Below are 59,531 nucleotides of genomic sequence, written 5' to 3'. Positions count from 1 at the left end.
GCTTACAGTTTGGTATTCAGTCGCTTTCGCCTGCTGCTCCAAACCGCTTTTGATTTCCAATTTTGGGCCAACAAAGTCCTTGTAGCAGCTGCGGCGTACATAAATCATCTTTTATCTTAATCTCCTTTCCCATCGAACCGAGTTAAAAAAGCCTCTGGCTTTTTGGGGAAGGTAAATTTTAATATTTTCTTAAGTTCGTTATAGACCAGGGCGCTTTTCTGGGGTCGGGGTGAGTGCGCTGGGTGTTCAAAAAATGGGGCACCCACCCTATAGCCCTCTTTTTTTCGAGATAGGAGCCACCCACGGCCCTGCCCAGCCACCCTAGACCCTCCAGGAGACCCCAAAGCGTGCCCGGCTCACCTGCCAAAGCCCCCCAAGCCCACACTGCAGGGCCGAGGGAAGGGGGTCTGCCCCTCTCTCTCTTTTACCTGCGTCCGGGGAAACTGTGCACAAAGGACTTCGCAGCCTAGGGACCCCGATTATGTGGGGAAACCTCACCCTTCATCTGCCACCCGCAGAGGACCAGCTGACTCTCCCCACTTCCTGCCTGGCCATGGGGTGGGCGTTGGGTGGGGCGGGGGACCCTGGTGACGGAGAGACCCCATGACTTCTTCCTGCCCACGCTGGCCCAGCCCAGCCCCTCTTATCATCAACCTTTGCTTGGGCTCTATCTCAGAGCAGATGGAAAGAGGCCGGTGACGCAAGAGGACTCGGAGGCGGAAAAAAACGGTTTATTGTGGCTGCTCTGATTCGGAAGGCAGAGAGAGAGAGAGACGGAGGGCAAAGGTGCTCCTCTCGCTTCGACGCAGAAACACCGGACTGCAGTGAAAGGATCACAGAATCCTCATGTTGGGACCCCCAGGGGTCATCCAGCCCAACCCGCTGCAATGCAGGAATCTCAGCTAAAAACAAATCACGGGAAAGTAGAGGGGGAGGTCGGGAAGCCAGCGAGGGATCAGTGGTAGGTTTCCTGGAAAGACAAAAACAAGGCAGAGCGTGAATGTGGGGCTGAGGAAGGGGCTTTCTGTGGGGAGCGGGGCAGGCCCCAGGCTTCCCTTGCCAATGCTGGCTTTGCAAACTGGGCCCAGTCCAGCTCAGCGGCACCGTACCTTTGAAGGACCACAGGGGCACCCCTCTCTAGCTGGCCAATGGGGGCCAAGGCACAGCTATGGATCTTGTGGAGTTGGCGGGGACCCCAAAGGTCATCTAGCCCAACCCGCTGAAAGGCAGGAATTGCGGACTCCACCCCGCCCTCACTTTAAGCTCTCCATCTCGTGACTGGGACACGTTGGTTAGGGCAGCAGCAGCAGGAGTTGGAAGCAAGTAGGGCACCCAGGAAGCCCCCATAAAAGAGGGGGTCCGCCCCAGACATGCCCCATTGCTGCCTCCTCCTCCTCCAGAGAAAGGGGGGCTGCAGGAGCTCCTCCTGCGTCTCCCCCCCCTCGTCCGCCTTCCTGCAAGGCCTCTGCTCACAGGGAGCCGCATTCCCACTGAATAAATAATAATAATAATATACTGTATTTTTCCATGTGTAACACGCCCCCATGTATAAGACGCTCCCTATTTTGGGGGACTCCAAATAGAGAAAATGGGGGAAAGATTGTATCCATGTATAAGACGACCCACAATTCTGAACATAATTTTAAAATAAAAAAACCCTCTGGTCTTACACACGGAAAAGTACGGTAATTGTTTTATTATTAGCTGGATATTAATTAACTAACTTTGCATACCAACCCTTCACCTGTAGATCTCAGGGTTGCGGCTGATGACATAAAGACACAAGCACAAAACACCAGAAAGAAGAACAAGTACAGACCGATAACTACCCCCCCCTCCATAACGGAGGGTTGGGCTAGAGGACCTTTGGGTTCCCCTCCAGCTCGACCGTTCTGTGGTTCCAGGAGCTCAGCGGGGCTTCCTCCGCAGGGCTGCTTGCGACTGGGCTCCCCCCCCCAGGTTGGGCTAGGGAGGCGGCTGCCTTTTGGGGGGGCTGCAGCGAACCCACCTTTTCTTCCTCGTTGCAGGTTCCGCAGACGCAGCCAAAGAGCCCGTTGAGGATCTGGAGGGAGCAGAGGCAGAACTCCACCAGGCCAGAGGCCAGGATGATGGAGAAGAGGATGACGTTGAAGCGGGTGACGCCGGGGGGGTCCCGGCAGACGTCCCACAAGCCCGTGTCAAAGAGGTAGTTTTTCTCGCTGGAAGAGAACGGGGCAGAGAAGAGATGGGCGGACTTGTCACGCTCACAACTGTCTTCCTCGCACAAGCCCTGGACCCCTTTCTTCACCCCTGAACGAGGGCAGTGAGGGCCCCCAAACTGGATGGTGAGAAAGATTCAGGGAGGAGGAGAGGGCTATGGAGGGCTGCTAGGCCCTAGGGGGTTAAGCTTCTGGAAACCGCAGGAGGGGAAGAGTTGGTCTGGTGTTCGAATCCTGATTGCGGATCACCTGCGAGAACAAACGGGATGCTGGACCAGGTGGGACCCAGACTTAGGAGGGGAGAAAACAAGGAGGGCCATGGCAGGGCCCCACCCTGGGTTAAAGGCAAAGGGACCCCTGACCATTAGCTCCAGTCGTGGCCGACTCTGGGGTTGCGGCACTCATCTCGCTTTACTGGCCAAGAAACGCCGTTTACCTTCCCACCAGAGCGGTACCTATTTATCTACTTGCACTTTGACGTGCTTTCGAACTGCTAGGTTGGCAGGAGCAGGGACTGAGCAACAGGAGCTCACCCCGTCTTGGGGATTCGAACCGCCGACCTTCTGATCGGCAAGTCCTAGGCTCTGTGGTTTAACCCACAGCGCCACCCACGTCCCTGGGTTAGGAAGAGAAAAAGAGCTTTAAGTCAGCAAAGCCTCTCTTTGCCTCCAGCAACGCTGTACATAAATCAAATACCAACAAAAAATGGCTTTGTGCCTCCAGAGCTCTTTCCTTCAAAGGGAGCCTGGTTTGCACAGCCCCTGGAACTCCCTGCCACGTGAGACGCCCGGTGCGAGTAATGTCTCCTTTAAAATAAATCAGAAACACCGCTGTGCCTGCTCTGAAGGGTCTCCCATGTGCCAAAACTGGAGCTAGCTGAAGCCGCTCCCCGCAACACCCTCCAGACCCCTGGCTCACCTGAAGTCCTCCAAGCTGCTCTCAAAGGGGCGGCCCCACTCCAGCGTCCCGTTGGCCAGGGGGTACTGACACATGGGCCCGTGAACAAGGCCCAGAGAGGAGGTGGCGACGGCGTAAACGCCTCCCAAGGCCCCCACAGCTGCAAAGATGATCGAAAGGCACATCTGGGGAGGAAATGTGGGGCGGGGGTTAGTGGGCAGCCCCAGGGAAACAAGAGCCCTGAAGGGGGGGGGGGACTTGGTTCTGGGTGGAGCACCAGTTCCCCCTGATATTTAATAATAATCATAATAATAAAATAATTCTATTTATATCCCGCCCTCCCCAGCCAAGCCAGGCTCAGAGCGGCCAACAACAATAAAAGCAACACAGTTCACATAAAACCACAATCAATCAGTTGAAATGCATTCTAAAATCAATTCATTTAAAATCAATTCAAAATCAAATTGATGGCAACCATTGGGCTAGAGTTCTGTGAGGATTACCAAAGGAGGGGGTCAGGCTGTGCCCTGGCCAAAGGCCTGGTGGAACAGCTCTGTCTTGCAGGCCCTGCGGAAAGATGTCAAGTCCCGCAGGGCCCTGGTCTCCTGTGATGGAGCGTTCCACCAGATCGGGGCCACGGCCGAAAAAGCTCTAGCTCTGGTTGAGGCCAGTCTGACCTCTCTGTGGCTCAGGACCTCCAAGATGTTTTTGTTTGAGGACAGTAAGGTCCTCCGTGGGACATACCAGGAGAGGCGGTCCCGCAGGTACGAGGACCCTAGGCTGTATAGGGCTAATATTGTTATGAGTTCCACCCCCTAAATTCCTGGTTCCAGTCGGGGCTAGGATTTAACCCATGCTTGGAGTCTTACTCGAGTGCCCGTCCTGAGATTTAGCAAGTGTTCCCAGCATGTTCGCACTCCTGTCTCACGGACGCTGGCTTGGCCATGTCCATGGAAGAGGGCAGGATCCCGCAAGGATATGCTCTACGGGGAGCTGGTTTCTGGTACCAAGCCCCTTGCGCAGACCAACTCTGCACTACAAAGCTGTCTGCAAACGTGACGTGAAGACTGGCAACGTCAACCCCGCCGTGTGGGAATCCCTTGCAGGAGATCTTGGTGCCTGGAGACGGGCAGCCAAGTCCATAGCAATGAACGGAGAAGAAATGACTGCCATAGTGTCAGGTGTGACTCATTCCCAAAAGGAAACACGGACGGAAGCGCCTGGAATCTCACGCCACTCGGAGATTGGGGTGGCATGCAGTAATATATACCGTATTTTTCGCCCTATAGGACGCACCGTCCCATAAGGCGCACCTAGTTTTTTTTGGGGGGGGAATAAAGGGGGGAAATTATTTCCCCCCCAGGCGCGGGGCTGGGGCGGTGGAGGCCCGAGCTTCCCCCGACCCCAGCCCCCAAACAGGCAGCTCTCTGCAAGCCGTGGGAGCGCTTCCGCTGCTTGCGGAGAGGTCCGCAAAGCCTGGATTCGCCCCATAGGACGCACACACATTTCCCCTTCATTTTTGGAGGGGGAAAAGTGCGTCCTATAGGGCAGAAAATATGGTATATATGGGGAGGGGGCTTTGAAATAACAGCATGGGAGCGCAGAATGGAGAGGGTGCCGAGGTGAGAACGGAGAAAGGGGACGTTTCACGGCACTGCAGGGGGCCTGGACGAGGATGACCCGTGAGTTCCTTCCCGCTCTACACTTTTATGAGGTTTTGCCTGGGAGTTTGTGGCACTTTGCCCGCCCCTGCTCCACGCTGGCATGTGCAAACAAACAAGGGGGTGGGGGAAAGCAGACGTTTCTGCCCCACATCTCACCCCGCAGCGGTTCCCACAGCAGCCTTTGCGCCCGGTGGCCTGGATGTGGACGGCTGGAACCATCACCTGGGGAGGAGAGAAGACCCATCAGCTCAAGAAACATGATCATAATGCCCCCCCCGAAACACACAGATAACGCCCCCCCCCCCGGTCTCCTGCTTTCCCCTAACCACGACATCCTCCCCCCATTCTGAACCCACAGCCCAGCTGCTGGTACTGGGTGTGAACAGGGCAGCCAGCCTGGCATTCAGTTCCCATTTCTGCAGGAGACAAATCACACTCTCCTCCTTAGTCCTCACCCACCCGCCACAAGGGGAATTCTTAATCTGTGTGGCAAGTGGCCTGCTCTTCAGGGCTGGCGTGCAGCTGATTAAGAACTGTTTCCCAGCTTTACTCTACTTATCACACACACACACACACACACACACACAGAGTCATGAGGTGGTCGCAAAACCCACTAAAGGCAATTCTCCACCGAGATGTGGTAGCCGCGATCCCTGCCTTGCCCGGGGTTGGACTGGATGACCTTTGGGTCCCTCACGCCACGATTCTCAAAACCTCTCAAGGCGAGCAAAATGAATACACCTCAGGAGGCGAAACTGCCCAGGGTCCTTCCCTTAAGGGCTGTTCATCCTTCTAGGGTCCCAGAGAGAGTTGAAGAGGGGCAAGGAGGAGAGAAAGAGCCGGGTTTCGGCACAGCCCCCCCCCCAATATCCTCTGCCAGATGATTCCTTCTGTTGCAAAGACCGTACAGGATTCCTAACAGTGGCTCCCTCTTGCCGTGGCTGCTTACCATGATGCCCCCTCCGATGATCCCCCCCAGATAGAGGATTTCGGGGGTCAGGTACTCCCCCCAGTGGTGGACATACTGGGTCTTCCAGTCCGGGAAGGCAAGGACGATGTTGCAGACAATGCACAGGAGAGCGAAAGGCCAGAGGGCAGCCCCCAGCACGCGGGAACAGGCCCCCGTGCACATGGCAACGCCGAAATGGGGCTCTGCGGGGCAAGAGGCAGCCTTATACGCCCGGGGGGTGGGTGGCACCTGGCAGACTCGAGAGGAGGAAGTGGGGAAAGTCTTTGGACTTTCTCAGCGCAATTGGCTCGTAAATGCCACCTTTGTCCCCTCGGATGCCGTCCAGCAAGTGGGGTGAGCAGATAGTGGCGCTGGGGGCAAGGGGTTTCTGGCGTGGGCAGAGCCCTCTCCTCGAAAGCATGAGTCAGAGAGGCATAGTGGTGGGAGGGACCTCCAAGGGTCATCCAGTCCAACCCCCTGCAAGTGCAGGAGTCGCAGCTGATGCGATGGCCACCCGACCGCTGCTTAAAAGGAAGAAGAAGCTGCCCCCTTCCGAGGTCGCAGAATGATAGAACCGCATTTCTCTCCTAAAATCTACACCCCGCATTACTGCAAAAAAAGAGAAAGACCTCTCACAGCGGTTTCACAAAAGGATAAAACGACCAAGAAACATTTTCAAGGCTTTAATGTACCCGAAGTTAAAAGACCGAACACTTTCTAAGCATCTGGGACAGCTTGTCTAAACAAGGAAGTTTTTAGAGAAAGAGAACACAGAATGTTCCTGCTTGATATCATTCGTTTCAACAGGCAGGGAGTTCCAGAGTTCCCCCAAGCGAAGCCGTCCATCTTGCATGTAAACTGGTCCCAAGTTGTTAAGGGCTTTGTGTACTAATAGTAATGCTTTGAACTTGGCCCAGTAGCAAACTGGTAGCCAGTTCAGATTTCTGGCACAGGTGTTGTGCACTGACAAGGCCTCCGTCCCGTCAGCAATCGTGCTGCAGCGTCCTGCACCAATGGCAGCTTCCAGCTCAAGAGTAAGGGAAGCCCCACAGTGAGCGCATTGCGGTAGCCCAGCCTTGACGTAACGAACACATGAATCATTGCAGAGTTGGGAAAACCTCTGAGGGCTATCAAGCGTGGGATATACAGCTGTCAGTCAAGTCCAACTTCCTGAGAGGACTAACTGCCTCTGTGTAGCAGGCAGTTTTGTCAGTCTGTCGGTTGCTGCAAGGAGCGTTAACTGGTAACCTTCTCATGACTCACGACTATCTAGGATATAGTTTATCTGTTATGTCACCTAAGCCTGCCTTCAGGAACAACTCTGTAAACCTGATTGAATCTGATAATAAAGCAGTTTATGTTAATACGATTCAGATTCATGTGTGCTTTCTTTAAGAGGGACAGAAAGGGATTATAAAGCAGGAAGGTATTGATAGGGCTCAAACGAGTTAGTTGTCGCTGCATAAACTCAAACAGGGGACCGTTTAAACTCTGCTAAATTATATAAACGTTCCCACATGTAGTACAACCTCCTACAACACAGGGATCCTGCACCCTGCCCACCACCTCCAGACCACTAAGGGGATAAAAACAGGAAGCAAAGGAACAACAGCCAGAAAAGGCTCGAGCAAGCTAGCCAAGGTGCATCTGGCAAGGGAGCGTAAAAAAAAAGTCCATCAGGGTTGCTAAACAGAGGGAGGAGGGTCTTCTGTGGCCACTGTCAAGGTGTTTCTGGGCGCAATTAGTACAAGGGCTAGGTAAAGGGACCCCTGACCGTTAGGTCCAGTCGTGACTGACTCTGGGGTTGCGGCGCTCATCTCACTTTACTGGCCGAGGGAGCTGGCGTACAGCTTCCGGGTCATGTGGCCAGCAGGACTAAGCTGTTTCTACCAAAACCAGAGCAGCGCACGGAAACGCCGTTTACCTTCCCGCCGGAGCAGTACCTATTTATTTACTTGCACTTTGACGTGTTTTCGAACTGCTAGGTTGGCAGGAGCAGGGACCGAGCAACGGGAGCCCACCCCGTCATTGCGGGGATTCGAACCGCCGACCTTCTGATCGGCAAGTCCTAGGCTCCGTGGTTTAACCCACAGCGCCACCCACGTCCCTTAGTACAAGGGTTAAAAGCCCCAAATTAATTGGAATTCAGGTACTTGAAAATATTTATTTTTTTCATAGAATTGTAGAATTGTAAGGGACTCCCAGGGTCATCTAGAAACCTAACGCAGGAATCTCAGCTAAAGCATCCATGGCAGATGGGGCCGTCCAACCTCTGCTTAACACCCCCCAATGAAGGAGAATGTTCCACCCACCCCCCACCCCCGGGTTTCCACTGTCAAACTGTTCTCACCGTCAGAAAATTCTTCCTGATGTTGAGTCGGAATGTCCTTTCTTGGAGCTTGAAGCCATTGGTTTGACTCCTGCCCTCTGGAGTGGCAGAAAAGAAGCTGGCACCATCTTCCATGGGGCAGCCCCTGAGATATTTGAAGTTGCCTCTCATATCCCCTCTCCTCTTTCGCAGGCTAAACTTCCCCAGCTCCTTCAACCGCTCCTCACAAGGCTTAGTTTCCAAACCCTTCATCCTCTTGGTCACCATTTTTGTCAGGGGATGCAGAGCAGCTCTGCAGCGCTTGGCTGGGGCCGTGGAGTCCACCCAGACCCTCCCCTCGAGACCCAACTCCTTCCCTGAAGACTTGGAAGGGTCCCCCATGCCCTGGCACGATGAGGTCCGCCATGCCCAGGGCACGGGCCCTGCTCCCCGCCTGCCGTGCAGGGTCCTCGCTAAGCGGCTCCCAGTCTCCTTCATCTCCCTCGCGCTCAAAAAGGTCTCCGGCCACAAGGACGTCCCCCAGGGAAGTGCCGCGGACCAGCAGGCTGACGTCATTCCCTGTGTGGCCCGGGGTGGGCAGCACCTCCAGGTGCCCCTTGTGGAGTGGGTAGGGGAGCCCCCGGCGCAGATCCGTGGGGAGGTAACGTCCATCAGGCCGGCTGACATCCGTGCCCACGACCAGCAGGGCCTCGGGGAAGAGGTTGAGGTTGCCCACGTGGTCCGAGTGGCCGTGGGTGCAGACCACGTGGCGGATGTCTCGAGGGGACACACCCTGCTCGGCCAGCCCCGCCAGCAGCCGCTCACGGCCCCAGGGACCCCCTGTGTCCACCAGGGTGAGGTGGGGACCCAAGACCAGGGAGACGGTCCCGTCCGCTCGGGTGCTGCCGTCGCAAAGCTCCTCCGAAAAGCCCTCCTGAAGGACCAGCACCGAGTAGGGCGAACCGGGGATGAGCCGTGAGGGGAAGGGGGCTGTCCGTGGCTTCGAAGAGGTGGAGGCCGGGGAGCAGAGAGCCATGGAGAGGGAGATCCGGAGGGGAAAGTGTCCGGGGGGGGTCCTTTCTTTCTGCCTGGCAGAGGGACGGCTTGAGGGCAAAACTCCCAGCGGGTCCTGGCAAAGGAGATCCTGAAGACCTTTAACACACAGGATAAGGAAGAGTTAGAAGGGTGCCCCCAAAGTTCATCTAGCCCAGGTGTCAGCAACCTTCTTCAGCCGTGGGCCGGTCCACTGTCCCTCAGACCATCTGGAGGGCCGTACTATATTTTTTTTGGGGGGGGGGAGGAACGAATTCCTATGCCCCACAAATAACCCAGAGATGCATTTTAAGTAAAAGCACACATTCTACTCATGTAAAAACACGCTGATTCCCGGACCGTCCGTGGGCCAGATTTAGAAGGCAGTTGGGCCGGATCTGGCCCCCGGGCCTTAGGTTGCCTACCCCTGATCTAGCCCAACTTCCTGTGACACAGGGATCCTTGACCAGGGGATGGGGTAACTTTGGCTCTGTTTGCCAACCTGGCAGAGATTTCTGAGGCTGCCCTTTGACAGGAAAGGATCAGATAAAAAAAATTATTATTATTATTATTTTCCTATTTGTATCCTGCCCTCCCCAGATGGGGCCGGGCTCAGAGCGGCTAACATCATAAAAACAACACAATATGCATAAAAACAGACATCAATTAATTAAAATACACTAGGGTTGCTAGTGGCCCCCCAAGCCTCTGGAGAAATGAGGACACAGCACCATCCATGGTAACATCAGGGGTGAAATGATGCCAGTAGAAAGGAGACCCCCCCCCCCCGCCTGTCCCGGGACAACGGACCAGGCGCATGCAGGTGTGCCCCCCCCCCCAGCCTCCCTGCGGCCTCCACTGAATCCAAAACCCATCAGGCTCATCCAGGAGGATCGGGCAGAGGAGTAGAAGGTAGGCTGAGGCTGGCAAGAGGAGACACCGCAATGGCCCTTTGCTCCCTTGACTTTTGGGGGCAGGAAAGGTGCCCTGAGAGGCACATGCCGGGAATCTGGGGTGGGGAGAAGGTGGGGCTGTGGAGTTCACCTCCTCCCCTGGCAATGTGAGAGCGGGGCCTTCTCTGTGGTGGCTCCCCGTCTCTTCCGCCAGGCCCTGCCTGACCTCCTGGCTTCTCCTACCGTAAACCACCCTGGAGAGAGGCAGGGGGGGTTCAGAAATAAATAATTTATTCATACCTGTCAAACCACCTTTACCAAAGAAAAACAAAACCGAGAACCGCTAGAAAAAAAACCGAAAATAGGGGGGGAAAGCAATTAAATCGTAAGCCGACAGTGACAGAAGCAAATACACCTGTAGACTCTTTTCTATTTCCCACCTCGTGACGTCACGTCCGCCGCACGCGCCGGAAGTACGCGCGCTCACGCAGGCGCCGCTCTAGCACATCCTCCTCCTCTGTGCTCTCGCCGCAGCCTCTTCCTCCGCCAATCCTGAGAGGAGCAGGAGTGCGCATGCGCGTGTGGATAAAAAAAACCACCACCCCCACCAACCAGGAAAGAAAGAAAGCTCCGCCCACCTCCTCCTCGCCCTTTGAGCACTTCCGGTGGGCGGGGCTTGGGTCTCCCCGTCGCGGGGCAGGGGCGCCGTCGGATGACGCCGCCTGGAGCGGGCTACCGTATATGCGGGTGTAGGGGCGCCGCCTGAGGCGGCTGTACCGTATTTGCGGCCGGGGAGGCCTCCGCCGGCGGTAAGTGGCGCGCCGCGGGCTGGCTGCGCTCTGCACATGCCCCGGGGGCAGCGGGCGAGCTGGTTCCTGCCTGGCCGGGAGGGGGGTGGACTAGATGGCCCCTGGGGGTCCCTCCCCGGCCCCCGAGGCGGGCAGCCTCGCCCCAGCTGGGCGTCGCGTCCGCTCCTTCTCCCCCGGTGGCCCCCTCTCCGCCAGTCCGGCAGCCCTTTGGGCGCCCCTTCCCTCCTCGCTTCCCTCTGCTGTTCCGCTCCTCTTCCGCCCCTGAGGGAGCCCAGGGGGGCAGGCAGGCAACAGGGCAGTGGCACCTCGGCGGGCAGACCCTTCGCTCACCCAGAAGTAGTAGTGCCTCGGGTTAAGAACTTGGCTTCAGGATGAGAACAGAAATCGTGCTCCGGCAGCGCAGCAGCAGCGGGAGGCCCCATTAGCTAAAGTGGTGCTTCAGGTTAAGAACAGTTTCAGGTTAAGGACGGACCTCCGGAATGAATTAAGTACTCAACCCGAGGTACCACTGTAATAGTTTAGTGGTTTCTGGGTTGCCCGGAAAAGCATCATTCGGCCATTGGAATACCTGGTCTTTAGATTTCCTCCCGAAAGTCCCTGATGATGATGATGATGATGATAATACAGTGGTACATCGAGTTAAGTAATTAATTCGTTCTGGAGGTCTGTTCTTAACCTGAAGCACCACTTTAGCTAATGGGGCCTCCCACTCCTGCTGTGCCACCAGAGCCCAATTTCTGTTCTTATCATCAAGCAAAGTTCTCAACAGGTCTGTAACCTGAAGCGTCTGTAACCTAAGGTACCACTGTATATTATTCATACCCTACCTATCTCGCTGGGTTTCCCAACAGAATATTAAAAACACGATAAAACATCAAACATTGAAACCTTCCCTAAACAGGGCTGCCTAGTGAGGGGGAGATTGTGGGCAGGTATTGCAGTTCAGCATTGGGGGTCTTTGCACTGCAGTGCGTAAAATTGCTTCCATTTGTTACCCAGATCACCATCTTCATATCTTACCTCATTTGCTTTCCTCAGTCACCTCTGTTTCTTTTCCGTGCTCCAACAAATAATATTGAGTTCACAGATAGGTTTTGTTATGTATGTTTTGTTTCTTACCATGTACTTCTTACATGTCCACAGAAATCTCCATGAAAATCAGTTGGCAAAGCAATAATAGCAGGGGACGCAGCAATACGTCTCCAGGGAGGGCGTTATGCCAACGGGGAGCCACCACCAAAAAGGCTTCACTATGAGTTGGCCAATGTTGGGGTCTGAGAGGGTTGAGGCAGAAGGCTGCCTGGAGTGAGGGATGCCGGTGACCAGAGCAGATCTTTGTGGTCTTTCCACCCGCAGGGGCAGCCGTTGAGCCAAGATGGCGGAAGAGAAGAAGTTGAAGCTGAGCAACATGCAGCTGCCCACCGAGTCCATGAAGGTCATGGCCGAGTCGATGGGCATCGGGCAAGTCCCTGAGGAGACCTGCCAGATGCTGGCGGACGAAGTCAGCTATCGCATCAAGGAGATCGCCCAGGTCGGTACTTGAACACAGAGTTCAACTGCGGAACTCCCTCCCACCGGAGGCAGGGCTGGCCACCAACTCAGATAGCTTTGAAAGAGGATGAGCAAACAAACCCCAGTGTTGCAAAAAGTGAATCAGCAATAGCAAAAGCAACACGATGGCCAGAAACAATTACAATGTGAAAAACATTAGGGGATAATTCAAAACATCAAAACTAACAAACTGAAGTCTCTGCAAGTCCTGTTTCATTGAATTCTTCATCGTGCATGAGCCCTGTTCCAGAGTATTTTTTTTCCTTCTCATGTATATTATATCTATTCGGAAAAAGGATTGGTTAATGATGAAATTACATATCTTTCTACTTACGAGTGTTGAACTAATTGGCTGATGAAGAATTCAACAAAACATGTCAAAATATTGTTCTAAAAATGACATTTTAATAGGCATGGAGTAAAAAATGTAAGCAATAACAAAACCAATAAAGAAAGAAGGAAAGATCAGAATTTATCAAAAATAATTTATTATAGAATGCAAGGGGGGAAAGGTAGAAAAAAATATAAAGAAGTCGAATTGCTGTGGAGGGAAGTAGAGGGTGGTGGGTTTTATAATTAAGTGTATGCAACTGTTGTAATTTAGATATTATATTTTATGCGAGGGAATCATTGGGAATTTTGGTTATTGTGTATATATGTTAAGTTTCAATAAAGATCTTTAAAAATTAAAAAAAAAAAGGAATTCAACGAAACAGTAGTTGTTATCCGGAAACACTGTTACACAGTTCAGCGTTGGACATCAGAATCGGACATTTGTTGATTATACAAAGCTGTTCACAGCTTGCTTTCCGCCGGGTAAAGTCTGGCACCGTGATTCATTTAAGGACTTGCTGAGACTTCAGTTTGTTAGTTTTGATGTTTTAAATTATTCCCTAAAGTTTTTCACATTGTGATTGTTTCTGGCCATCGTGTCACTTTTGAAAGATGATGGACAGGCTACTAGCCACGATGTCTACGCTCTGATGATGCCAAGTTTGGAGGCAGTAAATGCTCTTCTCATGTTCAAGTCAAGACTCGTGGGACCCCAAAGGTTTGTGGGGCTGTGCGTATCATCTCCACTCACCCTGCTTGACTTCTAACTGTGCTGGTCCCAGAAAGCGTCAGTGTGCCATCGGTTGATGCCCTGCCGGGTTTGGGGAGGTGGGTAGGGGGAGAGGGAGCAGAAGCTTTGGCCTCCCCTCTTTGAGGCGCTCCCAACCCTTTGCCCCGTCTCTCTTTTCCCCGCTGCGACTTCCACCCGATCAGGATGCCTTGAAGTTCATGCGCATGGGCAAACGCCGGACGCTCACCACGGGGGACATCGACTTGGCCCTCAAACTGAAGAATGTGGAGGTGAGTGTTTGGGTGGGGCGGGCAATTTCGGCAGGGCTGGGGGTGTTTGTGCGGAAGCAGAGCCATCGTCTCGAGCTGCATGTTCCCGCCTTGCAGGGGGTTGGACTAGATGACTCGTGGGGTCCCTTCCAACACTTCTGTGGTTGTGTGTTCATTGCTGCCTCAGAGAAATTGGCATAGTGGCTAAGGGGTGATCCCACCTCTATTTGGGGTTTATTTTTTATTATGCATACAGGTGAGACTCAAAAAATTAGAATATCGTGGAAGAGTTCATTTATTTCAGTAATTCAACTTAAAAGGTGAAACTAATATATGAGAGAGACTCCTGACACGCAAAGTGAGATACGTCAAGCCTTTATTTGTTATAATTGTGATGATCATGGCGTACAGCTGATGAAAACCCCAAATTAACAGTCTCAAAAAATTAGAATATTGTGGAAAGGTGCAGTAGCCATTCAATCCATAACGCCTGCCATGGGTTCCTGAGCCTTTAAATGGTCTCTCAGTCATGGGGAAAGCTGCTGACCTGACAGTTGTGCAGAAAGCCATCACTGAGACCCTCCGTAAGGAGGGAAAGCCTCAAAAGGTAATTTTCCACTATATTCTAATTTTTCGAGTTTCACCTGTATGGCATCGCAGCCACATGGGTGCCAAATTCCTTACATTTGGCGGCATCTGTAAATAGATGAGCCTTTTCTTTATTTCCCTGCCTCTTTCATTGTGTCGGTTGTGTTTCCATGCCCCAGGTAGAACGGCATCCGTTTCATTCTCCCCAGATTTTGACCCTGTTCTCGAAAGCTCCTTGGGCTGAACTTAACAGTACTTTCCCGTCATTATTTGCTTTTTCTCCTGGTCCGTGTCATAGGAAAGAACTAAAAATAAATGAGCGATCCTGGGTTCATAGAATTGCAAAGTTGGGAGGGACCCTGAGGGTCATCTAGTCCAACCCCCTGCAAGGCAGGAATATTTTGCCCAACGTGGTGCTTGAACCCTCGACCCTGAAATTGAGAGTCTCCTGCTCTACCAGCTGAGCCGGGGACGGGTGGCAGCCGGGTGTTTTGAGTTGGATTCAGGGAGGGAGGCAGCAGGGCCTTATCCGGGGCGACCCCTTTTGGGTCCTTGAACCGCTTCCTTCCTCTGTTGCCGCCCCAGCCGCTGTACGGCTTCCACGCCCAGGAGTTCATCCCCTTCCGCTACGCCAGCGGCGGGGGGCGCGAGCTGCACTTCTACGAGGAGAAAGAGGTGGACCTGAGCGACATCATCAACACCCCCTTGCCCCGCGTGCCCCTTGACGTCTGCCTCAAAGGTGAGGTGGGGGGGTGGGAGCCCAGGGGCTGTGTGGCGCTCAGATCCAGGGTGGGGGGCTCCGGGGAAGGGGGGTGCCTCCTGTTGGCAAAGTAACGTTCATGCAGGAGGAGAGGGCGATGGAGGCCAAGCAGCCACAACGTTTTAATGTTGTGTTTTAATCTTGTTTTTAAGTTGTATTCATTCAGCTTGTTTTTATTATTGGTTGTTAGCCGCACTGAGCCCGGCCTTGCCTGGGGAGGGCGGGGTATAAATAAAACTTATTATTATTATTATGAATGGCTAGTCACTGCCCTCCACTGTAGTGATCAGGTGGGATGGCTAAGGGGAATTATATGGAGCAAGGCATTTGTGCCAACAGTGAAAGCATTGACTGGGTTTGAGCCATTCGGATATGATTTCTGATCAATCCACGCCTCTGCATCCCTGTCCTATTTCTCTTGCTTGGCACAGGCCAGTGGCTTCACCGAACATCCTCCGTACATGAAGATAGTGGGTCACTTTGATGTAGCTAATCTTTGGATAGATCTTAAGGGCCAGGAAGAGAGTTCACAAGGATACTGCCATCCTTGTTATTATAATCCTAGTTGTTATACTGTATTTATACTGTATTTTATGCTGCTTTTATAATTAAGTGTTTTAAATTTGCTGTTAGCTGCCCTGAGCCCGGTTTTTGTACCGGGAAGGGCAGGGTAGAAATAATTTTTATTATTATTATTATTCTTGACCCTTGGCAGTCCCTTCTGGCCCTGGTGTGAGGGACCTTAGCATTCTAGACTTAGAAAGGACCCCAAGGGTCATCCAGTCCAACGCTCTGCAATGCAGGGATCTTTGAAGAGGTGTTTTCCAAGCGTCTAGGAGAAGCGACTCTTGAGATCCGCGCTGGGATCCTCAAGCTTGTGGGTCGGCAGCTGAGCCAAAGCGTGTGGAGGTTTGCCTCTCTCTTTCTCTCTGAGGTTTCTCTTCCCCTCTCTTGTAGCCCACTGGCTGAGCATCGAGGGGGTCCAGCCCGCCATCCCCGAAAACCCACCCCCAGGTGAGTCGCCCACTTCAGTTGATGTCGTGAATCTGATGGGGCACTTTCTTTTTTTAAAAAAATCATTTTTATTGAGTTTTCCACTTTAACAATCCAATCCAATCACATTAAACATGTTGGAAATTCAAGCCCTTCTCATGAGAAGCTGGCAGTAGTCCCAGGCACCCGGCTTGATTCCCTGTTGACCTCCCTGGCTGCATTCCCCAGCAGACGCAGGCAAGGTCTCGATCGGCGATTCTTCTCAAACGTGAGAAGAACACACCCCCTCTTCCCCTGGCAGGGGAAAGAGATAGACAGAAACGTATTTACATGCTTTTATTTCTGTCTTTGCAGCGTTACAAAAAACATGACTGCTCTCTCCAAACTCCAGCAGTGTTGTGACTTACACTTCCTGTACTTCCTAGTACAGCTCATATTACACTGAGGTAATTCCGGTGCTGCGCACTGTGAAATGACTGCCCCTCTGTTCCCACAGCAGTCCCAACATTCCCATCATGTTTACACTTCAAGCTAGGACTTTGCAGCTGCATTGCTTCATTATCGTAACAAAACATTCCAAATTATGCATACACATATCCAATAATCCAAATATTCTGCCAAATTATAATTTTTTTAATGGGAGCTCCCATGTTAGGAGCATTCTCTCTGTTTGGTGTACGTTAGGAAGTCAATAAATGAAACTTCATTTGCACAGAGAAGAAGCAGACCCTGACCTCAATCCATCTTTTTTCCTTCCTCTCCAGCCCCGAAGGAGCAGCAGAAAACAGAGGCCACTGAGCCCCTCAAAGCAACGAAACCAGGGCAGGAGGAGGACGGCGCCCTCAGGGGCAAAGGCCAGACCGCTGCGGCTCCCGATGGCAAAGGTCAGGCAGGGCAGCGGTATTTTGATCTGTATTTTGATAAATGTTTGCCCATTTATTTTTTTGATGGAGTTACCAGCTTGGTGGACCAGGGGAACGCTGTGGATATATTGCATCTTGATTTCAGGAAGGCTCTTGTCACGGTCCCCCGTGATATTCTTGCAGAGAAGCTGGTAAAATGTGGACTGGACAAGGCACCGTATTTTTTGCTCCATAAGACGCACTTTTTTCTTCCCAAAAAGTAAGGGGAAATGTCTGTGCATCTTACGGAGCGAATGCGTGGTCCCTGGAGAAGAATTGCCCAGGGGAGAAAAGCAGGTCATGCTTTTTTTTTTTTGAAAGAGGGAAGTGGGTGATTGGCAAGCGATCGGGAGAGAGATAAGGGACGCTAGAGATAAAGGAGGCTTCCTGGGAGAGAAGAGGTAAAGACAAGGAAAGGAGTCAGGAAGACTAAAGCAATAAGGAGAGAAATGAGAAGAAAAGGAGGAGTAAAAAACTGCTCCAGCTAAGGAAAAGACACTAAGGCAAACAAGAGGGAAGGGAGTGTTGAAAGGAAGCAGCTGATTGGTAAGCGATCGGGAGAGAGGTAAGGGGGGAGGTAAAAGCCCATGGATCCTCAGGATTTTTGCCGAGCTGCATAAGGAAGCTGGAGGGGTCAGCCAGATGGAGATGTCCGTTGTCAACCAACCTGGTGCCCAGAGTTCTCCAGCTGGTCAGTTGGACCTGCGCCAGTCGCCAAACCCTTTGCTGCCCCGCCGTGACCCTGCCTGCCTTCCTTCCCTCCCTGCCAGGCAAAGAGAAGAAGGGCCCCCTTTTGGAGGGCGCCCCTCTGAAGCTGAAGCCCCGGAGCATCCACGAACTCTCCGTCGAGCAGCAGCTGTACTACAAGGAGATCACGGAGGCCTGCGTGGGCTCCTGCGAGGCAAAGCGGGCGGTGAGAAACCGTGGGACGGCAGGGACCCCTGAGATCCTCTAGTCCAGCTCCCTGCACAAGGCAGCAGTCGCAGGAGTTGGGGACCTGCTTCTGCCCAGAGGAAGCCGGCTCTGAATCCAAGCTCAGCTGGCTTAGCGCACCAGAAGAGCCTGGCAGCAGGATCAGGCCAGCAGTTGCCCATCTGGCCCAGCACCCTCTTCTTGCACTGGGCAGCCAGGTGCCCATGATGGGAAACAGGCAGCAGGATCTGAGCACGCGCACCCTCTCCTCTCCTGTTGTTGCCAGCAACTGGGATTCAGAGCGCCTGCTGTTGTGGCAGAGCCCTCACTCCTTCATCAATTTGCCTAATCCTCTTTTAAAGCCAGGTTGTTGGCCATTCCAGCCTGCTGTGGCAGGGAGTTCCACAGGTTAACCCTGCGCTGCAACAACAACAACAATAAATTTATACCCTGCCCATCTGGCTGGGTTTCCCCAGACATTCTGGGTGGCTTCCAACAAAACACTAAAATACAATAACCTATTAAACATTAAATGCTTCCCTAAACAGGGCTGACTTCAGGTGTCTTCTAAAAGTCTGGTAGTTGTTTTTCTCGTTGACATCTGCTGGGAGGGCGTTCCACCAGGGCGGGCGCCACCACCGAGAAGGCCCTCTGCCTGCTTCCCTGTAGCCTCGCTTCTCGCAGGGAGGGAACCACCAGAAGGCCCTTGGAGCTGGACCTCAGTGTCTGGGCTGGACGATGGGGGTGGAGACGCTCCTTCAGGTATACTGGGCCTTTGAGGCCGTTTAAGGCTTTAAGTTTCAGCACCCATGCTTTGAATGGTGCTTGGAAACGTCCTGGGAGCCAGTGTAGGTCTTTCAAGAAGTTCTTTTATTTGCCCTGAATCTTCGTCGCTCTCCCTCCACCACCACACTGCCTTGGAGAATGGACAGTGAGGGGCTTGTGGGGCCAGTTTATACCGTGGCACCTCTTTGGGAGTCTGCCCCACTTAGTGTCCATTTCGTGGAACGTCCGCGGCAAACCTGGAAGTACCGGAATGGGTTACTTCCAGGTTTGCTGCTTGTGCACGTGCAGAAGTGCTGAATCGTGCTTTGCACACATGCAAAAGTGCAAAACCGCTCACTCGCGTGTGCAAAACGGCGCTTCGTTCAGCGTCCGGGGCTCCAGAACAGATCCCGGACTCAAAACAAGGTACCACTGCAATCCCACCCTGGAGGCCTCCTGCTGGTGACTTGGACTACAACTCCCAGTAGCCAGTATGCCCAGCACTGATGCATCATGGGAAGTGGAGTCCACCACTTCTTGAGGCCTGTGGCTGGGAACCACAGGGAGGGAGACCATTGCTCTGCTGCTCAGATCCTGCTTCTGGAGTTCCCTTTGGGGTGTCTGGTTGTGAGACCAGGATGCTGGCCACGTTTCCTACGATTCCCATGTGAAGCCTCCATGGACACAGCCAGTCTAACTCAGAGTGGCGGAGAACAAGAGCGGGAGGAGGCCGCTGCCCTCGCATCCTCCTAGGGGGCTTTCTTCTCTTTGGGGCGTTGGGTCGGCCGCTGTGAGGATGCCGATGGCCTGATCCGGCTGCAACGCCCTCCCTGTTTCCTGACATTCTGCCTTTTTTTCTGCAGGAAGCTCTTCAGAGCATCGCCACAGACCCCGGCCTGTACCAGATGCTGCCTCGTTTCAGCACGTTCATCTCCGAAGGGGTAAGGGGTTTGTGTGCAAAGGGCGGGGAGGATTTTAGAAAAGTATTTCAAAACCAGATTAAAACTCGCACCCGCTTCCTAAGCATCCGGACAGGTTTGCCAAAGCGAAGCATGTTCTCAGTAGGCGCCGGAAAGAGTACAGCGAGGGTGCCTTTGCTCAATCTCAAGAGGCAGGGAGTTCCAGAGTCCAGGCGCCGCCACACTAAACGATCGAGTTCTTGCAAATGTGGAATGGGTGTCGCACGACACCTGTGGCGGCGCCCCTCCTGCTGCTGAGTTGGGCGCATGTGGAGTTAGACGATCATGCAGGTCTCAAGCTTTTTAAGGGCTTTGTATCCTGATAGTGAGGGACGCAGGTGGCGCTGGGGGTTAAACCACAGAGCCTAGGACTTGCCAATCAGAAGGTTGGCGGTTCGAATCTCCGCGACGGGGTGAGCTCCCGTTGTTCGGTCCCTGCTCCTGCCAACCTAGCAGTTTGAAAGCTCATCAAAGTGCAAGTAGATAGATAGGTACCACTCCGGCAGGAAGGTAAATGGTTTTCCATGCGCTGCTCTGGTTCGCCAGAAGCGGCTTAGTCCTGCTGGCCACATGACCCAGAAGCTGAACACCGGCTCCCTCGGCCAATAAAGCGAGATGAGCGCCACAACCCCAGAGTTGGCCACGACTGGACCTAACGGTCAGGGGTCCCTTTACCTTTACCTTTTATCCTGATAGTAACAGCTGCACCCTGAACCTGGTCCTGTGTCGGATCAGACCTCTCAGCAGCAAAGGCACTCAGGGCAGGCAAGGCCTCCTTGCTCCTGTCAGCAATTGTGCTGCAGCATCCCACACTGACTGCAGCCTCCGGATCAGGCACGAAAGAAGCCCTGCATTCGAGGGCACTTTTTTTTTGCGTTTTGATAATTTTATGCATATGAAACAAAGCCATTTCAAACATTAAAATGCATGGTTCTTTTGAACCTTCAGACAACCATCCTCCCCTCCCTCCTTCTGTTGGGTTCTATGTTTAAATTTCAGTTTGCTGCATCTTTTACCGTTATCCATCCATTATATGACCATTGTGGCCATAAATTGTTCCACATTACAAGTGTCCTTACATCCCTGCCAAAGATTTTAACTGTTTACAGTGGTCTTTAAAACAAATTACAAGTTTACTCCAGTCTTTAGAAAACACTTGAGCTTCCTGGTTTTGAATCTTCCCCGTCAGTTTCACCATCTCTGCAAACTCCATCAGTTTCGTCTCCCATTCTTCTTTCATTGGTACTTTTCCTTGCTTCCATCTCTGGGCTAGAAGCATTCTCATTGCCGCCTTTTTCATACATAAAAAGTCTTTTTGCTTTTTTGCCCCTGGGCAATTTGGCTCCTGGGACCACACATTCGCTCCATAAGACGCACAGACATTTCCCCTTACTTTTTAGGAAGAAAAAATGTGTCTTATGGAGCGGAAAATACAGTATACCATTTCCCAGAAAGCCTTTACCAATGTACATGTCCACCACATGTGGGAAAAGGTGCCTAGAGGCGTATCTCTGTAGCTGCCAGCTGCCTTTCCCAGTCTGGTCTGGAGTCTTTCACCTAAGGCTCCCGTCTCCCCATCCCTCTCTCTCTCCCTCCCTCCCTCCAGGTGAGGGTGAACGTGGTACAGAACAACCTGGCTCTGCTGATCTACCTGATGCGAATGGTGAAGGCCTTGATGGACAACCCCACCCTCTACCTGGAGAAATACGTGAGCCTCTCTCTCTTCTCTCTCTCTCTCAGGGGTGGAGGGACCATTAAGCAAAACAAGGCCGTTCCTAGGGCATCAAAGTCAGGGGGGAACCACAGACATGGTCCATGGGCCACATGGTGCCGCTGAACCAGGTTCCACCGGTGGGGGGGGGGGGAGGAAAAAGGCTGAACTTATGAAATAAGTGTAGAAGACTATATTGAGCGTGCCTCATCCGAACACTTTGGTGTACAGTGGTACCTTGGTTTACGAACGTAATCCGTTCCGGAAGTCCGTTCTTAAACCGAAGCGTTCTTAAACCAAGGCGCGCTTTCCCATAGCAGCGGGGGGACTCAATTTACAAATGGGACACACTCAACAGGAAGCGGAACATGTTCTTGTTCCAAGACGAAGTTCACAAACCAAAACACCTACTTCCGGGTTTGCAGCGTTCTTAATCCAAGCTGTTCATAAACTAATCTGTTCTTAAACCAAGGTAGCACTGTATTTGCCTTGATGTATTTTTAACAAGAACGGTGTCAAATGGCTCAGCTGGGCATTCCTTTTCTCAGCTAGAAATCCCAGCAGAGCAACTAGGCAGGCCGGACGCCCAATCTCGACAAAGTACAGAAGCAGGTGTGTTACGTAAGATTAGTTTTGAGGATCCGATCGAGGTGAAAATTACCCTAACCCACACATTCTTTTATAAGCAGTTGTTAACAGTCGTCCACAGGTTTACCATACCCCTTGAGTCAATCCCCCATCTCCCACTACCCTTCTGAGAAATATCCCACCCCACCCTCCCACTATATAGAAGGGTCTGGCGACTTCTGTTTCAGTGTATCTGAAGAAGTGTGCATGCACACGAAAGCTCATACCAAGAACTAACTTAGTTGGTCCATAAGCTGCTACTGGAAATTGTTTAAAAACTTTTTTATTCTTTTATAAATTATATTTATTATCCGAATACAGAATGTAGCAGGCTATTAATATTTACATATCAACTCGTTCCAGATAATCGCCATACAGTGGTACCTTTGGATGCGAACAGGATCCGTTCTAGAGCCCCATTCGCATCCTAAGGAAAACGTAAGACGCATCTGCACGGGTCACGTTTTGCCCCTTCTGCGCATGTGTATGACGTCATTTTGAGCGTCTCTGCATGTGCGAGCGGCGAAACCCGGAAGTAACGGGCTCCGTTACTTCTGGGTTGCCGCGGAGCGTAACTTGAAAACGTTCAACCTGAAGCACATTTAACCCGAGGTATGACTGTATTGGTCCAAATAAATTCTCCGTCTGCAAGTGGCTCAGTTTTTTTTATTATCTTTTGAATTAGGTATATACAGGGGCACCAAAATCTTTCCGAGTGCGAAAGGTCTTAATCCAGCCCTGCTCTCTCTGGGGGGCTGGGGGCCACTGGGCAGGTGGGTGACGGGGAGACACCCAAGGGAGCCTCTCCCAGCTCCCTTTGTGGCACAACCACAACACATGCAGCCACATCTTGCTGCTAGCGGGACTTAGTCTTGTACTGAAACAGCCCTTCCTCTTCCTCGTCCAGCCCGGGGTGGGGGGGGTGTCCTGGGCTGCCCCAAAGTGAATCGGGAGCGGGCGCTGACCTTAACGCCATGGGCCTCTTTTCTTCCCCACCCCCTGGCAGCTCCACGAACTGATCCCGGCCGTCATGACCTGCATCGTCAGCCGCCAGCTGTGTCTTCGGCCGGACGTGGACAACCACTGGGCGCTGCGGGACTTTGCTGCCCGGCTCATCGCCCAGATCTGCAAGAACTTCAGCACCACCACAAACAACATTCAGTCGCGCATCACCAAGACCTTCACCAAGGTGCATTTTAACACCAGAACACGCAGGCCTCAGATGGAGCTGAGCGTGGGGAGGTTGAGTTGGACTGCGGAACTCCCTGCCACCGCAGGCAGCGATGGGCACCGTCTTGGAGGGCTTTAAAAGAGGGTTGGGGGAATTCAGGGCTCCCAGTATGTTTCTGAGCACAATTCAAAGTGTTGGTGCTGACCTTGAAAGCCCTAAACGGCCTCAGTTCAGTATACCTGAAGGAGCGTCTCCACCCCCATCGTTCTACCCGGACATTGAGGTCCAGCTCCAAGGGCTTTCTGGCGGTTCCCTCCCTGCGAGAAGCGAGGTTGCAGGGAACCAAGCAGAGGGCCTTCTCAGTAGTGGCACCTGCCCCGTGGAACGCCCTCCCATCAGATGTCAAGGAAATAAGCAACTATCTGACTTTTAGAAGACATCTGAAGGCAGCCCTGTTCAGGAAAGTCTTTTATGGTGTTTTAATATTCTGTTGAGAGCCACCCTGAAGCATGGGAGTCATTTTGGACTCATAGCTGTCCATGGAGGGGCAGGTCAGTTCTGTGTCCAGGCAGCTGTCTACCAGCTCCATCTGGTACGCAGGATGGAACCCTCCCTGCATTGGACTGTCTGGCCAGAGTGGTGCATGCTCTGGTTATCTCCCGCTTGGACTACTGCCATGCTCTCTACATGGTGCTCCCTTTGAAGGTGACCCAGAAACTGCAACTAATCCAGAATGTGGCAGCCAGACTGGGGACTGGGAGACCACATAACACCGGTCTTGAAAGACCTACATTGGCTCCCAGTATGTTTCCGAGCACAATTCAAAGTGTTGGGGCTGACCTTGAAAGCCCTAAACAGCTTTAGTCCAGTATACCACCCCCTATGTTCTGCCCGGACACTGAGGTCCAGTGCTGAGGGCCTTCTCGGTGGTGGCGCCCTCCCATCAGATGTCAAGGAAATAAAGAACTGACTTTTAGAAGACATCTGAAGGCAACCCTTTTTAAGGAAGTCTTTTATGTTTTATGGAGTTTTGTTGGGAGCCGCCCAGGGTAGCTAGGGAGGCCTGGCCAGATGGGCGGGGTATAAGTCATACATAATAATAATAATTGTTGTTGTTGTCAGGATGGCTCTGCTTTGCCTCCCCAGTCGGAGGCAGCGATGCTTCTGAATCCCACTTCCTGTAAAACACAGGAGGGGAGAGTTGCTCTTGTGTTCGAATCCTGCCTGCAGCTTTCCTATAACAGGCACCTGGTTGGCCACTATGAGAACAATATGCTAAATGAACCCCCTTCAGCCTGATCCACCAGCCAGGCTCCCCTTCTGTTCATATAATAAACAACAACAACAACAACAACAACAACAACAACAACAACAATAATAATAATAATAATAATAATAATAATTATTATTATTATTATTATTATTATTATTATTATTATTATTATTATTATATATACCCCACCCTCCCCAGCCAAGACCAGGCTCAGGGCGGCTAACACCAGATATAAAAGCAACGGATTAAAATACAACTTAAAAACAAGATTAAAACACAACGTTAAAATGCAGCCTCATTTCAGCAGAAACTCTAAACCTTTTTTGGAGATGAAAACGTCAATCAAGTCTTCACCAAAGCTAACTGTCCAGACTGGTCCTAAAGGTAAAGGTAAAGGGACCCCTGACCGTTAGGTCCAGTCGTGGCTGACTCTGGGGTTGCGACGCTCATCTCGCTTTATTGGCCAAGGGAGCCAAGGTACACCTTCCGGGTCATGTGGCCAGCAGGACTAAGCCGCTTCTGGCGAACCAGAGCAGCGCACAGAAACGCCGTTTACCTTCCCGCCGGAACTGTATCTATTTATCTACTTGCACTTTGATGTGCTTTCAAACTGCTAGGTTGGCAGGAGCTCACCCCATCGCAGGGATTCGAACCGCCGACCTTCTGATCGGCAAGTCCTAGGCTCTGTGGTTTAACCCACAGCGCCACCCGCATCCCTTCCAGACTGGTCCTACATGGGCCAGAAAAAAGCCAGGGAACACTCCAAATAAGAGTTCCATCACAGGAAAAGAGAAAGGAAAGAGGGTTAGGGAATCAAATTGATTCCAAGCCAAAGGCCAGGCAGGACAACTCTGTCTTACAGGCCCTGCGGAAAGAAATCAGATCAAAATATGCATTTGGGGAGCCCCCTCCCCTACCCCTGACTCCTCTCTCTCTCTCTCTTCTTCCCCCACTAGAGCTGGGTGGACGAGAAGACCCCCTGGACCACACGCTACGGCTCCATCGCTGGGCTGGCTGAGTTGGGGCACGACGTGAGTAGCCTCAGAGCCGGCTATGGGCACAGCAGGGGCATCCCGGGGGGCAAGCGCTGGGCCCGGCTCACATCTCCCCCCTCACTCTCTCTCCTTCTGCCTCCCCAGGTGATCAAGACCCTCATCTTGCCACGGCTGCAGGTGGAGGGGGAGAGGGTCCGCTCTGTCCTCGAGGGGCCGGTCGTCAGCAACATCGACAAGATCGGGGCCGACCACGTCCAGAGCCTCCTCTTGGTAAGGGGGCAGCCGGCGGGGGTGTATGGCTGCTGTCGAATGGCTTGCCTGCGTACACAGAAAGAGCTGGTCCCAAGCGCAGGGAGAAGCTGTGGGGAGGAAAATATAGGTCACCCGTGTGGGGTAATCGATCGGCTGGAGCCCTAGATCCAAAGTTTGGGGCTGGACAATCTCTCCAGCAACAGGGGAGCTCCCAGAAAAGTATTAAGGTCACAGAATCATGCAGAACAGTGATGAAGCATGAGGAATGCAGCAGAATTGATTGGAAGGAACACCTAGGGTCATCTAGCCCAACCCCCTGCAACGCGAGAATCTTTTGAACCCACAACCCTGAGATTAAGAGTCTCATGCTCTACCGACTTAGCTGCCCCTTATATAGGCAGTTGAAGCCTTTAAACATCCCATTTAGTCCACTGCCCGTCTCTGCCCCTCTGGCAACGAACAGACCACACAGTTAGGAAGTTTAAACGCTTTACTTACAAACTCCAAAGGTCAGATTCATGCGTTATTGCATGCAGCAAGGAGAAGAACATGAGTGGGAAATTCAGAAAAATATTTCTGAGCGCATGGTCTGGGCAGTGCATCAATCTCCTCCTGTGCAACTTCCCTGCGCTTGAATCCTGCTTGCGGGCTTGCCAAGGGCATCTAGTTGGCGTCTGTGAGGGCAGGACGGTGGAATAGGTGGGTCCCCTTTTTGCCCGACCAGTTTCGGGGCTCTTCTGCTCTTCTGATGGAACCTCCACATCCAGGGGCACTCTTTCTCGATGCCCGGGCTCTTAGTCGCTTACGGCTGCCGCGAGGGTGGGACGCTGGGCTTGGGTGGTCCTCTCCCCCCGCTGCTCTTCTGAAGTCTCTCCTACGCCCTCCCCCCACCGCAGAAACACTGTGCCCCGGTCCTGGCGAAGCTGCGCCCCCAGCCCGACAACCAGGAGGCCTACCGGGCGGAGTACGGGGCGCTGGGCACCCTCCTGTGCACCCACGTGGTCAAGGCTCGCGCCCAGGCGGCCATGCAAGCCCAGCAGGTGAACCGCACCACCCTCACCATCACCCAGGTAAGGGCAGAACCCCCACCCCCAAGCACCCACGGGCTCTGCCTCTTTCCCTGGCTGCGGTTCCCCTCTCCCTTCATAATAATAATAAATTTTGAAATTTTATTTAAACAGGCAGCCCTGTATAGGGAAGCTTTTAATGTTTAATAGGTTATTGTATTTGTTGGAAGCTGCCCAGAGTGGCTGGGGGGACCCAGCCAGTTGGGCAGGGTATAAATAATAAATTATAATTATTATAATTATTATTAGGGCCTGGAACAAGGGCCTGGGGTCTGTGGTGTGCACACCTAGGATGCATTAGGAAGACTAGGTGCCATCTGTGCATGTGCAGAGTGCATTTGCCCCACCACTGAAGGAACTCGCACTTGATAGTGGCACCTGCCCTGTGGAACTCCCTCCCAGTAGATGGGAAAAAACACCTACCAGACTTTTAGAAGACATTTGAAGGCAGCCCTGTTTAGGGAAGCTTTTCATATCTGAAGGGCTATTGTATTTTAACATTTTGTTGGAAGCTGCCCAGAGTGGCTGGGGAAACCCAGCCAGATGGGAAGGGTAATTTATTATTATTATTATTATTATTATTATTATTATTATTATTTATTATTATTATTATTATACCCCGCCCTCCCTAGCCAAGACCGGGCTCAGGGCGGCTAACACCAGCTACAAAACAATTGATTGAAATGCATCTTAAAAAACAAGATTAAAATGAACCCGGGGGGGGGGGGGAATCAAACACCCCCATGATCCTCTCTCTCTCTCTCTCTCTCTCTCTCTCTCTCTCTCTCTCTCTCTCTCCGCAGCCTCGCCCCACGCTGACCCTGTCCCAGGCCCCCCAGGGGGGCTCCGGCAGCGCCTCTCGGGCCCCCAGCATCATCAAGATGCCCGGCTCCCTGGCCCTCCCCATGCAGACGCTGGTCTCTGCCCGGCCGGCCACCCCCACCCAGCCCTCCCCGCCGCCCACCAAGTTCATCGTCATGTCCTCCTCGGCCTCGGGGACGCCCACCTCGCAGCAGGTGATCACGCTCAGCGGGGGCCCCGCCTGCACCTCCACCTCCCCCGTCACCACCACCGTGCCCAGCACCCAGCCCCTGGTCAAGCTGGTCTCCGGCGGGCAGGCTGCCCCCAGCCCCCCCGTCTCGGGCAGCGTCCAGAAGTACATCGTGGTCTCGCTGCCCGCTGCCGCCGAGGGCAAAGGAGCGGGGGCCGCCCAGCTCTCGCCCTCCTCCTCGGGGGCCGGCAGCTTGGCCCTGGCGGGGGGCATCAAGCAGGAGCACGGCGAGAGCCCCCCGCCCCCCGGGAGCAGCGCCAGCACCTCCGCCGCCACCGCCTTCCTGGCCAAGGCCAACGGGGCACAGGGCTTGGTGCCAGAGTCCCCGCAGACGCCCTCCCTGTGAGGGAGGCCAGGCACGTCCCTGAATCGCAAGACGGCTGGGGGGCCGCAACACAGCACAGCACCTCCCCTTGCCCACTGCGTGCCAAGGAAGGGGGGGCGACGGTGGTATCTCAACAGCCTCTGCGTGACGTTAAGGGTGCTATCTATTCCCTCCCCACCTTTGCAGCAACTTGGGGGGCAGAGGAGAAGGAATCGAGACTCTTGCGTGCTGTTTTTTCTGCCTGCGAGCAGCAAGGCCGAATTGGGGGGGGGGGCGTGTGTGTGTTTGTGAACGTTGGGGGGGTCCCACGTTTGGTGTAGTAGGAAAGCCCCTTCTGTCCTTTTGTCTGTGTCACAGAAATGTAAATAGATCCTCTTTTAAAGTTCCAATAAACTCAACTCTTCTACCTGTGGTTGTCTCACAGAGTGGTGTTTGCCCTGTTCCCTTGTGGGATTCCCCCCCCCCCAAATCTAGGACACAGTAAAAGGAACCCCCTTCGTCTTGAAAGCCACGGGGAGATTGTGACGGGCAGCTGGGCTTGGCAGGGCAGGCCTCTAACCCAAAGCAGGCAGCTGTGAGTGCGGCAGATGCAGCTCCCATCAGAGAGTCCTGGACTTGGAAGGGACCCCAAGGGTCATCCAGCCCAACCCCGAAATAATAATGCAGGAATTGCAGCATGGGAATCCCCAACAGGTGGCTCTGCTGAGAAACCTCTGAGGAAGGAGAGCCCCCCCTTCTTCTGCGGGCGCCCGGCCCTCTCTCCTACCTTCAGAAAGTTCTTCCTAACATCTACTTGGAGAATCTCGCTGGTGTGGACGACACTGCAGGCCCCCCAGTTCTCCATCTGCTGCTGCTGCCGTGTGCATATGAAGCCCTTGCTTTTGCTGCATCCCGGCGCTTTCTTGGCACGCCAGTCCAGGGCGTGGGGGATCCTGGCTCCCCAACCGGTTCTGCCAGCTTCCCATGGGGCTCCCTGGTAGGTCTGGATGTGGGCCTGCCCCTCTCTGCAAGCTCCAGCCTGCCGCCTCCCGCAAAGAGGAAGCTGCGCTGGACCCACGGGAGGAAGCAGGTAAGAGGCCTCACCTTTGCCCACCTGTTGGGAGGGGAGGGGAGGAGGAGGAGACGTCCCTGGGGTGGGACCAGTGGCAGAGCGCAAGGCCTGGGCAAAGGGTCTGGGTAAAAGCACACATGCCAAAAAGTGCCTGGGGCAGAAGCGAGAAAGGGGTGCCTCTGGAAGAACTTTCTGAGGGTGAGATCCTCCGAAGGGGGTGGCCTCTCCTTCGTGGGTTCTTAAACGAGGGTTTGGGTGGCCAGGGATTCCTGCAGCGCATGGGGTTGGACTAGATGGCCCCTGGAGGTGCCTTGCAACTCTACAATTCCAGGGTTGATTTTGAAGTCCCAGGTTGGACGCCCTCGCTGCCTCCGGAGATGGCGAGTGCCACCACTTTTGGCTGGCAAGGGTCCTTTAGTTGTCCAGCCCCCTGAGACGCACGGTGCCCCTCACTGCCTCTCCGTCGGAGAGGGGCAGGATGCGGCTTCCCTTTCCCACGGATCCCTTCCTAGCTCCGCACCAAGGCCGCTTTTCGGAGGCGAGCCTCCCAGGACGCGCGAGCACCCGGGCGCACGGCGGCAGCAGCCTCCGCTCCCCACAAACACGCGGACACGTCTGGGGCTCACTGGGCGACTTCTTTACTGACCCGGGCGGGCGAGGCCCCCCCTGGCCGCCTGACGGGGGGCGTCCGGCTGCACAGCTCCCGGAGCTGCTGGGGGAGCAGCGTCGCCTGTCCGCCCTCGCCCAGGACGCAGGGGAGCCAGCGCGCGTCGTAGACCACCTGCCCTCGAGGGGCGCCGCCGCAGCTCCCTTTGGGGACTTCGCCCTTGGAGTCCGTGCGCAGGATCAGGATCTTGGAGGGGCAGGGGGCGCGCAGGCGGCGCTCCCGAGGGGACGGCGAGCGGCTCGGCACCTGCTGCCGCGAGCGCTGCTGCCGCCGCCCCGACGGGTCCTCCAACTCCTCGGGTTGCTGCTGCTGCTCCCGCCGCCGGGCGCTGCTCGACGGCTCGGGGCGCTTCCCGTCGGCCCCGTCCCGCCTGGAGCCCCGACGGCTCAGTCCGCTGCCTCCGCCGTCGAGGGCTGCCCGGCTGGAGCTGTGTCGGTGCGTCCGGGGAGCCGCCTCCGGCCGAGAGGAGGCGCGGTGGGTGCTGCGCGCGCTCTTGGGGCGTCCGCCTTCTGCAAATTGGGGTGCGGCGGGGGGAAGAGAGAGAGAAATTGTGAGGTCCGAAGGAGGAGGGTCCCCAAATTGCTGCTCCCTCTCTGTGCCCCCGTCCCAATTTGGGGCAACTCTGCGCGCTCCGATCTGCGGACCTTTCCGTGCGCCAGAGGCACTCGGCCGTTCCGGTACCCAAAGTCACACCGGCCCACCGAGGGGAGATTTTTATTGCATGAGATTTTTTTTTTGGGAACTGCCTGTTTATAGGAAACGGCGACAGCAACGCCCTCGAGCGGTTTACCAGGGAAATATACCGTTACTCAGGAAAATGGGGAATAATTTGCAACCCGACTTTAATGCGCACAAGACAGAATGCAATTTCTAAGCACCTGGCGCCGGAAGTAGTGCCGTTGAAGGCTCCTGCCTGGTGTCAAAACGCAGGGAGTTCCAAAGTTGTATGCGCTGCCACACTATAGATTTCGTGCAAGGGAAGACTCTCCAAGGGAGCATTGCTGGAAGGCGCTCTGCACATGCTTGAGAGCAGCCTGTCCTATGCGCCTAACTCCAGTTGCTACTGGGCTGAGTTCTGCTGGGGTTGCAAGCCAGGCAGCAGGGGCTGGGCGTGTATGTGAGAGTGTGGTTGGTCCTGTGAGCTATGGAGAAGTTTTCCTGCCTCAAGCACAACAGCAAAGACACACTCTGTGTGTGTGTGTGTGTGTGTGTGTGTGTGTGTGTGTGTGTGTGTGTATAGCAGCCAAAGTCAGCCAGGTCTTGGAGATCCCGGGCCACAGGGAGGTTAGGCTGGCCTCAACCAGAGCCAGGGCCTTTTCAGCCGTGGCCCCGATCTGGTGGAACGCTCTGTCCCAAGAGACTAGGGCCCTGTGGGACTTGACATCTTTCTGCAGGGCCTGCAGGATGGAGCTGTTCCACCAGGTCTTTGACCAGGGCACAGTCTGATCCCTTCCTTTGGCAATCCTCACAGAACTCCAGCCCAATGGTTGCCATTAATGTGAATTGATTTTAGAATGAATTGATTTTAGAATGTATTTCAATTAATTGGCCGTGATTTTATGTAAACTGTGTTACTTTTACTGTTGTTAGCCACTCTGAGCCCGGCTTCAGCAGCTGGGGAGGGCGGGATATAAATCATCATCATCATCTGAGCTAGAGAATCCTGCAAGCAGCAGGTTTTCTTTCTCTTTCCCTTACTTTTTAAATGCAGCTATTAAAATTCTTTTTCTCAACACCCCAAAACCAGTCGCCTGAGGCGGCCACCTCACTCTGCTGAATGGGAGGGCTGGGCCCTCTTGGGCCCGAGTGACTCTGCCCCCCAACCATGAGTGAAGCCAGGATTCAAGTTAGGTGGGGCAGGACTTTTGTTTTTTGGGGGGAGACCCAATGTGGTTGGTCAGTTAAGTGTTTCTATTGTTTTGCTGAAGACAGGAGTGCCTGGCGTGCTCTGGTCCAGGGGGTCACGAAGAGTCGGACATGACTAAACGACTAAACAAACAAAATTGTTTTGTTTGGGGGGGCAGCTGCCCCCCCGGCTACGCCTGTGCCATCTCCAAGCAGCCCGACCCTTAAATCCAGTTTTTCCTTGACTTTTGATATGCACGCTCTCTTAGACCTAAAAGCAGAGAGGGAAGAGAGTCTCCCATCCCACACACCGTGGGGCTCCCGGTACCACCTCCAGCTGAAAGGGGGGGCTGTAGCCTTGGGTTCATGCCCCCCCCCAACAACACACCCAGCTAGGCCTGGCAAACCCCAGAGACTGCTGCCGGCCCGTGCAAACAGTACTGGTCTAGATGCACCCAAAGGGGGCTTGGATTATTTGTGGGTTGGGGGCATCCTCACCTGGGATGGGGCAAAGAGACAGGAGGAGCCTCAGATCCGCTTTAAACTGCAGTGCAGACAAGCCCCGGAAGTTTGGGTAGGGGGCTCTTCCTGGCGGGAAGATGGACAAAGGGAGGGAGCCTGGAAGAACCTGCCTGGTGCTCCAAGCTAGGCCAGCGGCACCTAGACAGCGCCTGGACTACAACTCCCATCACCTCCTCGTGGTTGAGGGAGGTGGGAATTGTACTCCAGGCAACGCCCGAGAGCCCAAAGTCAAAGAACAGGGCCCTACGCCCACTGGCCGGCCGCATTTCTCCTTGGGTTGCCCGTCTGCCTGCAGATGCTGTCAGGACTCGAACTCAGGGCCTTCTGCAGACAGGAGCAACACAGGCCATCCTGGACTGTGCAGAGTCCAGGCAAAGATCCTGTGTGGGGTCCTGGCAGAGTCTGGGGGAGAGCATCTTTTGGGGGCCCTGATGTGGACGGGGATCTCAGTCCAAGGCTGCCCTGCGTTGTTCCTGCCCCCCCCCCCGGCCTCTGACGGCTCCCCAAGTTTTCTCATCCCACAAAAACGACCCCCCGACCTCGGCTGCTTGTTGGCTCCAGCGCCTCCTTCGCCTCCTGCTCCTCCGCTTCCTGTTTCTCTCTCTTGCGCTTGCTCCGGGGAACCTCTTTGCTGCTGAAGGGCGGCGGAGGCAGGCAGAGCTGGGGGAGGGGAGAGAGAAATAATAATAATAATAATAATAATAATAATAATAATAATTATTATTATTATTATTATTATTATTATTATTATTATTATTATTTCTTTGTATCCCGCCCATCTGGCTGGGTTTCCCCAGCCATTCTGGGCGGCTCCCAACAGAATAATAATAGCGATAAAAGATCAAACATTAAAAACTTCCCTAAACAGAGCTGCCTTCAGGTGTCTTCTGAAAGTCAGATCGTTGTTTATGTGGGTGTTCCAGGCAGGCGCCACCACCAAGGAGGCCCTCTGCCTAGTTCCCTGTAACCTCACTTCTCCCAACCAAGGTGGTTTCAGTCCCGTGATGAGGCCTGAATCCCGACTGGAAGGGATCCAAATGGTCTGCTTCTTCCAGGTGTGCCTGGAGTCGTTCAGCAACCACCCGCTCCATCACCTTGCCCAAGAATGGAAGATTTGAGACCGGGTCTGGGAACGCTTCTTCACAGAGGAAGGCATTCTCTGCCCCACAGAGCCCATCACCCAGCCCTTCCCTGCTACCTTTTATGAGGTCAGCAGGTCCAGTGAGCGGGGCATCAGGTGCCCTCCTCCAAAAACCAGTCCCAGCTTCAGGTGGGCCACCTGGGCTTGGGTCATTCCTGCATTTCAGGGGGTTGGTCTAGATGACCCTTAGGGGTCCCTCCCGAATCTACAGGTCTACAATTCTTGAAGTTCCTGCCCCAGAGCCAGAGGGGGGAGGTTAGGGGTGGATTCTGGCACCCCTAGCTGGCCACTGTTGGCAGCTGGAGACTTAATATTTGGGGGTGTTAACAGAGAAATCTGAGGTCTCCCCTGGACAAGAAACAAGGACCCCAGCCAGGAATCCCAGAGCAAAACAGCAGCCAGTAGGCTTGGTCTTGATTGAAGACTGTCATGACAGGACTCCCACCTGCCACCAGGTGGAACAAGATGGAAGCCCCAAACAAAAGAGAACCCAAACTTTTATTAGCTGCTAATCCCCATGTTAAAGGTAAAGGTAAAGGGACCCCTGACCATTAGGTCCAGTTGGCACTCATCTTGCTTTATTGGCCGAGGGAGCCGGCGTACAGCTTCCGGGTCATGTGACCAACAGGACTAAGCCGCTTCTGGCAAACCAGAGCAGCACATGGAAACGCCGTTTACCTTCCCGCCAGAGCGGTACTTATTTATCTACTTGCACTTTGACGTGCTTTCGAACTGCTAGGTTGGCAGGAGCACGGACCGAGCAACGGGAGCTCACCCCGTCAAGGGGATTCGAACTGCCGACCTTCTGATCGGCAAGCCCAAGAGGCTGTCTAGGACTATCAAGGTTGGCATGCCAATTGGGTAGGGCTCCTGTAGACATGTTGGTATGCTCAAGGGATTATGGCTGCCCTGTATCAAACCATCCTCCTTTGATAGTTCTTCCTTCATAGAGGAAAATAAAAGTGGAACGGTACAGATCCGATGCACGCGTGATTTTCTATGAATTTATAACAGAAGTGTCGCGTATGTCATGTGTGAATGTGTGTGTGTGTGTCAAGCTTGTACAAACTGAATGATCGGGGTGTGTTTTTTACCGCCACACCTGTGAGTCAGTACATAGAGACATTGATCAGTGAATTCTTACATTTGGTACATTTGGCCCTTTGAATAGACAGGAAGAAACTGTGATGAACTGTTTTGCGGGGACAAGTCACAAAAGCGATTGTGCTGGTTTTGGTAGTGGGCTGCAGGTGCAGGATATCTGCTGGAGGGGCAAACACCCCCCCAACCTGTACATAAATTCCTTCAATAGGGGGCTCTGGCCTAACAGGGCATTATTCCTCCCCCCCCCAACCCCTCGCCCGTCCTCACCAGAGCAATGACGTTGTTGGCTACGCAGAGCAAGACCAGTCCGCCCAGAAACTTGATGGCCACGTCCCCAACCTCCTGGCAGGAGCTGTGCTTGGAAGACATGGCGGGAGGTGGGCAGCCATTGCAGACTGAGGACCAAGAAACCAGCCGGTGGGGGGGGGGCAGGGAGGAGAAGCCATTGTGAGGCGGCAGCGATGAGATCACAGTAGGAGAGGAGGGGGCAGCGAAGGTCGGGCATTGTGTGGGGCCTTCCCTCCCTGCCCTATAAGCCCCCCGTTGACCCGCAAAAGGCAAACTCTCAGGGGTTTTTAAGGAATTGACAGGCTGCGTTGATTCCTGTGTTGCGGGTTGGGATGAATGACCTTTAGGGGTCTCCCTTCCCACTCGCCAATTCCGTGATTAGATTTCAAAAGAATAAAAGTCAAATCTGCCTCCTGTTTTTTCTCCTTCCTGTTTTATTCTGTCACTTTGGGGGCTGCTTCTTCTTCTTCTTTTTTTGGAATTTGCATTTTATTTATTTGTTAACATTCTTATATTACATCGGTAAACGTTGTCCTATTACATTGCAGGACTTACTGTAATATAGTTTCCAACGTGTATACAAAAATTATATACAAATTTTATATACCTAGAAAGAAAATGAAACAAACAAACAAACAAAAAGAACAGAGAAAAAACAAAAACCAATTCCTCCACCCAAAAAAATCATATACATACCAACACACTAGACTTCCTTTCTTTCCCGTTATATATTCTTGTTTTACAAATGAATGTACTCTTATTATTGTATATTTCTTTACATGTTATCTAATGCATTCCTGGGATGCGGGTGGCGCTGTGGGTAAAAGCCTCAGTGCCTAGGGCTTGCCGATCGGAAGGTCGGCGGTTCGAATCCCCGCGGCGGGGTGAGCTCCCATCTTTCGGTCCCAGCTCCTGCCCACCTAGCAGTTCGAAAGCACCTCCGGGTGCAAGTAGATAAATAGGGACCGCTTACCAGCGGGAAGGTAAACGGCGTTTCCGTGTGCAGCTCTGGCTCGCCAGAGCAGCGATGTCACACTGGCCATGTGACCCGGAAGTGTCTTCGGACAGCGCTGGCCCCTGGCCTCTTAAGTGAGATGGGCGCACAACCCCAGAGTCTGGCAAGACTGGCCCGTACCTAATGCATTCCTATATCAATATGTGCTCTTAGTCATATTTCTCAACTCAGTCTCACTCCAACGTCAATCGAACGATAGCTATGGAAATCTGCCTCCTAACCTGCGTTTTTGTTCCCTTTCCCCCCTACCCCCATAATTCTGCAGCCCCCTGCCCTGTGTCCCCCCCCCCCAGGTCGCCATGCCTTCCAGGCTGAAGTTCTTCCGGGGCCAGCGCTACCAGCACCTGAAGAAGCGCTGCCTGCAGCAGCAGAGCCTCTTTGAGGACCCCGAGTTCCCGGCCACAAACGCCTCCCTCTTCTACCGCAGAGACCCTCTGCAGGGAGTCTCCTGGAAGCGCCCTGGGGTGAGCAGGAGACAGGGGCGCCTAGTGGTTAGAGTGCTGGAGAGGCCAGGGTTCACATTCCACCACTCAGCCCCCGTGAAGCTCCCTTGGGGGCCAGGCTCCCCGCCTTATCTCAGGCGATAATCCCTCTCACAGGGATTATTGAGAAGGGGAGCCCCCCTTGAATCACGGAATTGCAGAGTCTCAAGGGACCCTCAGAGGCTCTCTAGTCCAACCCTGTGTGCAATGCAGGAGTCTTTGGCCCAACGTGGGGCTCGAACCCGCAACCTTGAGATTAAGGAGTCTGCCAACTGAGCTATCCCTGTATTAGGAGGGGAAAGTGGGGTGGGAATTAAATGAATACATAAATATGGGGTCTTGGGGTGGGATGGGGAATCCTACTGCACCCAATGGACTGCAGCTTGGCAGACCCCCATAGACTTGGGGTTCCCTCCAAGAGGAGGGTGTGTCCTTGACCCCAAATGGGTGGGTGGGAGAGAGTGGGGGCCTGGGCAGGTGTGGGGGACTCCCTGGTCCTGAATGGGGCAATTGTGCCCCTGAAGGACCAGGTGCGCAGCCTGGGAGTCATTTTGGACTCACCGCTGTCCATGGAGGCGCAGGTCAGTTCTGTGTCCAGGGCAGCTGTCTGCCAGCTCCATCTGGTGCGCAGGATGAGACCCTTCCTGCCCATGGACTGTCTGGCCAGAATGGTGCATGCTCTGGTTATCTCCCGCTTGGACTACTGCCATGTGCTCTACGTGGGACTGCCTTCGAAGGTGACCCGGAAACTACAACTATCATTAAACATCATTAAACAAAGCTTCACAGCTTGTTTTCACAAGATAAGACTCTGACCCATTGCTTCTCCCAGAGACTTGCATTGCTCACAAAGACTTTCAGAGACCTAGAGACTTATGCTGATTTGGTTCTATGTTTTCTAGAGATTATGTTCTGTATAGATTATAAAAAAAGAGTTTATATTGACATCGCATTGCTGTGCTTGGTGTTGCCTTTGGCTATTACAGATATTTGCTTGCAACACAGGGGTCTAAATGTTTGGTTACTTATCAGCCGCAGACCTCAGCAGTTTCTGAGTCTGTTTGAAACGTAAAACCTCAATTTCTTATCCCTACTGCTTGGTTCTCTTAATCAGGGCTATCTTTAAAACTTGTCATTGAGGTTTTCACCCCCTTTTTTTTGTAAACTCGAGGAAGCATTTTCAGCCCTGCTCTTGACCTTGTTTGATATCACTTAAAATCTTATAATTTCTTCATTTCCTTTTGAGGAAACGGATTAGTTCAGTGAAACGAGTTTTGTAGCCGGCATCTCGTAAAGACTTTCTTTAATTCTAGTTAATTTTTTGATTTTTGTTCTTTAATTCAATTCTATGGGACGCAGGTGGCGCTGTGGGTTAAAGCCTCAGCGCCTAGGACTTGCCGATCGAAAGGTTGGCGGTTTGAATCCCTGCGGTGGATTGCGCTCCCGCAGCTCGGTCCCAGCGCCTGCCAACCTAGCAGTTCAAAAGCACCTCCGGGTGCAAGTAGATAATTAGGGACCGCTTACCAGCGGGAAGGTAAACGGCGTTTCCGTGTGCGGCTCTGGCTCGCCAGAGCAGCAATGTCACGCTGGCCACGTGACCCGGAAGTATCTCCGGACAGCGCTGGCCCCTGGCCTCTTAAGTGAGATGGGCGCACAACCCCAAAGTCTGTCAAGACTGGCCTGTATGGGCAGGGGTACCTTTACCTTTACCTTTTAATTCAATTCCATAGTCAATTACTTCTCGTTTCAGGGATTTTCATGGTAATATTCTTTTGTTTGGTGTAATCCCTCTTTCCCTTGGCCAGGAGCTTTGCGCTGACCCCCGGCTCTTTGTGGACGGCATCAGCCCCAGGGACCTGCACCAGGGCAGCCTCGGGAACTGCTGGTTTGTGGCGGCCGCCTCCTGCCTGGCCAGCGAGCCCAGCATCTGGAAGAAGGTAGGGGCCCCTCCTTTGCCCACCCCCCATCCCCCTTCTCTCCCCCCTCTGCCCAAGCAGACACCAGCCTCTCTCTTGTTTGCAAGCGGGATCAAGCCCTGATGTGAACCGGGGCTGGTTTGGTTCAGGCCAGGGTGTCCCTGGGCATGTGCAGAGTGCCCGAAAGAGAGGTGCAGCCCTGTCCAGAGGGCTGCCCTCTGAGGGGTGTCTGGGTGCCAGGCCTGCAGAATCCAGTCTCTCTCTTTTTATTTTTCAAAATTAATTTATTTAACATAGTTATTACAAAATATAAGCTAAATATTGCAAATACATACATACGTATATATTTCAGATAAGCACACATATATAAAAAAAGAGAAGAAAAGAAAAAATAAAGAGAAAAAAAGTCTGTTTTTTTTAAACCCAGAACCTAGCCTTGATTCTGGCTCCTTTGAGTGCCTCTGGGCATGTGCAAAGTGACCCATTCAGGGTTCGGTCAGTCAGCCAGCTACAAATCCACCTAACAGTTACCTCGCCGCACCCCCATTTTACCAGCTTCCTCACGAGAATATCCTGGGGGACTTTGTCAAAAGCCCTCCTGAAATCGAGATAAACTATGTCCTCAGCATTCCCCTGATCTGCCGAGTTTGTGTCTCGGCCTTTTTCTTTGACCTCCTCCTGCCGAGTCCAAAGCCCTTCCTGCTTCTCTTCCCTCAGGTCATCCCCAACCCCCGGGAGCAGGATTGGGACCCTGGCCGGCCCCACGCCTACGGCGGCATCTTCTGCTTCCGCTTCTGGCGCTGGGGCAGCTGGACGGAGGTTGTGGTGGACGACCGGCTGCCCTGCCGCCAGGGACAGCTCCTCTTCTGCCGCTCGGCCGAGCCCCGCGAGTTCTGGAGCGCCCTCCTGGAGAAGGCCTACGCCAAGTGGGTGGGGCAAAATGGCGGGGGAATTGGGTAGGGGTCTTCTCAAGGGTGTAAGGAGAGACCTGCTACTGGATCAGGCCAGCTGGTTCAGGATCCTGGCCTCAAAATAGCCAAAGGACCCCAAGAGCCTAGGGAGCGAGATATACGGGCAAAAGCTATTGGTGTTTCGCAACTTTCTGACTCGTTGCAGGAGCTTAGCCAGACCTAGCAGAGTCAACGCAGAATCCACGGAAGCAATTGGCGACTTGGCTGCAGACAGGATAGACGAAGCAGGAACCAGGAACTTTTAGTTAGGTGTTTATTATATACAGCGGACTGTTTACAGGAACACCAGGACGCGGGTAGCGCTGTGGGTTAAACCACAGAGCCTAGGACTTGCCGATCAGAAGGTCGGTGGTTCGAATCCCCGTGACAGGGTGAGCTCCCATTGCTCGGTCCCTGCTCCTGCCAACCTAGCAGTTCGAAAGTACATCAGAGTGCAAGTAGATAAATAGGTACCACTCCGGCGGGAAGGTAAACCCCATTTCCATGCGCTGCTCTGGTTCGCCATAAGCGGCTTAGTCCTGCTGGCCACATGACCCGGAAGCTGTACGCCGGCTCCCTCGGCCAGCAAAGCGAGATGAGCGCCGCAACCCCAGAGTCAGTCATGACTGGACCTAATGGTCAGGGGTCCCTTTACCTTGACCTATTTACAGGAACAGAACACAGATCTTTTGCTAGCTCTCTCTGACACGACTCACAACTCCTACACTCACTGACACACTGAACCTCTGAACACTGAAATAACACATTCTAGTTAGTAGGCCATTAATTATCACTCCTTTGGGAGAACTTGACCAATCAGGGAGCTGTCTCCATGTCTCTGTTATCACCAGGCAGACTTCCTCCTTCACATGACCTTCTGGCTGTCTGGCAAACCTTAATTGACTCTGTGTGAGTAGCTGCACGTACATAGTTTCCCAACAAAATAGACTGCCTCTGCAGCTGGAGGCTCCATTAGAACTTCTGAAGAACCCCCATTGGCTGCTGGATCGGGCCAATAGGAGCCCATCTAGCCCTGTTCTCACAGTGGCCAAGTGGATGCCCCAGTGCGGAAGCCTGCGGTCAGGATTCGAACACAGGAGCACTCCCCCGTCCCGCGATTTCCTGCAACTGTGATTCAGAAGCTTTGACTGTGGACGCAGAGCAATAATCAATAGATCTTTCCTCCTCCATGAATTTGTGTGATCCTTTTTTAAAGGCATCCAGGTTGGCTCCTGTAGCAGGGAGTTCCGCAGTCGCAACGCAGGAATCGCGACTCAAGAACCCCTGACGGACAGCTGTCAGATGTCATGTGGCTCTTTTTATAATATTCCAGAGTACTTTAAAAAAAAATCTAATCTAGAAAAACGAACAGGAGAAGGGGAAAAGTAAAAGGAAACATAGAAAAAGATGAAATGGCTTCTGATTTCTCTGCACGCCAGCTAAATATACTAATATATTCGCTCAAATTAATATCCAGCTATTCTATTTTCTATCAACCATTATGTTTTGCCAGATATTATTATTTATTATTATTTAATTTTATTTATACCCCGCCCTCCCCGGCCAAGACCGGGCTCAGGGCAGCTAACACCCAGTATAAAAACAATTGATTAAAATACAACTGAAAAACAAGATTAACTACTTAAAATGCAGCCTCATTTCAGTGGAAGCCCAGATCGAAAACTGTTTGGGGGGAGAAAACGGCAAATCTTCACAAAGGCCAACTCTCCAGACTCCAGAAAAGACAGGGAAGTCCCCAAATAGGAGTTCCATCACCGAAGGAAAAGGAAGTTAAAGTCCGCTTTCAGTCTTAATAAATGTCAATAATGGGCTTTGCAAGTGTGGGGAGGGCGGCTAGACTGCTCAGACCTTCCTCCAGACAGACTCTCCATTGGGGCAGCTGGCTGGCTGTAATCCCCCCCAGGGCTGTGTGGTCGAATGGTTAGAGCACCTGCTCTGAGGATGGGCCTTGTTCCTTTGCCCAGAAGACTGGTCATTGGGGAGTGACCAGCACACCCCAGCCCCAACTTCAGCATGGGGGGGTCCCCTCCCCGCTGACCGCTGGGCATTCCGGCCCACCCACCCTTTCCCCCCTCCTCCCCAGGCTGAATGGGTGCTATGAGGCCCTGGAGGGTGGCAACACGGCCGAGGCGCTGGTGGACTTTTCGGGGGGCATTTCGGAGCCCCTGGCGCTGGACGAGGGGGGCTTTGGCACGGACCCCGAGAAGAGGAAGGAGCTCTTCCAGCAGCTGAAGAAAGCCCACGCCCGGGCGGCTCTCGTCAGCTGCTCCATCCGGGTGAGAAAAGAGGCCGAGGTGAAGGAGAGACAGCGCGGCGCAGTGGTTAGAGCGCCGAAAGAGACCGGCGTTCGGACAACCCCGGCGCTCGCTGGGTGTGACCCTGAAGGCCAGACTCTGTCTCTTGGCTTTCCTCGCGGGGCTGTGGTTGGGGATTTCTGCTTTTCAGACATATACATTTCACTGCTTTTACAATCCTTTTGACATTTCAGAACCTGACTTCCTTCCCCCTCTTTCTGCGGCTCCTTAAATTTATTTTTTAACATCTTCTGCATATCCAAATTCACTTAACCCGCTCGTTTATCTTCTTCCAATATTTACTCTTACGTAACTGCAGGTTATTACAATAATCCTACCAGTGGTTTTTTTTTTACCTGTTTGCAATTTACCTGTAAATAATTCAGTAAACCATTTCCACTCTTTGATAAAAAAGTTCGTTATCTGGATTTCTTATTCTTCCAGTAAGTTTTGCCATTTCTGCATATTTTTGTATCCATTCCTCTTTAGCTGGGACTTCTCCTTTCCCTTTTTGGGCAAATAACATTCTTGCCGCTGTAGTAGCAGACATGAATAAGTTTCTGTACAATTTAGGTAGTTCCACCCCTATAATTCCCAGATGAAAAGCTCCTGGGTTTTGTTTGTTTTTTAACAAATGTTACTTTAAACATCTTTTTTCAATTCATTGTATATTGTTTCCCAGTAAGCTTTAACTTTACTGCAAGACCACCCCATAGGATAGAAAGTAACATTCTTGCTGCTGTAGTTGCAGACATGAATTAAGTTTCTATACAATTTAGCTAGTTCTGTTCCTATAAGTCCCAAGAGAAAGTCTATTTAGTTAAATTGGTTAAGCTAAATTAACTGGAAATAGCTTGCAGATACTTAATCAGGCTTAGGATTTTGTTTATGTTAAGTGATGAATTAATATGTTTAATTATATAAGGTGAAGATTTAAGGATGTTAATGTTTAAGTTAAATTTTATAAAAATTGGGATTTGTAAAACTCTTAAAAGGACAGGCAATGAAATTCAACCAAGGGGAAGCGAGGAAGTCTTTTAACAAAGTTAATAACTGTAATTTTCAATAAGGCTATGATTTATCTTTGTTATGTTTGTTTGTCTTGTTTGTTTGTTTACAATATTGTGAAAACCAATAAAAAATTTTTTGGGGAAATATATAATTCCCAAGAGAAAGGCTTTGTTCTTTTTACAAATGTTATTTTGAACATCTTTTTCCTTTCATTGTCTATTGTTTCCCAGGAAGCCTTAACCTTCCTGCAAGACCACCACGTGGCGTTCTTTGTCTTGCATGGCCGTTCTCTGAATCTATGTGTGTTGTGTCCCCCCGCAGTCCCTCCCTGGCGAGGGGCCCGAGGCCGAGCTGCCCTGCGGCCTGGTCCGGGGCCACGCCTACGGGGTCACGGCGGTCAGGACCGTCCACCTGCGCCGGAGGAACCTCCTGGAGCTCTTCAAGGTCAAGAAGCTGCAGCTGATTCGCATGCGGAACCCCTGGGGGACGGTGGAATGGAACGGGGCCTGGAGCGACAAGTAAGGGGGGGCGCGGGAAGGCTGCATTAGGGGGGGCGGAAGGGGCCCAGGGGGAGCAGTCAGCCCCCTTAGTCGCAGAATTATGGACCTGTAGAGATAAGAGGGGGCACCAGTGGTCATCTAGTCCAACCCCCACAGTGCAGGAATCTTTTTTGGGGGTGGAATCTTTTTTATTAATTTTAGCATAGAAAATTAAGAGATACCACACAAATTATTATACATATATCCTTATTTGGACTTCCTTCAGCATCTCTGATAGCCTTCCGTCTTAATTACCGGTATTTCTCCTGCAATTCTTAACTTAATATTGCCTCTACATTTTCTAGCAAATCATTTCTTCCTTTCCATTTTTACAATATTTCTTCAATTACTCCTCGCAGAGCTTCTTGTAGTCCTCACAGTGCAGGGGAGAAGTCAGCCCCCTTAGTCACAGAATAATGGGCCTGTAGAGATAGGAGGGGACCCCAGCGGTCATCTAGTCCAACCCCGACAAGGCAAGAATCGCAGTTGAATAATCCCTAAAGAAATGGTCACCTGATCTCTGCTTTAAAACCTCCAACGAATCCTAGAATGTAGAGCGGGAAGGGGAACCCAAAGGTCATCCAGCCCGACCCCCTGCAATGCAATGTGGTGGGCTCCCCCTGGAGGGGAAAGGAGACAGGGTGGGCTCTGGGGGGCTGTTAGAGAGGGTCCTGCTCGAGGGGCGGAGGGTCTCACTTAAAACCTCCCCCCCCTTCACAGGTCCCCAGAATGGCAGAAGGTGAGCCAGAGAAACCGGAAGCAAATGGGGGTGACCGTCCGGGACGATGGCGAATTCTGGTAAGTTGGGTTTTTTTTGGGGGGGGTCTCCATTGGTCTCTCTTTATTGTGGTGCCCCTCGGGGTCCGATCCTGCAAGGCTCCATTTCAGGGGTTGGCTGCAGGTCTCTAGGACAGGCACAGGCAAACTCCGGCCCTCCAGATGTTTGGGACTACAATTCCCATCATCCCTGACCACTGGTCCTGTTAGCTAGGGATGATGGGAGTTGTAGTCCCAAAACATCTGGAGGGCTGAGTTTGGGGGTGCCTGCTCTAGGATGTGAAAAGACCCCAAGGTAGGCTGGCCCCTCTTTCCCTCTCCATGGGGTAGCCTCTTCAGCCCCACTCCCAGTCTGGCAAGACCAGATTCTGACAGCTGATGGATGGATTGATTGATTGATTGATTGATTGATTGACTAACGGGATAGTATTTCTGTTCCAGTTCAAATGAGTCCCAGAACAGCTCACAAGCAACAAATAACTGCACAACGTCAGTAATTGCAACTGATAAAACACTATATTAGCAAACCAGCAAACTAAAATATAGCTGGACGTCACAATTGGATCATGTCACACCATCTGATTAGAAAACCAATAAGGCGTTTTAATCTCTGAAGCAATATTCACTAAATTGCAACTAAAAAAATAAGCTGCAAAGTCTACACACCCCAATGTTTTGTCATCTTTCACTCTCTTTGGTTCATTGAGAGAGTGTGTCTAAGGAGCTCCAGGCAGCTCGAGTAAGTGAGCCAAGCCACACACATGTACAGGAAGGTTGAAGGAGAATATTTCTGACCTCGCCAGTCCCTGCCTGACTCTTCTTCCCCGTCTTCCTGACTTTCCCGGCAGGATGAGCTTTGAGGACTTCTGTGCCCATTTCACAGACGTCGTCATCTGCCGCCGCATGAACACGTCGAGGCTGAGCTGCCGGAGGAGCTGGGTGGAGGGTCTGCAGTTTGGGGAGTGGGACCCCCAGAAGAGGCGGGCAGGGGGCTGCCTCAACCACCGGGACACCTTCCTGGAGAACCCCCAGGTGATTGGGGGGAAGTGAAGGATGTTCTGGGACCCCGTATTTCAAAAACCTCATCAGTTTTGGTTTGCAAGCTGAGAATAAGGGCGGCAGGCTGAGTTCTCTTTTTGAGCATTTTATTTCTTTTGCTTTAAGTCCCCTTGCTTTTCCATTTTTGCTGCGATTCCTGCATTGCAAGGCGGGTTGGACTAGATGACCACTGGGGTCGCTCCCAATTCTGCAGTTCGATTATGTAAATTTATTGATTTATTAAATTTCTATACTGCCCTCCATCCGTAGATCTCAGGGCGGTGCACAGCATAAAAACGCAAGATAAAAAACACAAAATACCGTATTAGCCCGAATATAAGCTGCACCTTCAAAATTCAAAGGGGGGGGGGGCGGGGAGAAAAAAAAGACAATCCCGGAATATAAGCCGCTCCCTTAAAATTCTGCAGGCGCTCACATCTGTTCCCTTTTACCATATATCTGTTTCAGCAACGATATCGTAAAAGCCAGTTTTTTAAGTTAGCGAATTTAAGCCACATTTTAACTTTTCATGGTCGGAATTTGGAAAAAAAAAGGTGAGGCTTATAGTCAGGCCTATACAGTCATACCTCTTCTTGCGAATGCTTCACATTGCATTTTTTTCAGGTTAAGAACATGGTAAACCCGGAAGTGTTTATTTCAGTGTTTCGCCACATACGCAGAAGCGTTCTGCATGGTTCGCGTATGTGCAGAAGTGCTCTATTGCGCTTTGCACATGCCCAGAAGTGCCGCTCTGGTTACGGACTTTACAGGGTGCGAAAGGCACCCCGGAACGGATTGTGTCTGCAACCAGAGGTACCACTGTATGGTACATAATAAAAATAAGAACAAGAACAAATCTATCTATCATATCTCTCTCTCTATCTATCTATCTATCTATCTATCTATCTCTCTATCTCTATCTCTATCATCTCTATCTCTATCTCTATCTCTATCTCTATCTCTATCTCTATCTCTATCTCTATCATCTATCTATCATCTATCTATCTATCTATCTATCTATCTATCTATCTATCTATCATCTATCCATCTATCTATCATCTATCTATCTATCTATCTATCTATCTATCTATCTATCTATCATCTATCTATCTATCTATCTATCATCTATCTATCATCTGTGTGTGTATGTGTGTATGTATGTATACCATATAAGCAGTCAAAACAATAGGCTGACGTTTTCTCTCTTCTCCCCCCAGTTCTTCTTCGACGTGTCTGGGGTTCGAGACTCGGTCCTGATCTCATTGCAGCAGGAAGACACCCGTCAGCTCCGGGGGTCCGGCTCTGGGGGGCACAACCTCCCCATTGGCTTCGAGCTCTTCAGCGTGAGTCCAAGCACCTTGTTCTGGGGGGGGGGGGCTTGGGAGGTGCAGGAAGCTCTGGGTGCGGGGGAGAGTAGGGTGGTTCATAAAAAACTCTTTTTTTGAAAATGCCTTCTCCAAAGGTCTTATCTTGCTACACTAGGGATTATATAGCTATATCTGAAATTTCAAGCATATCAGTTACCGGATTTTTCGCTCCATAAGATGCACTTTTCCCCTCCTAAAAAGCAAGGGGAAATGTCTGTGCGTCTTATGGAGTGAATGCGTGGTCCCTGGAGCTGAATTGCCCAGGGGCAAAAAGCAGATCATGCTCTTTTTTTAAAAAGAGGGAAGTGGGTGTTGAAACAAAGCCGCTGATCGGCAAGCTATCGGGAGAGAGATAAGGGAGGCTAGAGATAAAGGAGGCTGCCTGGGAGGGTGAGGTAAAGACAGCAAACTTGAAAGGAGAGGAGACAGGAAGACTAAAACAAGCAATGAGGAGAGAAATTAGAAGAAAAGGAGGAGCAAAAAACTGCTCCAGCTAAGTCACTAAGGCAAACAAGAGGGAAGGGAGTGTTGAAAGGAAGCAGCTGATCGGCAAGCGATTGGGAGGGAGATAAGGGACGCAGAGACTGCCTGGGAGGAGGGAGGTAAAAGCCCATGGATCCTCAGGATTTTTGCATTGGGTCACCCCAAATTCACCATCAGATCACATAGCATGTCCATGGCTACAGCCTGCACCCAAAAAATCGCGCACCCACTGTTTCGTGGGGCTGCAATGGAACAAAAACATGGTTACAAAGCACAGATCCACATGGATCCTCAGGAGTTTTGCATTGGGCTACCCCAAATTCAACATCAGATCACATGTCTGTGGCCACAGCATGAACCACAAAAATCATACACCCACTGTTTCCTTCAGAATATTTTTTTTATTGTTTTTCTCCTCTAAAAACTAGGTGTGCCTTATGGTCAGGTGCGTCTTATGGAGCAAAAAATATGGCGATACCTTGACCCTGCTCTGCTGAATTGAAATTTCAGCCTTCACGACATGGGAAAACGGCCAAGTAAACAGCTATTTTCATAGAGGAGGGTCAAGATATTAACTGACATGCATGAAATTTCAGATATAGCTACACAATCCCTAGTGTGGTAAGATAAGACCCTTGGAGAAGAAATTTTCAAAACAAAGCTTTTAATGAACTACCCTGGGGGGGGGGGGCTTGCCTGACATGGCAGGGGAGGGGCTGAGGAGGGGGGCGTTGGTGCTGCAATTTGAATTGCAGAGTTGGAAGGGGACCCCCAGGACTCATCTACCCCAACGGAGGCCTCTGAGCAGAGGCTGGCTGGCCACCCCCCTGGCGATTCTCGAGCAGCGATTCCTGCCTTTCCGGGGTTGGACTGGATGACCTCTGGGGTCCGCTCCCCGTCCCATGTAATTCCCTTCCTCGCAGGTGGAGCAGAACCGGACTTGGCGCCTGCACCGCATCCCGCCCCGAACGGCCGGCTCCACCTACATCAACTCCCGCAGCGTCTTGCTCCGGGCGGAGGTGCCCGGGGGCCGCTACGCCCTCCTGCCCACGACCTTTGACCCCGGCCAAAGCAGCGCCTTCCTCCTGCGCATCTACAGCGAGCGCCCGGCCAGGCTGCGGTGAGCAGGGCCCCTTGAACCCCAGTCTCCCTCCCTCTAAGCTTCTGCAGAGTGCACGCGCCTCCCCTGACGGGCCTCTTCGCAGCAGCCCCTTTCAGCTTGGCAACTTGAGATTTCACGATGGTGACAAGCGTTCCTCTGGGCATGGGCAGAGTGCCTTTCCCTCTGGACAGATGGAGCTGGTTGTCTGATAACGTAAAGACAGAGGCTGGTGGGGCTTCTCTCCTTGGCTGTGTATTTAATTTGAAAGCACCCCCCCAAAAAAAAGTTCCTGGGAGCTCACGTGCCCCTCGCAGAGCTCTGGTTCCTGGTGTTGTTGGCAAACTGCAGTTCACAGGGGAGTTTAGCGGGTGGGTGGGCTTTGGACGAAGGGGCCCTAAGCAGGGATTGCAGGGGGTGGACTGGATGACCCCTGGGAACCCCATACAGATCTATGTTCCTGTAACGCTATTTCCCCCCCATATTTAAATTGCATTTTAACCTGGTTGTTTTTTTCCTATTATGTTTTTACTGTAATTTTATTGGTGTTAGCCGCCCTGAGCCTGGCTCTGGCCGGGGTGGGCGGGGTATAAATAAAAATTATTATTATTATTATTATTATTATTATTATTATTATTATTATTATATTAGAATAAAAATACACTTATTTCCCTCCCTCTCTGCCCCCCAGGGCCGTCAACCGCAATGACCCCCCACCTCCCCGCTGCAGCTGCTGCTCCGGATCCCACCAGCTCATCACCTCCGTTTGTGTCCATCGGGCCGTGGGGCTGGCGCTCCCCAACTCCAGCAAAGGTGAGCTTGCGATGACTCCTGCATTGCAGCGGGTTGGGCTAGATCAGTGTTTCCCAACCTTTTTTGGGCAAAGGCACACTTGTTTGATGAAAAAAATATCGAGGCACACCACCATTACAGCCCCGTGACGTCAGCGCGCAGCGTCACTTGAGCTCCTTCTCCTGCTCGTTCAGGGCCGCAGTGGCGTAGCGTGGGTTGTCAGCACCCGGGGCAATGCAAGTAATTTGCGCCCCCTAACCCGTGGATTTGCGCCCCCTAACACTAACCCCCAGATGTTGCGCCCGGTGTGGCCGGCCCCCCCTGCACCCCCCCACGCTAGGCCACTGATCCATAGCTAAAAGCAGAAGTCGACAAATGTGTCCTGTTTTTTGCTCTTCAAAATATGGCAACCCGAAGACCCCCAGGGACCGTCCAACCAGCCTAGGAAGTGTGCTCTGGTCGCGGGGGAGGAGACACGAGGCATTGCCATCCACACCTGGAATTGAGGAGGAGCTGGAAAGGTCCTTTGGTTTCACACCCAGGACCCATTTTTTCTCTCTTCTTTTGAGAAAGGGGTGGGAAACGGGATTTGGAGGGCGCATGTGTGCGCGTAGCTGAGCTCCAGTTGCTCTGGGCATTTCTGGACGGCGCCGGTAGCATCTCTCCTAACCCCTCCCCACCCCGGTCTCCACCCCCACCTGCCCAAAGGCTTCCCCCTACCTGGCCAAAGTTCCACCCGAAGCTGGAGATGCGGTTCGCGCTGCCCACGAAGACGACGCCGAACTCGGAGAGGACGTATTCCTTGCGCTCAGCGCAGCGGCGCAGCTAGCCGCTCAGGGGCCCGGGGCGGCGCGCGCGTCCTGCAGCCAGGGGCGAGTGCCATGGGGGCGAGCCATGGCAGGGCGCGCTGCGTGGAGCCTCGCTGCAGCCTCCCCCTCAGCTGTAGGGAGGCTGAGGCGGTGGGCAGAGGCCAGAGCGGAGCTTGCGGGCAGTTCGCCCGCAGACGCATGGCTCAGGCACGCTGCAGGCGCCGAGGTGTGGCGCCCAGTGCCCCCCGCCTCGCCTAGCTACCAGTGGCATAGGAAGGGGTCTGCGGTGGGTGCGGGGCTGAAAGGACATGCAAGGCTCCATGCTGCTGCCCGGACATGCCGGCCTCCTCCTCGTCCGCTGTCTCGCGCTCCTCCCTTTTGCGCGCGCTGCCCCCCCGCCGCCCCATTGGCCGGGTCCTGTCAGCTGATCCTGTGTTATTTCCTGTGTGTGTGTGTGAGGGGAGAATGGAGAGAGAAACCTCGGCACCGCCACCGCAGAGCCGCCCCCGGCTCGACGTGGATCCTCGCCGCCGCCGCCCCTCGCCCACCTCCCTCCCACGGCACACCAGGCAAGGCTCCGCGGCACACTAGTGTGCCGCGGAACACCGGTTGGGAAACACTGGGCTAGATGACCCCTGAGGGTCCCTCCCAACTCTGCAGTTCTGTGATTCTGCAGAAAGACACTCCCCTCTCCCAAATGCCACCCCTTTGGGGAACCCTGACCAGAACTGCAGAATGGTGGAGTTGGAGGGGAGACCCTGAGGGTCATCTAGCCCAACCCTCTGTCATGCAGGAACGGCAGATTGTTCTGTGGATCTCGCTGCCACAACGCGGGTGTTGAGGGCATGCCCTAGATGGCTTGCCAAAAGGCACAGGGCGAATTCAAGGGGGAGACAGCAGGAGACGGCTGCCAGCAGCTCTAGGCTGTGGTGCAGAGCCTCCACATTCAGGGATAGTCTACCTTTGCCCAGGGGGGTTGCTGGTGAGGGAGGGGCTCTTGAGGAAGGCCTAGGTCCCGGGAGAGGGGTCCCGCAAGAGGCCTGGGGGCAAATGACTGGGGTGTGTCACCCTCCCCCTCTCTCTCCAGCCCCAGATGTCTACGTCAAGGTCTGCTCCGAAGGCCAGGTGGTGCGATCCTGCCTCCACAAGGCCACCTCCAGCCCAGACTTCAACTTCAAGGCCGTCTTCTGCCGCCGGCGCCCGCGGAAACCCATCCGCATCGAGGTGGGTGGAATGGGGGGGGGGGACACACGGGCAGCAACATGATCTCCCACCTGAGACCATATAACACCAGTCCTGAAAGACCTACATTGGCTTCCAGGACGTTTCCGAGCACAATTCAAAGTGTTGGTGCTGACCTTGAAAGCCCTAAATGGCCTCAAAGGCCCAGTAGACCTGAAGGAGCGTCTCCACCCCCATCGTTCTGCCCAGATGCTGAGGTCCTGCTCCGAGGGCCTTCTGGTGGTTCCCTCCATGTGTGAAGTGAAGTTACAGGGAACCAGGCGGAGGGCCTTCTCGGTAGTGGCGCCCTGCCCTGTGGAACGCCCTCCCACCAGATGTCAAAGAGATAAAGAATTACCTGACATTCAGAAGACATCTGAAGGCAGCCCTGTTCAGGGAAGTTTTTAATATGTGACATTTTAGTGTATTTTTCATCTTTGTTGGAAGCCGCCCAGAGTGGCTGGGGAAACCCAGCCAGATGGGCGGGGTACAAATAATAAATTATTATTATTATTATTATTATTATTATTATTATTATTATTATTATTATTATTACTGTTATGTTCTGAAGGCAAAGGAAGGATTGGACCCGGGTTAATACAATACACACGAGGCTTGGCCAGCAAGACTCTGGGAGGAAGTGCCAGTAATAATCTGTCCCAACCTCGCCCAGGTCCCTTTTATTAACAAAAGAACTTTTAACACAGCACTTGTAAGAACCAGTCAGATGTTCTCTGAGCATTAAAAAAAAAAACCTACCAAGTTAAAACTACAAAGAACTAATTTGAGCGTGCATACGTTTTGGGTAAATAAAACAGGAATGATGGAGGAATGCATTTAGCAAACCCCGGAGGTCATAGGTAGAGGTAAAGGGACCCCTGATCATTAGGTCCAGTCATGGCCGACTCTGGGGTTGCGGCGCTCATCTCGCTTTATTGGCCGAGGAAGCCGGCATTTGTCCATAGACAGCTTCCATGTCATGTGGCCAGCGGGACTAAGCCGCTTCTGGCGAACCAGAGCAGTGCATGGAAACGCCGTTTACCTTCCCGCCGGAGCGATACCTATTCATCTACTTGCACTTTGACGTGCTTTTGAACTGCTAGGTGGGCAGGAGCAGGGACCGAGTAAGGGGAGCTCACCCCGTCGAAGGGATTCGAACTGCCAACCTTCCGATTGGCAAGTCCTAGGCTCTGTGGTTTAACCCCCAGCGCCACCTGCGTCCCTCCCAGAGGTCATAAACAGGCAGTAAACAGGAAAGGAAGGATGGCAAGGAAAGATAGTATTTACTAAGCCAGAGGGTTACGTAAGTGGAAGTAATTTTCTTTCAATTCACAACAAACAGTAAATTACAAATCTGTTTTCCATAACCTTTCTTAGTCTACCATCTCACATTCCTCTCCTTTTGTTCCCCGCTCCACAGGTGTGGGCCAGGCGGTTCCTGCGCAGCACCCGGCTGGGGTACGTCAAAGTCTTGGCTGCGGAGGCCCCCCCGGACGCCGGCAGTGGGCAGGTGCTGCGGCTGCAAGGGGGACCCCCTGCCTGCCCCCCGGGCTCCATCCTCGTGGAGACCTCCACCAGCTCCGACCTCCTGGCTCTGTGAGCTCGGCCAAGGAGCCCTTTGTGGTCGCCAGGGAGTGCATTGAGTGTCCGCCTAGGGGTGGGCATGTTAGGATATAGTTCCATTCCACCTTAAAAGGGGACAGGCATGATATTCGTGTATCACATGCCTGTTTACTTCCAGCACTATCTGCTGGGAACTTCCGTTGTATGTTGCTTTTGCCATACTGCTGTTTTGCCGGAGACGAAGGGATGCAGACATGTTTTCCTTTGTTTCTGAACTATGATGAATAAATGCTGTAAATAATGCTTACATCTTCCTCTGTCCGCCTCATCTGCTGTGTGATGGTTTACACACTCTGCTGACAGAGCGGGCACGGGTCTCTAAGCGTATCTGAGGCTCGTGTTGCTGACTGACTGATGCTGTTCACGGGAGACCGGTGATTGTCCAGAGATGACTGGGGGCCTGCCTGATGCCCCCGTCTCCCCGGCAGTATCCCAACAACATGGTTTCGGGCCCAGATCCATGGCGCTTACAGGAGAGTAAGACTGCTGATGGCTGCAATCCGATCCTGGCAGTGACAGGGGCATGTGAAGCGAGGCTTTTCTGCAGTGGCGTAGCGTGGGTTGTCAGCACCCGGGTCTAGGCAAGTAATTTGCACCCCCTAACCCGTGGATTTGCACCCCCTAACCCTAACCCCCAGATGTTGCGCCCGGTGGGGCCGGCCCCCCTGCACCCCCCACGCTACGCCACTGCTTTTCTGTGCCGCGGCAGAGACCTGTAGGCACACAATGCAAGGACGGCTGTCCTTCTGCTCAAGAAGAAGCCGTGCTGCTTGTTGTCATTGATTTCTGTTGCGTTCCCAAAAGCAAGGAAGGATTGGACCCTGATTAATAGAATACACACGAGGCTTGACCAGCAAGACTCTGGGAGGGGTGTGTATAATAATAATTCCTTCTCCACCCCTCGGTCCAGGTCGTTTTATTCACAAAATAATTTTTTACACGGTGTCCGTAAGAACCAATCAGATTTCCCCTGAGCATTTCAGAAAACCCCTCATAGGACAAAGTCAGATCAGAAGAAATCCTGTTAACTACAAAGAAACGATTTCCTACTTGAGCATGCACAGTAGTTCAGAGTAAATAAAATAGGAAGCCAGGAGGAATGCTTTTAGGAAACCCCAGAGGTCATAAACAGGCAAGGAAAGAGTATTTGCGATTTCCTTGTGAACTGTCTTCCTGGCCCTTAAGATATATCTAAAGACTAACCTACATCAAAGTGACCTACTATCTTTATGTACTGAGGATGCCTGAGGAAGTAACTGGCCTGAGTCTAGAATGCTTATACTTGCCTGTCAGGCGTAGGGAAAAAAAATGGGCAGAGATGGAGAGGCTTGTGGGATTTGATCAGAAATTACTGTCAATGAATCAAACGCAGTCAACGCCATGCTTTCATTGCTGACACAAATGGCTTGCTGCATATTTCATAATTCCTCATAGCGATTCCACCTGATCACTACAATTTCTGCAGACGCTTCTTGAAATTTCACTTTATAACGTGTACGTAAAATGGAGAGGACGGTTTCAGCAGCCAATGAGAAGCGAAAGGTGGGGAACAAAGGGGGAAAATTGGCACACGGGACGAGTCTGGTTGCACGTGGGTGGAATTTCTGTCCCGACAAGGTCCAAGGAAAGGCTGTTGATTGTCAAGTCTAGTTCCTGGGACCTTCCGAGGGAGACCGTTCTCTTGTTGGAAGCCACAAACGGAAAAGGTAAGCTATAAACATTTTCAAAACCTCTCTTTGCTGGGCACCAGGAACTTAGCCGCGAAGCTTTTAGCTTCTGGAACTTCTTTGCTGCTTTCAAGTGCTGCTGGTGAATTGCTGAACTTCAAATTTTATATTCTGCTTTAATAAAGTCTTCTAAACCCAGCAGGGTCTGTAAAAGCAGAGCTGCACTTGTGGAAAGAGTAGAAATTAACAGAGTTTGAACCTGGGAGGATGTTGGCTTTGTGGTTGGGGGAGGCTGGAGAGTGTCTGGCTGGGGCAGGGTAACCCCCCCCTTGGAAAGAGCGGGTTTTTGGGGTGCTCCTGGACCCCTCTCTGTCACGCTCAAGAACCCTCTGTGGCTAGGAGCACATTTTCCCAGCTACGGCTGGCGTTATAATAATTTTAAGGTCCCAGGAAAATGGAAAAGCCTCCCCATTGTCTTTGCCCTCACAAATCCTGTCTCAAGGGTATGTCTGTGTATGAATAGGATATGAGCCTGTGACCTGGCTCAGGAACTGAGTATTTATCATTACAAAAGACTGGCCAGGCTCCCCAGGGTATCCAGTCAAGTGACCATTAACAGGTAACCTGCCAGACAGGAGGTAAACAACGAACTCAGATTTCTGTTGTAGACCGCCTTTTCTGTGATGTAGGTATGATGTTTCTGGGGGTGGTTTTGAACTCCAGGGCGGGCAATTTAAATTGTCTATATAAAGGCAGGCACACCATTGTTCTGGGTTCCTCCTCCTCCTCCTGCGTGTGAAGGGGGCACCCTGTTGCAACAGTTCAATAAAGATCAGGCTTACTAGCTGCTTTCCTTCTCAATCTTCTCTGCTTGGCCTCTGTTCTTTCCTCCGACCGATGGAGAACCTGCAAAGGACTCTCTAAGGGCTCTTGTGTCCCCCATAAGGGAATAAGGGCAGATTTTCATTTATTACAGAGGGAACCTGCATTAACGGGTTCTTGGGTTCCCCATAAGGGACAAAGGAGCAGGGTTTTTTATATAACAGCTGGGAGGACCACTCCCATGGGGGGGAGGTCCTTAGCCAATTCCTCCAGGAGGCAGAAGCCCACCTGGTGGGGCTGGCTTACTCCCAGTCCTAAAAAAGCGGGTGCCACTGTTAACGGAAACTTCGAGGGTTCTCTTGGGCAAAGGAAGACACCGACCAGAGCAAGTCAGAGCAAAACAGCAGCCAGTAGGCCCGGTCTTTATTTAGAAAGACTGTCGCGACTTCCGGAGGCGGCGCGAAACAGCAATGGCGGTCCTCTTCGCGCTGTGAAGAGGGGCTCCGCGGAAAAGGGTCGTCCGCTACGGCAAAGCGGAGACCCGTTAAGAAAAACCACAGGTAGAGTGAGCCTGTGGTCGTGGGACTCGGCGGGCACCAAGAGCGACCTCGGAAACGAAGAAGGGACCCCGTAAGGGGCTCCGGAACGTGGAGGGGGTAGCGGTGCTGTGAGTTCATCGCTCTTTCCGCGGGAGTGAAGCCGCGCGGCTGCTGCTGATGAGCGCTGACCTTTCTTCCTTGAACATTCGATTGGAATCAACTTACTCGTGAGTAAGGTTTTTGAGATTTGGGACTCTAAATTTCTGAAATTTGGCTGAAAGCGGGAGACGTTAAAAAGGAAGTCCGTCTTCCGGCTCTGTTTAAACACCAAGCAAAGAGCTATAAATCTGAAGCGCTGAGAGGGACTTTTAAGAAGTTGGAGTACACCTTGCAAATTCGAATTAAAGTGCATGGAAAGTTAAGAAAAGTTGAGAATTTCTTTTTTACAAGAGGATATAGGCAGCAACCTCTTCCTTTCTTTTTTGTGTGGATTACAAAGTTTCAAAACAGCTCTCGGGCTGTCTGGATACAAAAATCATCAGACTGCGGTAACTGTATATAAGACTTTAAAGTTACTTTGGGGCTACTTTTGTGGTTACAAATAAGGAACTGTGCATGCACCACTGTAAAGAACACGTACTCTCTGCTAGTTTAAATGAACTTTTGAAGGTTCTACCCCTTGGTTTTCGGTTTTTCTTTAACTTTTGGAACTTTTTGGAACTTTTAAAGAGGGGAATTTAATGGTGGAAACTTTTCACCTTTTTTTTTTCTCTTAACTTTTGGGGAGCTCCCCCTACTGGATTGTGGAATATATAGTCTCTGGGAACTGCAGGGTTTTTTGTAAAGCTTCTGCCTGGATGTTTACCTTTCGGTTTGTCTTTCCCATGGGATTTACAATTTGACCTTGCTACATGGACAGCTGTGGAATGAGTGGAGCCGCAAAAACAAGAGCTGCCAAAAAAGCAAAACAATCTGAGCTAATACAAACAACCTTGCCGGTGCAGCCTCGCAGATCATCAGTTCCAATAGTTACAGGTCTGCAAGAAGGAGAAATTAAACAGCCAGCTTTTCGGGACATGGCTGCAGGAGGACTAGATCCTGTATCTAAGGAAATTTTGGAACAGCTGGCAGCGTTAAATAAAAAGGCAGATGAGCAGGCCTCTAAGTTTGATCAGGTGACAGCCACAATCAACAAATTGACTGACCAAGTTTCTAAAAATTTAGAGGCCATTGGAAATTTGCAGGCAACAACAGCAGAAAATCGTAAATTAGCCGAAGAAGCAAATTTAAAGGCAGACCAAAATAAAAAGAGGATAGAGGAAGTAAGAGGAGAAGTAAGACCACTGAGCAGACAGCTTAATGAACAGCAAGCCTACCTGTCCATGGCAGAATTGAAAAACCGGGAAAGCAACCTTAGGATTAGGAATATACCAGAACTTGAGAAAGAAGATTTGATCAGCTACCTGACGGCAGAAATATCAAAGTTCTGGGGTATCGCAGAAGACAAGGACTTTAAAATTGTCACCGCCTTCAGGCTGGGAAGAGTAGCAAAGAAGGACAAACCAAGAGATTGCTTGGTCATTTTGAGATCTAAGCAAGAAAAAGATAACATACTCGGCCTTCATTTTAAAAATACATTGGTGATTCAGGGAAGAACTGCAGAAATCTTCAGAGACATTCCGAAACAGCTGTTGGATTTAAGAATTGCATATAAAGACCTCGCAAGCCTACTGAGAAACAACACAATCCCTTATAGGTGGGAATTCCCTCAAGGACTATCCTTCAGCATTAAAGGGAAAAAAGTGAGAATTAGATCAGCAGAAGACCAAGAAAAATTTTTGAACGACTACGGGGAGGACCTTCGGAAAGGAGTAGCAGGTGCCTGGCCACCACCTCCGCCTGGTGCAATACCTCCAGATCTTGACAGCAAGAAAGACACTCCTACTGGCTAACAATTTGATTCAAGATGTCTCTGCAGCTATTTAGTTGGAACATTCATGGTGCAAATTCCCCTGAGAAAAGGAAAAAGATTTTTCACATATTGAGAAAGGAACAATTGGACATCATATGCCTACAAGAAACACATGTGACTAGGCTCCATAGGAGAGTTTTAATTAACAAAAAATTAGGCCAAGAATTTGTTTCCTCAGACAAAGTTAAGAAAAGAGGAGTAGTGATTTATGCAAAAGAGAACCTAGCACCAAAGTTGATATTTAAAGATGAACAAGGAAGAATTTTGGCGATTGAAATCCAAACACAAGGAGAAAAATTTTTGATAGTAGGAGTATATGCACCAAATGAGGGGAAAGCGGAATTTTACAAAAAGCTGCATGAGATAATGTTGGATCATATAGACTACACTAACATCATTTTGATGGGAGATATGAATGGAGTCGTCTCTACACATATGGATAAGTCACAAAACCAAAATTTGACTAAAGATGGCAGACTACCTAAATCTTTTTTTGAACTGACAGACAATATGGACTTGATCGACATTTGGAGGACCAAAAACCCACTAGGTAAAGAAGGGACTTTCTTTTCTGAGGCTCACCTATCATGGACAAGAATTGACCAAATTTGGATAACTAGAGGGCTGGCCCCTAAGACAAAAAAAATAGAGATCTGCCCTAAAACCTGCTCCGACCATAACGCATTGAAAATGGATCTGAGACTTGTGCCAGCTGGATCCTTCAGATGGAGAATGAATGACACTTTGTTCAGAGATCAGGAGATTGTGAAGAAGGCCCAAAAAACGTTGAAGGATTATTTTGAAATCAATATGAATACCCCGGTGGACAAGAGAACAATCTGGGACGCAAGCAAAGCTGTAATGAGGGGGTTTCTGATTCAACAAAATTCTATTAAGAAAAAACTCTGGAATGGGAAAAGAGATAAGATTTTAGAGAAGATACGAGAGGGTGAAAAAAGACTTAGACTTAACCCAAAGTCAAAAGAAGTGTTAAGAGAAATTAAGTTCCATCAAGCACAATATGCCAAATTGATAAACCAAGAAGTAGAATGGAAAATTAAACAAATGAAACAAAGATCTTTTGAATCAGCAAACAAATGTGGAAAATTATTAGCATGGCAGCTGAAAAAGAGACACAAATTGAATTCTATTACCAACTTGGAGGTTGATGGAGAAAGTATTCAGAAACCAGAAGAAATTAGAAAGTGTTTCCAGAGATATTTCAAAAAACTGTTTACTCAAGGTCCACAGGCGGAGGAGGAGATTATTCAATTTTTAAAAAGTAACGGATTGAAAAAATTATCCCAAGATAAACAAACAACCCTGAATTACAGAATAACACAGCAGGAAATAGAAAGTGCCATTCAGAACATGCAATTGGGGAAATCCCCAGGCCCAGATGGACTCACCTCCAAATATTACAAGGTTTTAAAAGATTATTTGATTCAACCATTGGTGGAGGTGTGTAACCAAATTATGGAGGGGAAGGGGGCTCCGGAATCGTGGAAAGAAGCATTCATCACTTTGATACCAAAATTGGAATCTGAAAAGACTCAACTCAAGAATTATCGTCCTATTTCACTCCTGAATGTGGATTACAAAATTTTTGCTGACATTCTGGCAAGTAGATTTAAAAAAGTTCTGAATGAAGTAATTCATAAAGACCAAGCAGGCTTTCTCCCTGGTAGACATCTGTCTGACAACACTAGGAACATTATAGATGTTCTGGAGCTACTACAGACAAATTTGAACACAAGAGCTGTATTAATTTTTATAGATGCAGAGAAGGCCTTTGACAATATATCTTGGAAATTTATGAAGAGAAATTTGGAAGGGATGGGAGTGGGAGGGGCGTTTCAAAATGGTATAGAAGCAATCTATTCAGAGCAAAAAGCTAAACTGATAGTGAATAATGTGGTGACAGAAGAGTTCAGAATTGAAAAAGGAACACGACAGGGGTGCCCCCTATCACCCCTGCTATTTATCTCGGTCCTGGAGGTACTGCTGAACTTGATTAGGAAGGATCGGGAGGTACAAGGAATACAGGTCGGAGGTAAACAATACAAGTTGAAGGCCTTTGCAGATGATTTGGTTTTAACACTACAGGAGCCAGAATCTAGTACTAAAAGAGCTTTAGAATTAATTTATGAGTTTGGTCAGGTGGCAGGATTCAAGTTGAACAAACAAAAAACAAAGGTTTTGGCGAAAAATCTGACTTCTTTAGAAATAGATGAGTTTCAGAAAGAAACGGAGTTAAATGTGGCTAAAAAAGTGAAATACCTGGGGGTGAATTTGACCGGGAAAAATTTGAACTTATTCAAAGATAATTATGAAAAATGCTGGATTGAAATTAAAAAGGATTTAGAAATCTGGTCAAGACTAAAACTTACCTTGTCGGGAAGAATTGCAGCTGTAAAGATGAATGTATTGCCAAAGATGTTATTCTTGTTTCAAACCCTGCAGATCGTGGATAGAGTGGAATGTTTTGGAAA

General features: G+C 51.6%; 4 protein-coding genes across 5 annotated transcripts; 2 read left to right on the top strand and 2 right to left on the bottom strand.

The window, feature by feature from the left end:
- Positions 1 to 710: 710 nt before the first annotated feature.
- Positions 711 to 10,138, bottom strand: LOC309355809 (uncharacterized protein). Its single transcript, XM_081886983.1, has 6 exons — positions 10,093 to 10,138; positions 8,059 to 9,168; positions 4,916 to 4,981; positions 3,117 to 3,280; positions 2,009 to 2,198; positions 711 to 970 (listed from the first exon to the last, which is right to left on the bottom strand). The coding sequence occupies exons 2-6, from the start codon at positions 8,701 to 8,703 to the stop codon at positions 956 to 958; spliced, it is 1,080 nt and encodes a 359-aa protein (XP_081743109.1). The 5' UTR covers positions 8,704 to 9,168; positions 10,093 to 10,138; the 3' UTR covers positions 711 to 955.
- A 482-nt stretch (positions 10,139 to 10,620) lies between these two features.
- TAF6 (TATA-box binding protein associated factor 6) lies at positions 10,621 to 28,390 on the top strand. Of its 2 annotated transcripts, XM_081886809.1 has the most exons (14): positions 10,621 to 10,750; positions 12,107 to 12,281; positions 13,568 to 13,654; positions 14,807 to 14,960; positions 15,939 to 15,995; positions 16,739 to 16,858; positions 17,647 to 17,789; positions 19,417 to 19,494; positions 21,119 to 21,220; positions 22,857 to 23,039; positions 25,251 to 25,325; positions 25,434 to 25,559; positions 26,438 to 26,611; positions 27,412 to 28,390. In XM_081886809.1, exons 2-14 carry the CDS (start codon positions 12,126 to 12,128, stop codon positions 28,003 to 28,005), a joined length of 2,049 nt encoding a protein of 682 aa, XP_081742935.1. In that variant the 5' UTR covers positions 10,621 to 10,750; positions 12,107 to 12,125; the 3' UTR covers positions 28,006 to 28,390. The 2 variants fall into 2 exon arrangements, with proteins under 2 accessions (XP_081742935.1, XP_081742936.1); XM_081886810.1 differs by lacking the exon at positions 10,621 to 10,750 and having other exon boundaries at positions 12,015 to 12,281.
- A 1,261-nt stretch (positions 28,391 to 29,651) lies between these two features.
- LOC309355832 (uncharacterized protein) lies at positions 29,652 to 35,302 on the bottom strand. Its single transcript, XM_081887022.1, has 3 exons — positions 34,582 to 35,302; positions 32,609 to 32,729; positions 29,652 to 30,211 (listed from the first exon to the last, which is right to left on the bottom strand). The coding sequence occupies exons 1-3, from the start codon at positions 34,681 to 34,683 to the stop codon at positions 29,658 to 29,660; spliced, it is 777 nt and encodes a 258-aa protein (XP_081743148.1). The 5' UTR covers positions 34,684 to 35,302; the 3' UTR covers positions 29,652 to 29,657.
- Positions 35,303 to 35,882: 580 nt separating this feature from the next.
- Positions 35,883 to 52,286, top strand: LOC309355739 (calpain-5-like). The gene is made up of 12 exons (XM_081886832.1): positions 35,883 to 36,081; positions 37,905 to 38,036; positions 38,733 to 38,941; positions 41,070 to 41,262; positions 42,613 to 42,809; positions 43,551 to 43,628; positions 44,456 to 44,639; positions 45,863 to 45,988; positions 47,419 to 47,615; positions 48,286 to 48,407; positions 50,283 to 50,419; positions 51,837 to 52,286. The coding sequence occupies exons 1-12, from the start codon at positions 35,917 to 35,919 to the stop codon at positions 52,014 to 52,016; spliced, it is 1,920 nt and encodes a 639-aa protein (XP_081742958.1). The 5' UTR covers positions 35,883 to 35,916; the 3' UTR covers positions 52,017 to 52,286.
- The last annotated feature ends 7,245 nt before the right edge of the window (positions 52,287 to 59,531 follow it).

This window comes from Podarcis melisellensis, assembly GCF_964234715.1.
Source record: "Podarcis melisellensis genome assembly, chromosome: 13".
Classification (NCBI taxonomy): Eukaryota; Metazoa; Chordata; class Lepidosauria; order Squamata; family Lacertidae; genus Podarcis; species Podarcis melisellensis.
Note: the sequence above shows the minus strand (reverse complement) of the source record. Positions and strands in the feature narration are given on the sequence as shown.

What these genes read in the sequence shown, in the direction of transcription:
- LOC309355809 (XM_081886983.1), bottom strand. Translation starts at nt 8,703, where the DNA reads ATGTCAGCCGGCCTGATGGACGTTACCTCCCCACGGATCTGCGCCGGG. An exon ending in TCAGGAAGAATTTTCTGACG is followed by an intron (nt 4,982 to 8,058) that starts GTGAGAACAGTT and finishes TCTCCTCCCCAG; the next exon opens with GTGATGGTTCCAGCCGTCCA. An exon ending in GCTGTGGGAACCGCTGCGGG is followed by an intron (nt 3,281 to 4,915) that starts GTGAGATGTGGG and finishes TTTCCTCCCCAG; the next exon opens with ATGTGCCTTTCGATCATCTT.
- TAF6 (XM_081886809.1), top strand. Translation starts at nt 12,126, where the DNA reads ATGGCGGAAGAGAAGAAGTTGAAGCTGAGCAACATGCAGCTGCCCACC. An exon ending in TCAAACTGAAGAATGTGGAG is followed by an intron (nt 13,655 to 14,806) that starts GTGAGTGTTTGG and finishes TTGCCGCCCCAG; the next exon opens with CCGCTGTACGGCTTCCACGC. An exon ending in CCACCCTCACCATCACCCAG is followed by an intron (nt 26,612 to 27,411) that starts GTAAGGGCAGAA and finishes CTCTCTCCGCAG; the next exon opens with CCTCGCCCCACGCTGACCCT.
- LOC309355832 (XM_081887022.1), bottom strand. Translation starts at nt 34,683, where the DNA reads ATGTCTTCCAAGCACAGCTCCTGCCAGGAGGTTGGGGACGTGGCCATC. An exon ending in CCAACAACGTCATTGCTCTG is followed by an intron (nt 32,730 to 34,581) that starts GTGAGGACGGGC and finishes CCCCTCCCCCAG; the next exon opens with CTCTGCCTGCCTCCGCCGCC. An exon ending in GGAGCCAACAAGCAGCCGAG is followed by an intron (nt 30,212 to 32,608) that starts GTCGGGGGGTCG and finishes CCCAATTTGCAG; the next exon opens with AAGGCGGACGCCCCAAGAGC.
- LOC309355739 (XM_081886832.1), top strand. Translation starts at nt 35,917, where the DNA reads ATGCCTTCCAGGCTGAAGTTCTTCCGGGGCCAGCGCTACCAGCACCTG. An exon ending in AGCCCAGCATCTGGAAGAAG is followed by an intron (nt 38,037 to 38,732) that starts GTAGGGGCCCCT and finishes CTCTTCCCTCAG; the next exon opens with GTCATCCCCAACCCCCGGGA. An exon ending in CTGGAGAAGGCCTACGCCAA is followed by an intron (nt 38,942 to 41,069) that starts GTGGGTGGGGCA and finishes CCTCCTCCCCAG; the next exon opens with GCTGAATGGGTGCTATGAGG.